This window comes from Borostomias antarcticus (assembly GCF_949987555.1).
Source record: "Borostomias antarcticus genome assembly, contig: scaffold_65, whole genome shotgun sequence".
In the NCBI taxonomy this organism is placed as follows: Eukaryota; Metazoa; Chordata; class Actinopteri; order Stomiiformes; family Stomiidae; genus Borostomias; species Borostomias antarcticus.
Genome location: NW_028176587.1, coordinates 304,221 through 376,309, shown reverse-complemented (window position 1 = coordinate 376,309; position 72,089 = coordinate 304,221). Strand labels below are relative to the sequence as shown.

Here is a 72,089-nt window from a genome sequence, read left to right as displayed (position 1 = left end):
CCAGGGGTGTCAAACTCTGGCCCGCGGGCCAAATTTGGCCCGCAGTGTAATTATATTTGGCCCGCGAGGCAATACCAAATGACTACTAGAGCTGGCCCGCTAGTATTATACAGCGCATTCACCGCTAATACTACAAATCCCATAATGCTCTGCTGTTGTTTTGGCGCGTCAATCAAGACAGGACCCAGAAACGCCCTCTCTTCTGTGACAGTAGTCATAGCAATCTCATACTACAACTGTAACCGTGTTACCCCTTCTTAAAAATGGCGAAAAGAAAGGCATAAAACAGAAGCTTTACGTTATGTAATGTCTCACTGTGATAGAGACACCTGTGTTGACCTAGCCGGCCGCTGTGTTTGCTCTGTTCCTGTTCATTCAATCCTGTCTGCCTTCTTGCCGGCCTGTCTGCCTGCCTGTCTGTCTGCCTGCATGCCGGCTGTCTGTCTGTCTGCCTGGCTGTAGGACAGTCAGGGTTTTACAAGCTTCTCTACTGAGCAGATGGAGCACCAACACTTGTGTCTGAGGGCGTATTCACATATGTTAGTGCACACCATTGATGCGCACCAAAAGCGAAAGTGATAAGTGCATATTCAATGTTAAAGCAAAACTTGTTTGGGTCCATATTAAAATTTTCATTTGTTCAATGTTGGCCCGTGACTTTGTTCAAGTTTTAAATTTTGGCCCACTGTGTATTTGAGTTTGACACCCCTGCTCTACAATGTCATATTACGTAAGGGATTGTTCATATTTTCGCAAAATAATACATTGTCTTTGCTTCATGCCATGTGCATTGAAACCATTCCCTTTTTGGTTAAAAGGTGCAGTTATGGCCTGTAAGCCAAGCACCACTGTGACGGAGGTGTCTGCCCAGCTGCAGGAGATGCTGAAACATGCCCCTGCTCGATGCAAAAAGGTATGTGATGTCAGGCAGTTAATTTTCTCGTATCCAGTGACATGGCACGCTTCCAATGAACGTATGCGACTTGCTTTTAAAGCCATTTCATTATGTCCTTAGGCATCTGCTCCAGCCCAGCTGACCTCCCCAGCCCAGCCCCTGACCGCAGCTCCAGCCCTGACCACAGTGGAGTATTCAGATGAGGATGACCTCTTCTGCCCAGACCCTCGATTCAGATGTGGGTGACCCCCAGCCCGTCTCCCTAAACCTGCCTTTCCAGCCTGCCAGGATGGATGCCTTTTTTGTAAATAGTTTTTGTAAATTTTAACCTTTTTTTTGTGGGATACAACGGTCTGTTCCCGGTCTGCCTGCCACAGAATGCGCACTGTTTCATTTTTGTTTTTAGAACTTTTGCAATTGTCAGATAATGGGTTGCTAGCCAGAGCTTGTACATGCTTTTTTTTGCTTTTCTGGCTATGCGTAATGTGACAGACCGTAAACCTCATCCTTGTAAATATGTATACTTTTAATTTGTAATGTACTTTGTGTAATAAAATGTTCTAAACTGTTCAGTCTTATATTGGTTTGTATCATAATGCTTGCTGCTATATCCCCATATATCATTAATTCGTTTTTGTACTGGTAAATGCTAAATATAGCCAGTGGTACTGCAAATGCTAAATATAGCCAGTGGTCAGGGTTTAGTAAGTAAGTGACCATATTTGCACCGTGCGAAAAAGACGTGCAGACCAAGTCATATAAATACCTGTAAATCTAGTGTCAGCCAAGTGAGTTTATTACGGAAGTTCCTGCCCACGTTTTTTGCACGCGGCCGCACCGTATTTGCACCGTGCGAAAAAGACGTGCAGACCAAGTCATATAAATACCTGTTAATCTAGTGTCAGCCAGGTGAGTTTATAACGGAGGTTCCTGCCCACGTGTTCACGTGCGTTCTTTGCACGCGGCCGCAACTTCGGAATGACGTGTCGTTCTTACGTAGCGTCTACTAAACGGCAGATCTCGCGTTTCCGTAAATGGCCGCGTAATTTCCGCACGCGGCGCAGACGAATCGTCACCTATAGCGGCCGTATGTCGAACGTTTGCGCAACCTGCGTGTGTTAGTAGGGACGTGCTGCAGAAAGTCAAAACAAATACAACAACAGCAAACGCGCTGCAAATACAGAAACGATACAAAGTCAAAAACACATACAGCCCCCGACAACACATGCAACAAAAAAAAACTCCAAATTCAGTTCACAACACAACGGAAGTGTTCTGGGGGGGGGGGAGTGGAACGGACCGGAGACGGGCTAGACGTTCAAACCTCATGGTTCAAACAAGGCTAGACGAAAAGGCGGCATAAAAAAGGTAACATTATTATGATTATGTTCTTTTTTTTACATTAAGGCTTTAATATTGTGCCATTCTTCTTTCATTCTTTCGTTCATAAACATGTAAGTTTATATTTTATACTTCCGTTGTGTTGGGAACTGAATTTGCAGCGGTTTTATTGTTGCATGTGTTGTTGTTGTTGTATGTGTTTTTGACTTTGTATCGTTTCTGTATTTGCAGCGCGTTTGCTGTTAATGTATTTGTTTTGGCGTTTTGCAGCACGTTTCCGTTGTTGTATTTGTTTTGGATTTTGTATGTGTTTTGAGTTTGTGTCGTTTCTGTGTTTGCAGCGCGTTTCTCCTAATGGAAATGTTTTCGGTATTTGCAGCGCGTTTGCCCTTGTAGGCCACCGTACATTGTCCCCTTTCAAATAAATAAAACTGAAAATGAAATTGAAAGCACAACATTTCTCATTGCTCCACATTTTGCAAGTTGTCTATAGGGTCTCAATCAATGTATTGTATACACCCTGTGACTTCTATCAGAGAAACCAAATGCTGTCACTGCTGAAAAAGGTTGGTTATCCTTTTATCTCTGCCGGATGTCTTTCTGACAAATAATATCTGTCCAAACTGAAAGTTGAAGTGGCGTTCAAAGCTTCGTTCGCAGTGTTTGTGTCTTTGTTTTACACTCACACAGGTACTGTACCCACCCCATCATCCCGAATAAGCTAGACTCTCTCTTAAGAGACACTCTTTGAAGACACAATAGCGTTGTGCGGTAACAGTACCCAAACATAGTACCTGAACCCGTCCTTGATGAGCTTGTAGTGGAAATACATTTGATATAGCTATCAAAGGTTAAAAGGATTTGCCAAGGTTCGCTCAAAAAGGTTCAGTCTGATTTATTAGGAAAATAAACATACAATTGCAATTGGACTTCAGGACAAAACACAGGAAAGTGTTTCACCCAAGCAGGTCTAAGTTTGTTTGTGCTTGCGTGCTGTTATAAACAATGCTATGGCCGGATATGACATTTCTAAGATCTGATTGGCTAATCCATCATTGCACGTCATCTTAGTGTCACACGTCATCAACAATGGTGAGAGGTCAGACACGTGATATGGGAAAAGGTGGTAAATCTTAAATAGATTTCTGCACAGACAATGGAACAATCCCAGATAGCAAGCGGATCTGGGCCATATACAGGCCAGATCTGGCCCTTGTGGCTTAGTTCCGGCCCATATATGGCCCAGAATCATTACACATCCGCTTGCTATCTGGGATGGAAGTCACTCTAGTGCAGGCAGAAAGTCTGTGGGGTGTCGGCCTCCTGGAGATGTCATCCTGTTATTAATGAGGTGAGCACAGCCAGGGGTTTAGCATGTGAAAAGGTGAGGGAGGTAGAGTGAAACTGTAAAACAAAGGGCAAGGCTGAGGATAACAATTTCGATGACAAGCTGCACCTCCATTCTCCCATTGCAGACATGGTTCAGAACTCTACTGTTTCACATGGTCTACATGTACTGTATTTAATACAATCATAATGTATTAGCCTTGTTCACGCTCTGCTTCACGCTCGACAACAGAGAAAATCTACCAAATAAGACTCAAACACACACTCACTCTCTCTCTCTCTCTCTCTCTCTCTCTCTCTCTTGCTCTCTCTCTCTCTCTCTCTCTCTCTTGCTCTCTCTCTCTCTCTCTACACCCCTTTCTCTCCATCCCCCAGAGGACTGGGGAGAATGGGTTACACTGAAGAGGCTGCGGAAGTTAGGGAGATGAGAGCGAAGAAGCAGACGGATGGCACCCAGATAGCAAGCGGATCTGGGCCATATATGGGCCGGAACTAAGCCACAAGTGCCAGATCTGGCCTGTATATGGCCCTGATCGGATCGCAGTAACGGGATTAAGTCACGCAATGACAGCACGGTGACGGAGCTCCTGACAGGGCCCGCCCTGAGCCTTTCTCCTCCTGCGGTGGTCATCACACACTGCTGCCGTCCTTCTCCAGGTTCCAGAGAAGTGACCCATCAGGTTGGATACAGCAGGGAGGATAGAGACTGTGGTGAAATGCTGACATTCACAAGATGTTTCTCTATGCGTGGTATCATGGTAGCTGGTGTTTCCCTGTTGAATAAATGGAAATGTTAGTGAGGGAGCTGCTAGAGTATTTCAAGCATTTATTTGGCCAACATGAAGCATTTCTTCTCTCCGTTATGGTTTTGCTTCAGAAAGCTGTCATAAGATTTTAATGTCCTCAACAACAATGGGATAAGTATGGAAAGACCACTTAGAGGAGGAGAAAAAAAAAAAAAATATATATATATATATTTATTTATTTTTTTTTATTTTTTTTATCTTTTTTTTTTCTAGTCTCTGTCTGCGGCGTCTTCCTTAAAGTTTTTGTGGTGTGCAAGTCTTTCCATACTTGCTGTCCTATTCGTTTTGAGACTTCCGCTCCTGCAACCAACTTAACCAGAAAGGACAAAGAAAGCCGTAACAGTTTACCCTGGACTCCTCAACAACAATGGCAAACAGTTGCATTTTCCACAATTCCCTCTTACAACTAGCAAAGTCACCCCAGATAGCAAGCGGATCTGGGCCATATACAGGCCAGATATGGCCCTTGTGGCTTAGTTCCGGCCCATATATGGCCCAGAATCATTACACATCCGCTTGCTATCTGGGAAGCCACAGCTTGACGATGAAGGCTGCCCAGATAGCAAGCGGATGTGTAATGATTCTGGGCCATATATGGGCCGTAACTAAGCCACAAGGGCCAGATCTGGCCTGTATATGGCCCAGATCCACTTGCTACAGTATCAGGAGAGAAACAAAGCAGCAGCTTTACTTCTAGAGACTGAACAAGCGTGTGTTGCCTCTGTGTATGAAATGCGCTATACAAATAAAGCTTTGATTGATTTGATTGATTGAACTTGCTTCCGTGATTTTTCACTTCGTTGTTGTTGTTGTTTTTTACCCTGACCCCTTACCCTATCCCTACCCTATCCCTGAGCCTAACCATTCAGTTTTCATCCTTAAACGACCTAACCTAATAATTTGATTAATAATATTGGGCAAATATACTATTTTTTTTATTTTTTTTGCTGCACTGTTGTGTCTAAATTCTACCTAATCACCCGATGTTTGTGAGGAAAAGCTTCAGAGAGAGTGATGCACACTACAGTATCTGGCCAATTCTCTGTCATAGCTTTCTCCGTCTAGTTATGTATACAGAATATCTGACCAATTCTCTGTCATACTCTATTGTTGTGATTTAATTTGATTTAGCTCCCCTGCATTTTAATCATGTCATGATATTGTAATCTTGTTCTACGTAACCAGAACTTTAAAGGCTAATCTGCTCATGAGGGATAGTAATCTGTAGAAAATGGAATGTCCCCACTAACTCAGCAGGTTAAGAAAGCAGCTGTAGGCAGGAAGAATAAATGCGCACCCAGCCTGAGCATTCAAGATGCTTTTTTCTCCTTCCTCACCTCCTGCCAAGTAGCCAGGCCCAAAGCAGTCAGAGATATAATGCTGACTCTGCAAAGCACAGAGTACAGCAGTAAGGTCTCCTTTTTCTCTTCCTGTTGAATCCCTTCTCTTCCCCTCATCTCCTCCCAAAGCAGCCAGAGAATAGTGCTGATTAATGCAAGTAAAAAGTCATTTCTCCTCTTCCTGTTGAGGGCCCTATTTCCTCTCAATAAAGCAGACAGAGTCCTTCACCCAGGAAGCAGGGAGAGGGGGGGGGGGGGGGCAGTTGAGATTCCGGAAGGGCCCCATTTTTTATGCAGAGAATTATAAGTATTTTCTCCTCCTCCTGTGGGGGGGCAGTTGAGATTCCGGCAGACAGTCCTTACACCCAGGAAGGGGGGAGGGGGGGAGGGGGGGCATGAAGGAGTTATTTGCTGAGCCAGCAAAACTAGACATCATTTGATTGGTGGCAAAGGTAGTGATGTATGGAAAATGGGATGTGGTCAAGGGTGGAGGGGAGTGTTTGTAGATAAGACTATAAAGGTCAAGTAGACAAAGGGAAAAGTTGTTCTTTCCCGGGGAAGCTCCGACTTAGATGCTGTTTGTTTCTGAAGAGCATTAAAGTCAAATCGCATTTGGACTCTCTGTGCCTCGAGTTGTTTTTTCTTCTCGGACTCTGAAGTTATTTTGGAACTTTGAACACCAATCTGGACTTAGATTTATTTCTGGACTTAGATTTATTTCTTGGAATTTGACCCAAGACATAGTAAATTATTTTACACGACACTATCTCTCCTTTGGTGTTGTGGTGTGTTGTGGGTGATAAAGCTACTCTACATCAAGCTGTCTCGTTTTTATTGCAGGAGTCAGAGGCAGGTACTTGGTTTTATCTGTCCCGTGTTCAAGTGTGATGCATGAGTACATGTAGCAGCAGCTTTCAAACCCTTAAATCCCATTTGGTGGATTATCACCCTGGGTCTCTCCATAATGGCTTGGTTTAACCCCTCGCATCTATAGAGTGCCGGAGTGATTTTTTTCCCCCCTCTCTTAATCTCAAAACACTCCTCACGTCGATTTCTTTCCACAACATTCGGAGCATTTTTCAGCAGCGGGGCGAGATATGATCATTATAAAGAGTCACGGTGGGCTGCCCACAAATCCATCTAGATCAGGGGTGTCAAACTCAAATACACAGTGGGCCAAAATGTAAAACTTGAACAAAGTCGCGGGCCAACATTGAACAAATGAAAATTTTAATATGGACCCAAACAAGTTTTGCTTTAACATCGAATATGCACTTATCACTTTCGCTTTTGGTGCGCATCAATGGTGTGCACTAACATATGTGAATACGCCCTCAGACACAAGTGTTGGTGCTCCATCTGCTCAGTAGAGAAGCTTGTAAAACCCTGACTGTCCTACAGCTAGGCAGACACAGACAGCCGGCATGCAGACAGACAGCCAGGCAGACAGGCAGGCAGACAGGCCGGCAAGAAGGCAGACAGGATTGCATGAACAGGAACAGAGCAAACACAGCGGCTGGCTAGGTCAACACAGGTGTCTCTATCACAGTGAGACGTTACATAACGTAAAGCTTCTGTTTTCTGCCTTTCTTTTCGCCATTTTTAAGAAGGGGTAACACGGTTACAGTTGTAGTATGAGATTGCTATGACTACTGTCACAGAAGAGAGGGCGTTTCTGGGTCCTGTCTTGATTGACGCGCCAAAACAACAGCAGAGCATTATGGGATTTGTAGTATTAGCGGTGAATGCACTGTATAATACTGGCGGGCCAGCTCTAGTAGTCATTTGGTAGTGCCTCGCGGGCCAAATATAATTACACTGCGGGCCAAATTTGGCCCGCGGGCCAGAGTTTGACACCGCTGATCTAGATGGTCATAGTTGAACACGTGATTTAAATGTGCTGATGTACTGCAAACATATTTCTGCTCATGTCTGTGTCCAGGGGCCACTACTTTAGTAGCTTATTTAAGCGCATGACATGACTGGGCTGTCATGATTGGCTGGCCATATAGAGAGCTGTTCATGATTGGCTGGCCATATAGAGAGCTGTTCATGATTGGCTGGCCATATAGAGAGCTGTTCATGATTGGCTGGCCATATAGAGAGCTGTTCATGATTGGCTGGCCATATAGAGATCAGTTCATGATTGTATCCATATAGAGATCTGTTCATGATTGTATCTATATAGAGATCAGTTCATGATTGTATCCATATAGAGATCAGTTCATGATTGTATCCATATAGAGATCAGTTCATGATTGTATCCATATAGAGATCAGTTCATGATTGTATCCATATAGAGATCAGTTCATGATTGTATCCATATAGAGATCAGTTCATGATTGTATCTATATAGAGATCAGTTCATGATTGTATCCATATAGAGATCAGTTCATGATTGTATTCATATAGAGATCAGTTCATGATTGTATTCATATAGAGATCAGTTCATGATTGTATCTATAAAGAGATCTGTTCATGATTGTATCCATATAGAGATCAGTTCATGATTGTATCCATATAGAGATCAGTTCATGATTGTATTCATATAGAGATCAGTTCATGATTGTATCCATATAGAGATCAGTTCATGATTGTATCTATATAGAGATCAGTTCATGATTGTATTCATATAGAGATCAGTTCAAGATTGTATCCATATAGAGATCAGTTCATGATTGTATCCATATAGAGATCAGTTCATGATTGTATTCATATAGAGATCAGTTCATGATTGTATCCATATAGAGATCAGTTCATGATTGTATCTATATAGAGATCAGTTCATGATTGTATTCATATAGAGATCAGTTCATTATTGTATCCATATAGAGATCAGTTCATGATTGTATTCATATAGAGATCAGTTCATGATTGTATCCATATAGAGATCAGTTCATGATTGTATCTATATAGAGATCTGTTCATGATTGTATCCATATAGAGATCAGTTCATGATTGTATCTATATAGAGATCTGTTCATTATTGTATCTATATAGAGATCAGTTCATGATTGTATCCATATAGAGATCAGTTCATGATTGTATTCGTATAGAGATCAGTTCATGATTGTATCTATATAGAGATCAGTTCATGATTGTATCCATATAGAGATCAGTTCATGATTGTATTCATATAGAGATCAGTTCATGATTGTATTCATATAGAGATCAGTTCATGATTGTATTCATATAGAGATCAGTTCATGATTGTATTCATATAGAGATCAGTTCATGATTGTATCCATATAGAGATCAGTTCATGATTGTATCCATATAGAGATCAGTTCATGATTGTATTCATATAGAGATCAGTTCATGATTGTAACCATATAGAGATCAGTTCATGATTGTATCCATATAGAGATCAGTTCATGATTGTATTCATATAGAGATCAGTTCATGATTGTATTCATATAGAGATCAGTTCATGATTGTATCCATATAGAGATCAGTTCATGATTGTATATATAGAGAGATCTGTTCATGATTGTATTCATATAGAGATCAGTTCATGATTGTAACCATATAGAGATCAGTTCATGATTGTATCTATATAGAGATCAGTTCATGATTGTATCCATATAGAGATCAGTTCATGATTGTATCTATATAGAGATCAGTTCATGATTGTATCCATATAGAGATCAGTTCATGATTGTATCTATATAGAGATCAGTTCATGATTGTATTCATATAGAGATCTGTTCATGATTGTATCTATATAGAGATCAGTTCATGATTGTATCCATATAGAGATCAGTTCATGATTGTATTCATATAGAGATCAGTTCATGATTGTATCCATATAGAGATCAGTTCATGATTGTATCTATATAGAGATCTGTTCATGATTGTATCCATATAGAGATCAGTTCATGATTGTATCTATATAGAGATCTGTTCATTATTGTATCTATATAGAGATCAGTTCATTATTGTATCCATATAGAGATCAGTTCATGATTGTATCCATATAGAGATCAGTTCATGATTGTATCCATATAGAGATCAGTTCATGATTGTATTCATATAGAGGTCAGTTCATGATTGTATCCATATAGAGATCAGTTCATGATTGTATCTATATAGAGATCAGTTCATGATTGTATCCATATAGAGATCTGTTCATTATCATATCTATATAGAGATCAGTTCATGATTGTATCCATATAGAGATCAGTTCATGATTGTATCCATATAGAGATCAGTTCATGATTGTATTCATATAGAGATCAGTTCATGATTGTATCCATATAGAGATCAGTTCATGATTGTATCTATATAGAGATCTGTTCATGATTGTATCCATATAGAGATCAGTTCATGATTGTATATATATAGAGATCAGTTCATGATTGTATCCATATAGAGATCAGTTCATGATTGTATTCATATAGAGATCAGTTCATGATTGTATCTATATAGAGATCAGTTCATGATTGTATTCATATAGAGATCAGTTCATGATTGTATTCATATAGAGATCAGTTCATGATTGTATTCATATAGAGATCAGTTCATGATTGTATCCATATAGAGATCAGTTCATGATTGTATCCATATAGAGATCAGTTCATGATTGTAACCATATAGAGATCAGTTCATGATTGTATCTATATAGAGATCAGTTCATGATTGTATCTATATAGAGATCTGTTATGATTGTATTCATATAGAGATCAGTTCATGATTGTATTCATATAGAGATCTGTTCATGATTGTATCTATATAGAGATCAGTTCATGATTGTATTCATATAGAGATCAGTTCATGATTGTATCCATATAGAGATCAGTTCATGATTGTATCCATATAGAGATCAGTTCATGATTGTATTCATATAGAGATCAGTTCATGATTGTATCCATATAGAGATCAGTTCATGATTGTATCCATATAGAGATCAGTTCATGATTGTATCCATATAGAGATCAGTTCATGATTGTATTCATATAGAGATCAGTTCATGATTGTATCCATATAGAGATCAGTTCATGATTGTATCCATATAGAGATCAGTTCATGATTGTATCCATATAGAGATCAGTTCATGATTGTATCCATATAGAGATCAGTTCATGATTGTATCTATATAGAGATCAGTTCATGATTGTATCTATATAGAGATCTGTTATGATTGTATTCATATAGAGATCAGTTCATGATTGTATTCATATAGAGATCAGTTCATGATTGTATCCATATAGAGATCAGTTCATGATTGTATTCATATAGAGATCAGTTCATGATTGTATCCATATAGAGATCAGTTCATGATTGTATCTATATAGAGATCAGTTCATGATTGTATCTATATAGAGATCAGTTCATGATTGTATCCATATAGAGATCAGTTCATGATTGTATCCATATAGAGAGCTCTCTGCAATCTATTATTCACAGGCTATTCTTCTGTTGTTATTGTGTCAAAATTGTTACATGCTGGGTATAAAATTAGTACATGCAAGTTTACAGTAAACATGTTGTCCCCCACCCATGGAGACGTTAAGCTTCATGGTAACCATGCCACTACCATGGTTTATCTATGATTACTATGCTCGCAACCACTATTCTTATTGCACTCTTATTCATTCTACCATGGTTTGTAGAGAGCTTACTTTGGTCAATCACTGATACACATGATGTGATATTAGCCTGGATGTATTAATATAACTTATATTAGTTATAGTTCAGGGTTAAAATACACAAAATAAACATGTTTATTAACCTTCAAAGCTCAAAAGTAAGACATGTAATTTTTTACAACTAGTGAATGTTGCGTCTAAGGGTCACGCCTCTCGATTTCAGATTGTCGGCATGCTCTATAAAATCACACATTATGCCGTCTTTCATTGGTTCATTATAAACAAATAAAGCCAGAAAATTGAGGGGTCTTCTCCCAGATAGCAAGCGGATCTGGGCCTTATACAGGCCAGATCTGGCCCTTGTGGCTTAGTTCCGGCCCATATATGGCCCAGAATCATTACACATCCGCTTGCTATCTTGGCTATATGGCAATATAGTGGGACCTCTGTATGAAAACGCCTGGTGAGAGGCAAGGCTTGATACGACAAGGGAACATGCATAATGGGTGGGGGACAACATGTTCACATGTGTCCAGTACTTGTATTTTTTTTTCAAGTGCCCCAGTAAATTGGAAACTAGAGTTCAGCATTCTTCTCTCTACAATGACTGAACTGGATGACAACCATATGTGGGGGTGACCATACTGTACGGATGTCCATGATTATCTCGACAACCGGCCAATGTATGAAGCTGACTTTGTTTTAGTCTGCGGTATGCCTGAACATGCAATGTTGCCTGTTAAGTTGTTTGGATCAGCGCTTCTCGGCGGGCGCTGTCCAGTAAAAAAGTAGTTCCAAGCGCGTTGCAGGATACACTAAAGTGCAGTGCTACGGTCAACCCAAGATCCATGATGCCAAGGGGTGGATTACCAGCTGGCTTACAATGCTACCAGCTAGCTAGCTACAGATAGCCTGCCATTAGCATCCTAGCTTACTGTAGGAGTAAATGAAGGTCAAAATAATGTTACCTAATGAACAGAATGTTTGATATACATTAGTGTTTCCCCTAGGATGGTAGGGGAGGTGATGCATGCGCACGTGTAATCATGTACAGCTGTTGTATGAAATTGAGTGTTCACTGTGAGTAAAATCAACCAAATGTCTACAGGTGGACATCATTGGATTCTCTCCGCTTATTGCTTTTGAGCAATTTGGAGGCGATTGCCATCGTTAGAAGCACAGAGAATAACTGTCCATCCTCCGGCATTCAGTTGGGACAATATATTTCTCCATTAATTGTCTATGGCAGCCGTTTCAATACACGTATCTCGGCTTCTGGGGGGATATTATGGGATGCATCTGTGTCATGGCAAGTGTTTTTTGAACGGGCATGAATCTTAAAGCTAAACCTTATTTGTGTGTGTGTTTTAAATAATGTTGCCTTCTGTGTATGTTGTTTGTTTGTATATGTTGCTGTTTCTAAAGCCGTGAAACAGGGCACCATTGAAAATGAGACCTGGGTCTCAAAGATAAATAAAGGTGAAATAAATAAAAATAAAAAATCTACTGCCAGATCAATAGTTGGTTATTCAACTGCTGAAACGGAGATGCTCAAAAACGTATAGAACGATTCACTGTGGAATAGCAGGTAGGTAGGTAGGTAGGTAGGTAGGTAGGTAGGTAGGTAGGTAGGTAGATAGGTACAGTAGATAGGTAGGTAGGTAGGTAGGTAGGTAGGTACAGTAGATAGGTAGGTAGGTACTGTAGATAGTTATCATAACATATCACAACTGGCCCACAGGCACTGTGCACTAGTAAAACCATTTCCAACAGTGAAATGTTTCTGCCGGCTCCAAGATTATGCTCATTATAGACAAACTCCAATCCTCAATTTACGTATTACAAATTTACAAATTACAAAAGAAGTACCATTTCTATACAGTATAAAGATAAATATAAGTTACGGGACATGGTACAGTATACCAAAGCGTGTGAACATCCACGTAAGTGACACGTTATCCTAAGCCAGGGTTTGACAAACTTTACTATCAAAAGAATCCAAAAATACATTAACAATCTGACTGGGGCCGCAAAACATTTGAGCCCTATAATGAAGAGACCTGGTGGTACGGTACGCACACGGGCAGGCGCAGTAAGGGGGGGCGCAGTAAGGGGAGGGGGAGCAGTGTGGGGGGGGGGTGCAGTGAGGGGGGGGGGGGCGCAGTGAGGGGAGGGGGGGTCTCGGGGAGAGAGGGGCTAAAGAGCTGCATGTGTCTCTGAAGCTGCAGGTTACAGACCCTTGCCCTGAGCCAATTGGCACATTTTACTGGTTGTGCAAAGTGAGGACCAATGAGGCATAAACAATTTCAAGTTAGTTTACTTGGCTGTATTAAACTTAATTCGGTGACAAAGTGGAGCAACAACATTGACTTTGATGTTGTTTTCTGTTCTGTGAGGCGGTAAATAAAGCTTACATGGACACAGCTGGCTTAATGGATTTTATTTATATAGCCCACTTTAAAATACTATGAAGCCCCAAGGTGCTTAACACAAAAGTCTAAGGCAATATACACACAAACAATAGTGTAATATTAAAACGAACCAATTTAAGCAACAAAACAAGCAATTAAGAAATGAGTTAAAAGATGAAAGATAAAATGGTATAAGGCCCAAGTTTAAAAGGAAAAACATAATAGACCTACAGGTTTAAAAACACACGCACAGTGACCCCGTGGGGAGGCAGAGAGGAACAGGTGAGTATTAATAAGATTGGATTAAAAAACAAATAAAACCTTATAACCAACCTGAGGGCCTTGTTATTGTTAATGTTTTCACAAGCTACATTAGCTCACTGCTTTCCAGAAACACTTCAGGCTAATAGCTCCCCCCCATAGACAAAGCACTGTGAATGGATGAAGAATATGGTACAGTAGATACTTATGTTTACTTACTAAGTGCAACACGTGAACTGCTAATAAGCATTTACATTTTGCATCCATAAGGCGAAACTCAACCCATCTATCACGTTCCTCAAGTTGCCTAATTTCTCTTCATGTGTATACTCTATTAGCATACACAGGTATGTCTATTTGGCCTAACAGTAGAGGCTACCCAGATAGCAAGCGGATGTCTAATGATTCTGGGCCATATATGGGCCGGAACTAAGCCACAAGGGCCAGATCTGGCCTGTATATGGCCCAGATCCGCTTGCTATCTGGGAGTGCAGCCTGATAGTTCATAAGATTGTCAGGTCACGTTTAGCACCATGGGGAGGACAGATCCCCTCAAATCTCCTAAACGAACCACATCATTGTGAACGTTACGTGCTGCTTGGCAAACGCGAGTTAGTCCGTGAGGAATGATGTATCGTTAAAGAGCCTGGAAACCGGGTCCTTATTTATCAGGCATTCCCACGTAGGGACGACATAATACCAAATATCTGAACCAGGATATTTGCCATTTCTGTGAATAAATCTCAATCAGAAACGGGCATCGCATGAAAATAGCATGAAGATAATAGTGACACACCCAACCTGCAGATCGTTTAGAGTGAATTGATTTTGGCCCTGTCTATTTGAAATAGCCTACAGTAAGTACAGTTTTCCTATGTTGACTTAAAGGAGTAGTAAAGGGGAAATCATGTTTAGCCCTGTTTTAAGGTTACTTATGATCATATACATTGGTTCAGATCAAAACGTTGACAAAACTAGCACTTTTAAGAAAGTTGATAATTGCTCTACCACCGTTTTGGTCATACAATGGATGTGGATGGGCACCTTGAAAAATCATTCAAAAACATGTTAAACTCTTGATTTCAAAGACAAGAAGCTCACTGAGGGGGTAATTGGTGTCCGTTGGTGTTCTGACATCAAATTCGCCACAAAGTATGAATCCTGTAGGGTTTTATTGATCATTTTATGAAATCCATTGACTTGTATTGACGCGACCGTTGTAGATGTGTAGATCAATCCGCAGAGGGGATTCAGGAAGCGGAACTACTTACGGTAGCTATTGTTATTTTTAAAGCAGAGGTTTACACACGTATGTGCTGCGACTAAATAGTTATATGCTAAATATTTTTTTTAAAAGCCTTTCCAGATGAACTAGATTCTTACTTTATGAGTTGAGTTGAGTAGAGCAATTATCAGACTTTCTCAAAGTGCTAGTTTTGTCAACTTTTTGATCTGAACCATTGTATATGATCATAAGTAACCTTAAAACAAGGCTAAACATGATTTCCCCCTTTACTACTCCTTTAATGTAAATCCAGATGTTGACTTATGCATGCATTCTTTGCACCGGAGAGAAGTTTTGTGGGGTCAGCTGTCAAACGTGCAGGTACTGGGCTCCCTCCCTCTCTCTCTCTCTCCCTCCCTCTCTGCCTCTCTCTCCCTCTCTCTCCCTCCCTCTCCCTCCCTCTCTTTCTCTCTCCCTCCCTCTCTGTCTCTCTCCCTCCCTCTCTGTCTCTCTCCCTCCCTCTCTGCCTCTCTCTCCCTCTCTCCCTCCCTCTCTTTCTCTCTCCCTCCCTCTCTGCCTCTCTCTCCCTCTCCCTCCCTCTCTTTCTCTCTCCCTCCCTCTCTCTCTCTCTCTCTCCACATCTCTCCTAGTTAAGTATCACTTAACTCAAAAAGTTAGAAAGGTTTGGTACAATTAGGCCTACATGTATCTCGAAGGAACCACATTTTTGAAAAGAGTCGGACTGTCCATCACTAAGCCCCAGCACTAGATGTCAATGGGGGTGTTCGTCCAATGTGTAACTTGGCTTCCTGTCTTTGTATCTGTCGTTCGTTGTAGTCAGTCAACAGATGCAAAATAACTGAATAGGTGTAATGGAGTTACTGATGTGTACAGTTAGGCCTATAACCATATATTGCATATCACCTTCAGATCAGTGGAAATGCAAGGAAGGTTAGGAGACGTGGAAGAACAGCCACTTGCCACGATTGATTGGTCTTATTTTCCCAAGCACCTCTTGTGGTTGTTTGTGACCGGTCCGATCCAACTGCCTATCAAGGAAATGTTTACACTTAGGAGGAAGGAAGTCTCCTCCACTGATGTCATTGATCGTATGGAAGTGGGCAAACACTGAGACACCTTGCAATCTATCACTGGTACTGTAATTGCTAAACTAGAGAGAGAGAGGTAGCCTGATATATGAGAACATTTTGCGAATATGTGGCAGTATAATTACAATGATGAACAGTATAATTCAGCAAAAATAATCGAACAATTACTTATTGATTTTCCCTGCGAGACGAAATGGCATCAGCTGAGTATATTGAGAAAATTACTTTTTAAATATCTGAGTTGGGTTGGAAGTGAACAGAGATCAAAACAGTGCCTTTGACCATCAGGAGACAGAAGGGCAAGTAGAAAAGAATGAACACAGAAATATCGGAGAAAGGGCGCAGAAATCTCCACGCACAACCTCAGCTAGTACATACTTAATACATAATTAATACCTCTCTCTCTCTCTCCATCTCTCTTTCTCCTCTCTCTCTCCCTCTCTCTCCATCTCTCTCTCTCCCTCTCTCTCTCTCCATCTCTCTCCTCTGCCTCTCTCTCCCTCCCTATCTGCCTCACTCTCTGCTCCTCTCTCTCCCTCCCTTTTTTTCTCTCCCTCCCTCTCTGCCTCTCACTCCCTCTCTCTCTCTCCCTCCCTCTCTGCCTCTCTCTCCCTCTCTGTCTCTCTCTCCTCTGCCTCTCTCTCCCTCCCTCTCTCTCTCCCTCCCTATCTGCCTCACTCTCTGCTCCTCTCTCTCCCTCCCTCTCTTTCTCTCTCCCTCTCTCTCACCCTCCCTATCTGCCTCACTCTCTGCCTCTCTCTCTCCCTCCCTCTTTCAAGCATACACTCACACACTTTTTTTTTTACTAATTCCCCACAATAAGTTCTTATTAGCCTAGATCACTCTCCACAGCCACCAGAGAGGTACCAGGAGAAGTATGTCAACGTACAGTACGTCCACATGAACTTGGCAGCCCCTGTTCTATTCTGGCAACGGAACATCACAACCTCAAAGAATGTCAATACTAATATCCATAGGGTATTGAAGAGACAGTTTTCCACCCGTGTGTTCTTGGCCGGGGTTACCCTCAGTTTCATCATGTTTTTCCATTAGGCCTTTTTGAATTCCCTAAAAAAAAAAAAAAAGTGGGCGAGGGAAACGGACTGTGTGTGATAACCAGCCATGTGTGTGGTTTTCCCCGTGGTGCAGCTTTAGGAGTGAACAACTGCCCCCTGCTGTTCCCAGTCGGGTACAGCAGCAGCCCCCTCCGCAGATGCAGGCCTAGAGGTGGCGAGCGCTGCGGGAGACTTGTTAGATGGATGGCTACGGCAGCAGCCTGTGCCTCTGGTAGAGCTAATGACTTTCCACGCTTTATTAGGCTGCAGCCATCAACAGGAAGGGAATGAGAAAACACTTCTGGCTTCAGCGCCCGTCCCCCTTATTGAGTCACACACCTACGCCCGCGGAGGCCAGCCTCGTGGGGGGCGGGTTTGGCTTTTGATCTCGGGAGGTTATTAAAAAAGCGTTACTTGCTTTTTTTTTTGTTGCTGATTTTGATTATGCTTTTTCTCTTTCTTTCTTTCTTTCTTTCTTTCTTTCTTTCTTTCTTTCTTTCTTTCTTTCTTTCTTTCTTTCTTTCTTTCTGTCACTTATATTTTCCGACGTGTTGTTGTCTGACAAGATTCCGATTCAGTTTCAGGCTTTATTTGTGAGTAACGTAGGCTACAATCACGGTGAATCACATGTTGCTGCCGGCTGCTTGATGTGCTCATTTCAGATAGCCTAATTACATGTTTACAGTGGCGAGAAGTAATCCCATGGCTTTTGCAGTGACCCCTGCATACCTTTTCCATCTTGTTGTCATATTGTTCTCACACCACAATAACAATCATGTCCATGTTTTTCTTAGTTGACAGCAGTGCAGGAATGCTATCAGCGGCAGGGTTGACTTGCATGGTGAGGAGTGAAGGTTAGACTCTTTCACAATTTCACCCCTCAGTGCTTCTCCGGGGACCAGGGTTATTACTTTTTAGCAGGGCCCTGGGCGGCCATCTTTTTAGCAGGGCCCTGGGCGGTCATCTGTGAAAATTGAAAGCATGCTCTCACACTAGGGGCAAAAGTGTTGCCTGACAACTGGAGAGTGCAGTTCCTCTTCCTGGTGGACCTCAGCCAACGGGAGTCCTGTATTTGATAAAAAAAATAAAAGTGTACACATGCCAGCAAATAGAGGTGGTCGTGCCTCTACTGTATGGATATAGTGTACAGTATGTCAGCCCAATTAAATATGTAAAGAAAAAAACAGCGCAAGGAGAACGTTTCTATAGTGACACGGGCCTAGGATGCCTCTGCCTCGAAGAAACTCGATCTTCTTACAAAAGCCAGACTCGCAGGCCTGCTGCTCCCCGGTGTGCATGACAAATCCTGAACAGAGCGCACTGCGACAAACTAAAGCGTAGCAAACGCACCACGCACACCGCCGGCATTAACAAACAGCACGGCGTGTCTGATTGGTTGAAATCCTGTTTTGTTGTTTTTCTGCTTTCCAATTTAACGCTCTGTCCTCAGCTGTCTCTGGATTCCGGTTCAAGTAGGGGCAAATTATTTTCTACTGTCAGGGTCAAAATAGCCTAGGAAACCCAACGGTGTGCTTTCACTGACGGAACACGGCGCAGAAAACCCCGTCATAATCATCGTTTTTATGTTCCTGTCACAGCAATAAAGACTGAGTGGGAGGTTCAAGTCCCGATGATTATCACACACCTGAGTGTGTGAAATTTGTTCTCCACATTTGACCCATCATCCCCTGGGGGAGCGGTGAGCTGCAGCAGCGCTGCACTCAGGAATCATTTGGTGATCTAACCCCCCAATTCCAACCCTTGATGCTGAGTGCCAAGCAGGGAGGCAATGGGTCCCATTTTTATAGTCTTTGGTATGACTCGGCCGGGGATCGAACTCACAACCTCCCAGTCTCAGGGCGGACACTCTAACCACAAGGCCACTTAGCATGTATTGTAGGCTACGATACCCTACCCAGATAGCAAGCGGATGTGTAATGATTCTGGGCCATATATGGGCCGGAACTAAGCCACAAGGACCAGATCTGGCCTGTATATGGCCCAGATCTGCTTGCTATCTGGGTACCTAGAAAAATCTATGGGGATGTGGTGTAGACTACGTGTTGTTGACAGAGATGGGCTTGAACCTCTCAAAGGCATATTTGCCCGTTTTTTTTTTACCCTGATGAAGGCTCTAAGCTGAAACGCGTAGGTCCAGTTCTCTATCTGTGTAGCCATGCCATAATAAAGGCTTTTTAACTTTCAATATACAACAGAGTTGCCTTGGATTTTTCAAGTTTCTTATCCTGCACTTCACTCTCACACTCCCCATTTTTGGGTATGTGCAAGGACTCACTTGAACCTGTTAGATTCTTTGCCCGTTTTTTGTTGGGGGGGAGGGGGGGGGGGGATAACCTTCATCGTTATCACACCTTATTTATTCATACCATCTGGTTTATAATATTTAAGGGAGACCCCAATCACGCCGCCGTGATTGAATAGCAGAATCTGGCAAATAGCTGACTCCTAAGGGTTAAAGATCTCATTTGTAATTTGCTGTAGTAATTTTTTATAGTAGGCCACGCCACACTGTATTTTACCAGAAGTGGGAAGCTGTAGGGCTTTCATCAGCTCATGTGTTTCTAGCCAGCAGGGGGGGGGGGGGAGTTGACAGCGAGAGGTGCCCACAATCCCCCCCCCCCACACACACACACACACCTCCAAGAATTCCAGGGTGAATTATGCCCCTTTTGTGTCCACCACACTACTGATTATCAGTCGAAAAAGTTAATTGTCCAGCCGATGGCCAGGCTGAGCGTTTTACCAGAGGGACAGAGTGTTCGATTGGCTAGTGCTCTGTCAGAGATGAAAAGAAGATGGAAGTGGAATCGCCACTGTGCGCAGCAGCAGAAAAGAATGCTACCAAGTAAAGACAGTTTTCAGATTCAGCTGAACAACACAGCTGTATTCTATTCTGTTTGTTGTCAAATGTTCCCTTCAGAGTCCACTTGCCCATCTGTGTAACTTGTCCTGGGCAAAGACGAAACCATAGATCAGTTCCCTGCGTTTAGTTCAATTTACTTACACAATTTGCAATTTGAGAATTTAGCAGACACTTTTATCCAAAGCAACTTGTTTTGAGCTATAGTAGTGTTGGGGTTAAGTGCATTGCTCAAGGGAACAACGGTAGCCAATGATTGTCAAGTGGCCTGGCCCGATCTTGAACCAGCCACTAGTCAGACCCAGGAGATAAGGAAGCAGTGACGTATTGGGTACTTGGGTTAGGGTTAGTATCTGGCACCATCCTTAGGCTCCGATGGGAACTGTCCTTTCAAGTACACAGCAGTGACCTGTATGAAGAATCAATCATTCTTATCCCTACACTTTCTTAATATCGTCTTCAGCTCACGCACAGCAGATGTCGTTCTTTCTGATTTTCTCTCAAGGAAAACACATTTGAGTGGGATTCAGGGTCTCAAGTAAAGAGCAGACCTTGCAGTCGCAGGGGCAGCCTTACTAAATTCAAAGCCAGTTTAATTTGTCACTCCAAGTACAATATGCAGTGAAATGTTACTGTTAGCTCCTAAGTGTGCTTAATAAGTAAAAAGTAGTTAAAAGATTAAGTAAATACAAAAATATACACATAAAAATAAATACTAAAGACGTACAAGAATGGAATGGGTTGAAAGATAATCAACTCCACACTTCAACAACAACAACAACAACCACAAAACTGGAAGGGCTTTTGGAAGGAACCGGAAGGGCTGAGCTCTTAAATACACCAAAAACAATAGCCCCACCCCCCTAGAGTCCCAGGGTGAATTATGCCTATAGTGTCCACCATATGAGCCCCCCCCAGAATTCACCCTAAAGTCAGTGTGGTGGTGGGGGGGGGGTCTCGCTGTTGCCGAGAGACTTTGGGCAAAGAGGCGAGTAAGCAATCTTAAACCAGTAAGCCCCAAGGCGGTAAATCAATGCCACACTTCAACAACAACCACAAAAAAACGCCAAAAACAATAAGCCAACCTCTAGAATCCCATGGTGAATTAAGCCTCTAAATCCTACTGTCCACCACACACAGATGAATTTACAGTTGGGTTAAATAACCAGATAAATGTATGCCTATTATGTATAAAATATGGATGTTAAATGAACCTCGGAATGACCCAGAAGCAACATCACTCTACAAACTCTACTCTCACACCTGACTCATCGTGTTGCTAAGACATATGCTACCACAGCTGTCTAGAGTTGGATTAGCATTAGGAGGATGTCAAATCTCAGTACAGTGCTCATCCGGCAGATGGTGAATCATGAATGATGTTTTTGTTCTTTCTTCTCCTTCAAACCCTCTTCAAACCCAGGGTCCTGCTAGATCTGATTTCCCTCTCTTCCCAGACTTACAAAAGCAGGTTATCACATCACATCAGGCTATCACCTTAAATGTGTCTAAAGGCCAGGATGGAATACGTTCACTTATCTTTGCCAGTTCTCTCCTAAATTAGAAGAATATGTCAAGACATGTTTGGATTAGTGTAGTGTGCACATGACAACGGAGCACATAGTATACAGTGAGAATACTCCCAGATAGCAAGCGGATCTGGGCCATATACAGGCCAGATCTGGCCCTTGTGGCTTAGTTCCGGCCCATATATGGCCCAGAATCATTACACATCCGCTTGCTGTCTGGGCTGTAATAAACCGTGGGTCTCCCTCAAAAATGGGGTAGTGGTCAAATGTCAGGTAGAAGACGACAGCACACACTCATAGAAGAATATCACCTTTATTTATAATCAATTTATAATCAATTTCATTAAACAACAAACAACAAACATTGTCTAAAGCGCCCCCTGGAGGCGGCAGGCTAACCGGTCACCAGGGACTGACCCTACAAGGTAGACTACAACAACGTATGGGCTAAGCCACAGCGGTCTGCTTCACGCGAGCTCACACTGGACAACACCACACAGCTCAGCACTGCATTAATGGTCCAAGTACCCACTGCAAAACACAGTATTAATGGTTCAAACACCCACTGCAAAACACAACATCCATGGTTCAAGTACCCACTGCAACACAACAATCTAAGGGGGAAGGACTCCCCAGAATAAAGGCCCACTGGCATAGATGCGTGTGCATCCTCAGAGATCCCTGTAGGCTATCGCCCACCCTCGGTGCCCCTCCCACACCCCTGGCCCTTGTGGCTTAGTTCTGGCCCATATATGGCCCAGATCCGCTTGCTATCTGGGCGATAGGCTACTCCCTCTCTGGGACACTGAAGACCAGATTGCTACAAATTTAAGATACACGTGTAACAGGGCCGGCCCGAGGCATAGGCGAAATAGGCGGTCGCCTAGGGCGCCAAATGGCCAAGGGGCGCCTGGCCAAGGAGCACCAAAAAAAAAAAAAAAAAAATTATTTTTTATTTTTATTAAAATAATTTCATTCCGTAATCCCTACTGTCTCTATTACGCTTCGCAATGCGATGCGGCGCCTCCGCCCTGCGCCGGGCGCCTCCCCCGTTAACAAATCGCGCAGCAGCACCCCCCGTCCCCCGTCAACAAATCGCGCAGCAGCACCCCCCCCCCCCCCCCCCTCCCCCCGTCAACAAATCTCGCCTAGAGCTGCTGAAATGCTAGGGCCGGCCCTGACGTGTAATACAAAATATACAATACAAAAACAATGAAATATAGCAAGATTAAAGCAACACCTCCCTCAGGGCAAGCGTCGACACCCTCCCCTCGGGGAGGGGAGTTGAGGGCCTTTTCTGGGGTACGTTAAGTTCGACGCTGGCTACAGATCGTGGCGAGGCCCTTTCTGGTTCGCCAAGGTTCAGCAGCGGCGATCGGGGTCGGCTACTCCAAAACTGCGCCTCGAACTACTGTAGTCAGAACAAGGCACTCCTATAATGTATCCCCTCTAACGACACTAAATGCCCCAGCCCCCTGGCTATACCTATCTTCGGTGTCCAGAGCCCTAACCAGCCGTGGGCACCCCCTCACATCAAAAGACGTGAGTGCCTATAATAAAACTAGCCAGATTCAAACAGATGGGGTTCACCCCAGTAGCCTCAGCCCAGCGCGCCCCACGCTCCCGGCTCTAATGCTTATCTAGAGTCCATGTCAGAGCGTGAGCCATTAGCTGGCAGCGTTCACAGATGTTCCCCATCAGCCTGATTACCAGATTGAGGCACGAGTGTCATCAGTTTAATCATATGATGGACTATACAGAGTTCCATAACAATACTATCATCCTATACTACAGCATTAATAGGCTAAATACCATCAATCAATCAATCAATCAATCAAAGCTTTATTTGTATAGCGCATTTCATACCCAGAGGCAACACAATGCGCTTTACAGAGAACAAGGGAGGTGGGCATACGACCCACTCTCTACATATTCCATAGCCCGGTAGTTTCTGTAGGCTTACATATTCTGAGCAGATGCGTAATATGACCTTTATGGACACACACATCCCCTGATGTCACTGGCCTGACTGTCATACTGTCACAGTCGCCCTGAGCAACAAAAGCAATATCCTGTCTGGGTGATGACCCTTGTTCACCCCGACGAACACTGGAGCAGTCACAAGCAGACAGCACCACTTTAGAAATGGACGTAAGGGTGCCCCTGAGTTCAAACGGTGTACATTTAGAACATTGCGCCTTTATTGGGACGTTGAGCCCATTCACAGCTGTTTTCACCTGTGTCTGTGCCATTCTTATAGTTCACTATGTTGCATTTTCTTGCCCACAAGCACCTCAAAAAGGGCTTACATTTTCGTCATTTAGCAGACGTTGTAATGACTTACAATTATGAGCTGTGGGGCGGAGGGTTCAGTGTCATTGCAAAGCAATTATTATCAAGTGGAAATCCCTTGTCAAAGGGCGGTCCCTGTCTTGAACCAGCGACATTTCGTACACTGGTCAAATGCCCTAACCATCTGGGTCTGAACTGAGAAAGTATTAATTTGATGGCACGGATGGGCTGTTTTTGGGTAGGGCTGGCCCCAGACCCTACCCAGATAGCAAGCGGATGTGTAATGATTCTGGGCCATATATGGGCCGGAACTAAGCCACAAGGGCCAGATCTGGCCTGTATATGGCCCAGATCCGCTTGCTATCTGGGTAGAAATGGGTTTATCCGGTTATCCCTTCCTCCCTCCGTCTGTCCGTCAGGTAAATGTTGGCCTGGATCACTCTGTTGGCACCACAAGAGGCAGTAGTCCGTTCACAACACAGGTCTTTGCAGGGTTGTGGCTGGATGGGGTACAGCTACGGCCTGTGTGGAAAGGCTGTTCCAACTGATCAAATCGGGGGGGGGGGATACTTTTGAGTCCCGAAAATAGCTGGATATATAGCACAGGTAAGGAGTCATTACTTTATTACATTGTTGCAGAATCCATCAAATTCAAAATTGCCTATTCTATGATGAGAATGTGTGATGGATGCTACCGTTGGCTAGCCTTTGCTAACGCTAGCTGTGCTAATGAGCTAACTAGGTGGAGTCCCGAATATAGCTGTATAGGCATCACAGGTAAGGAGTCATTACTTGATGAGACATGATGAGAATGTCCTGTTATATTACCTACGTGTTAGCTTCAGTTTAATGTACATTATACAACGGGTAATTCTGACTTCACAATCTGATTGGTTAAGAGTCATTGTATATGCCACGATATACCATGGGCAAAGCTTCTTTACCGTTCTCAGTGGCATGATTAGCTTCCGTCCTACCAGTCCTGCACAGAAACCAGCCAGCCACGCACATAAGCCAGGTTGGACTTGGCCTGGTCCTTTTTTTGGTCATTCCATGAAATGTGCCTATAATGCTGATGCCTGATGGAGGCCTATACGTTTTGAACTACTAAGCCTTTCTACAGAATTAGGATGTTTTTGAGAAAGCTAGTGACATTTATATATACTATTTCAACTTGTTGACTTCCGAAATATGCTTTTTCAGTTTTCTACTAGGTCTGTCAGTCAGTCAATAGACCTGGCCTGTATTCCAGTTTTTTGAGCATCTTTAGTTCAGCATTCAGCATAAGACACTGGATTTTACGTTTAAATAAATGATTCAACAATCCAGTGTTGCTGTCCGTGGTTCTGAGGCCACCTCACCCCTGTCCGATCCACACACACACACACACACACACACACACACACACACACACACACACACACACACACACACACACACACACACACACACACACACACACACACACACACACAGGCAAGCTCTACAATGCAATTACTCAGTAACTCATCCACACTTTTCATTGAAACAAGTGAAGTGAAACGACAGCCATAATGAATCATAATGTGTGTGTACATTTTTAGCAGTCCAAAAAACAGAGTCTGGTAACGGATTGGAACATGCTGAACCGATGACGCGACATTTTACGACAGTTTCTTTCGGAAGTGGACTCGGCATGGCGCTGAGCATGATTCGAACACCGGCGGCGTGGACATTCGATTGTGTGAAAGTTCTGATCTTCACCTCGACCAGACCAGCCGGCGTCCGGAGCAGAACATCTCCTCTGCAGGGAACCACACCTCGGCACTGCACACATATCCTCCCCCTGCAGGGCACAAGCCTGACGGGGAAACAAACTAGTCCGATTTGCTTTTTTCACATCTCATTTTGTAAGAGAATGTCGTCGAGATCTGACCCCGCAATGTCTAAGAGGATGGTGTGGGTGGACCTGGAGGTAATGATTTAGCAGAACTAAATGTAAATAAATGTAGATAGTTAGGAAATTGCATGGCAAGAAACCGGCTTACTTAGCTGCTACTGGATTTAGCTTATTGCTATAGCAGACTATAGGTTTGTGAGCTCCCTACTGTACCTATAGTATATTGTTACCTAACTAACGTTAGACTAAGTTATAGACTAACGTTAGGTAACGTTACCGTAATATATCTAATAGGCCATGCTGACTCACTAACTGATGTCACCGACTAGTGCTGTTGCCTGCTAACGTTAGATTACTAAAGTTAGTGAGCTATTTAGCTAGTTGCTACTTGTTTAATTAACATATAAGACATTGAGAGAGACCAAGAAATGTTCTCTCATCTATGTAGAGTTTCTGTAGCTAGTGCTATCATAGTTTGGCCGTGAAAAAAGGCCCGGATGAGAATGATAGAGCAGTTTTAGGGAAGCTGCCCTTCTCGGGTGGGAAGAGCATCCTACACAGATAACATCCTCTCCATTTTACAGATGACAGGTCTGGACATTGAGAAGGACCATATCATCGAGATGGCGTGCATAATTACGGACTCCGAGTTAAACCTCTTGGCTGAGGTATTAAAGATGCATATTTCCATACGAAGTCATGCATTCCCCACTCAAGTGTGACTGCGTGTGTATTAATGTAGGCGTTTTTTGTTGACAGGGTCCTAATTTGATAATCAACCAACCAGATGAGCTGTTGGATGGGATGTCGGAGTGGTGTACGGAGCACCATGGCCAGGTAAGGTTGTGTTTGATGTTCCTGTCCGTAACATCTGACGCAGGTCAATCGCAGTCCAGCACGAAGACACTCTTAAATGGAACATTTCCTGGATGTGGAGAATCTGTCTAGGACTAGTCTTAACCTGGGTCCGGGAATCCAGCCCATGCAGTGCCAAAAGGTGCATAGGGTAGGTCAACAACTGTAGCATGTGTACCTGTCTAATGCTCATCTGTGTGTGTGTGTGTGTGTGTGTGTGTGTGTGTGTGTGTGTGTGTGTGCGCGTGTGCGTGTGCGTGTGCGCGTCCCAGTCAGGGCTGACCCAGGCGGTGAGGGACAGTAAGATCACGCTCCAGCAGGCAGAGTACGAGTTCCTCTCCTTCGTCAGACAGCACACCCCGCCTGGCCACTGTCCCCTGGCCGGTGAGTGACCCCCCTCATCTTAACACGCCCTCCTCACCTGCTCTGACCCCAACACCTGTTAAACTGCATAACACGCCCTCCTCACCTGCTCTGACCCCTATTACCTGTTAAACTGCATAACCCGCCCTCCTCACCTGTTCTGACCCCAACACCTGTTAAACTGCATAACACGCCCTCCTCACCTGCTACGACCCTAACACCTCTTACACCTCATAAAACACCCTCCTCACCTGCTCTGACCCTAACACCTGTTACCTCATAAAACACCCTCCTCACCTGCCCTAACACCTGTTACACCTCATAAAACACCCTCCTCACCTGCCCTAACACCTGTTACACCTCATAAAACACCCTCCTCACCTGCCCTAACACCTGTTACCTCATAAAACACCCTCCTCACCTGCCCTAACACCTGTTACCTCATAAAACACCCTCCTCACCTGCCCTAACACCTGTTACCTCATAAAATACCCTCCTCACCTGCCCTAACACCTCTTACACCTCATAAAACACCCTCCTCACCTGCCCTAACACCTCTTACACCTCATAAAACACCCCCCTCACCTGCCCTAACACCTCTTACACCTCATAAAACACCCCCCTCACCTGCCCTAACACCTCTTACACCTCATAAAACACCCCCCTCACCTGCCCTAACACCTGTTACCTCATAAAACACCCTCCTCACCTGCCCTAACACCTGTTACACCTCATAAAACACCCTCCTCACCTGCCCTATCACCTGTTACACCTCATAAAACACCCCCCTCACCTGCCCTAACACCTGTTACACCTCATAAAACACCCTCCTCACCTGCCCTAACACCTGTTACCTCATAAAACACCCCCCTCACCTGCCCTAACACCTGTTACACCTCATAAAACACCCTCCTCACCTGCCCTAACACCTGTTACCTCATAAAACACCCTCCTCACCTGCCCTAACACCTCTTACACCTCATAAAACACCCTCCTCACCTGCCCTAACATCTCTTACACCTCATAAAACACCCTCCTCACCTGCCCTAACACCTCTTACACCTCATAAAACACCCCCCTCACCTGCCCTATCACATGTTACACCTCATAAAACACCCTCCTCACCTGCCCTAACACCTCTTACACCTCATAAAACACCCTCCTCACCTGCCCTAACATCTCTTACACCTCATAAAACACCCTCCTCACCTGCCCTAACACCTGTTACACCTCATAAAACACCCTCCTCACCTGCCCTAACACCTCTTACACCTCATAAAACACCCTCCTCACCTGCCCTAGCATCTCTTACACCTCATAAAACACCCCCCTCACCTGCCCTAACACCTCTTACACCTCATAAAATACCCTCCTCACCTGCTCTAACACCTGTTACACCTCATAAAACACCCCCCTCACCTGCCCTAGCATCTCTTACACCTCATAAAACACCCTCCTCACCTGCCATAACACCTCTTACACCTCATAAAACACCCTCCTCACCTGCCCTATCACCTGTTACACCTCATAAAACACCCTCCTCACCTGCCCTAACACCTCTTACACCTCATAAAACACCCTCCTCACCTGCCCTATCACATGTTACACCTCATAAAACACCTTCTTCACCTGCCCTAACACCTCTTACACCTCATAAAACACCCTCCTCACCTGCCCTAACACCTGTTACACCTCATAAAATACCCTCCTCACCTGCCCTAACACCTGTTACACCTCATAAAACACCCCCCTCACCTGCCCTAACACCTCTTACACCTCATAAAACACCCCCCTCACCTGCCCTAACACCTGTTACACCTCATAAAACACCCTCCTCACCTGCCCTAACACCTGTTACACCTCATAAAACACCCTCCTCACCTGCCCTAACACCTGTTACACCTCATAAAATACCCTCCTCACCTGCCCTATCACCTGTTACCTCATAAAACACCCTCCTCACCTGCTATGACCCTAACACCTCTTACACCTCATAAAACACCTTCCTCACCTGCTACGACCCTAACACCTGTTACACCTCATAAAACACCCTCCTCAACTGCCCTAACAACTTTTACACCTCATAAAACACCCCCCTCACCTGCCTTAACTAATGCACGGTATACCACTACTAAAATAGTACCGCTGTACTAAAGTGTTCAAAATGGTACTATACTGCATTTGGAGAAAAAGGGTGTTTTCCTTTGTATTTTTTTTACTTTTTTTTTATTAATTCATGCATGCAAATGCCTTCCTATTGGAGCACAACGCTGTCAGGATGACGTTAGTCATGTATGTGACGTGGCTGTAATCAACGCCCTGTAAGCTGAGCCGGGGCACATGTGAGTGAAGAACAACAGCGGGGAAAGCGAGGCGGAGAGTGCGCTGAGGGAGAGATTGACGGCGGATCAACATTTCGGTTTTAAGAGAAGAGATGGCAGCCGCAGCAGCCTCGGGAAAACCCGCAGCTAGTTGATAAAGAGGGAGCCCGAAGTGCCATATGGAAGGAAGTATTCAAAATGGCGTTAACAGTTAACACAGAAGCACTGCTCCGCAAGCCGTGCTATAAAGTCAGTCTCGCCAAGGGAGGTAACGCATCAGACTTGGCGAAACATTCGAAGGACAAACATCCCGACCTGTCCAAAGGATTCCAAGAACGACAGGTGACTTAGTTGACTAATTCACTTCCCCCTGTTATGTCCATGAAAAAAATAGTCGACAAGAGTGATTGAAAAGCCTAGTAATAGCCTATGGATACAGAAGCACATTGCCGTGCAGAAAGCTAGTAAAAACTGCATCCCCTGTAGCTAGCTACCCACAACAGAAATGAATTGATGCGTACCTGCATCTCTACAGCGCAGTGACAGTCACAAACATGATTTATTAACAATTGCCCATTTAATGTCATACATACTGTTTAAAGACAACGTTGGAACTCTATTTTCTTTTTCTCTTAAACATTAGCCTATAATATGACATAACCTAGTTGTAGATAGGCAAAATGTATGATCTTCCCTCAAGGAATTTCTTTATGTATAATGAAATTCCCAAGATGTATGACACGGTCTGTAATCAGTGCACAGCAAAGCCATTCTTCTCCTGCACCACGGACCTCTGGAACAGCAGAGCTGTAAGAACATATATGGCTGTAACACTCCCAATTCATCACAGAATCCTGGGAAATGCAGTCCTGGTGCATAGGAGGCTCTACATTGAACTCTGACCACACAGCTGACCCTGGAAGATATTATCACAGATTCCTGGGGGCTAGATATGGCCGAAATGTGTTGTATCACAACAGATAATGCTTCAAACAACCGAAAGAGATTTGCTGACTACACCTGGATTCCCTGTTTTGGCCACAACCTTTTATTTGGCGATCAAGAAAGTCATAGAGATTGATCGTGTGGCAAGCTGTCTATGGCTTCTCAAGATCCAACAAGATGTCACGACTGCTGAAAGACGAACCGAAAACGTTAAATCCCCCACAACATAAACTGATCCATGATGAGCCCACCTGACAGGGTTCCACCTTTTGATACGGTGGAACGTTTCTGTGAGCAGCAGCAAACAAGTCTCTGTTGTTCTGGCGGACGACAGTTTTGAAGTGGCACCTCATGCCCAAAGATGCAGACGTGACAACCTTGGAAACGGTGAGGGATGTCTTGGCTCCACTCAGTGATTTCCCAGATGTAAGTAGAGAGAAAACAACTCTCTCATCTGTCACGCCACTCATGTGGAAGATGAAAGCCTGCCTGAAAGATGAGGAAGGTGACAGTCCACTGGTGCTGGAAATGAAGCAGAGAAGTAGAAGACTTTGAAAAGAAGTACGGTGAGCACGATCTGAAGACGGCACTGAACATCTCCACCTTCCTAGATCCAAGATTTAGGAATATATTTGTTACAATGGGAGAGTGAGTTAAGAGGGAACTGCTCCTAAAACACACAGTCCAGCTGCCAGAGCACAAGCAGGAGCAAGAAGACACAAAGGATGATATAGGAAAAAAAGTGATCTAAAAACTTTGCTCTGCAATATCCCCTCAGAAAAGAAGGGGGCAGATAGTTGTACAAGGCAAGGTTCTCCCACGCCCACAACACCCAGAGACAAACTAAACCACTGACTATAAACAATTAAGGGACATCAGCCCTGCAGAGGACCCCTGACCTGGTGGAGACAACATGAGGCAGACCTGCCCATCCTGGCTCAATTTGCAAAATAGTATCTGCATTACAGCATCAAGCTGTGCATCGGAACGTGTCTTCAGCGCATCTGGAAATATCTGCAGTCCAAGGCGTCCTAGATTGACAGAGGGACACGTAGACACCCGTGTTTTCTTGGCCAGGAATCTCAAGAAGGCAATGGGACTGAGTGAGTGAAGATTGAAAAACAGCCAGAGGCAGCCGCCGAGCTAGGACTAAGATTTAGCCTAAGCAGTCTAATATGCTAGGAAGTGGGACAGAATGTACTGTATCATTCAAAGAGAAAAAAAATCATGTTTTTTGACAGTTGTCATGTTAATCCAGATGCTTTCATTCATTTTATTCTCATTGTTCCAAAAGTTTGTGTTTTGAGTGCAATACTAGTGTGACAAAGACAAGTTATCCGGCATTTTGAATGCCATTGCTTATAATTTAATTAATCTATTGGCATTGTTCTTAAGGTTTGTTAAAAATAGAGATTAATAATGACATTTTAGAGTGTTTCAGGAAAAGTATTGAAAAGTATCAATTCATGTCGGTATTGTATCGAAACTAAAATGTTGGTATCATGACAACACTAGCTCTAACACCTGTTACACTTAAACACACCCCTCCTCCCCCACTCTGATCCTTAACGCCTGTGTCACCCCTGTCCACATGGTGGCAGTCATAGACCAGGGACACAGAAATCACTTGAGGCTTCAACTGAGAATTTTAAATAAACCAGAGCTTGTTGTGAAAATAGTGTCCTACATGCCATTATGGTACATGGAAATCAACCACCTTATTCCAGCTCTTCCAAGCCCCATATTCAAGCTCTTCAGTACTCTGGGGCAGTGGAGGACACGGACACAATTATCAATAACTCAAAACGGCTCCGGCCCATCCTGTAGCCTGGTCACACACTCTTATCGTGTATTTTGTTGTGCTTTCCGTTCACGTAGGTAACTCTGTGCACGCTGACAAGAAGTTCCTGGATAAGTACATGCCCCAGTTCATGCACCACCTCCATTACAGAATCATCGACGTCAGCACCATCAAGGAGCTTTGTGGGTATGTGCGCGTGTTTGCCTAGTCTCACCACTAGTCACTGCTTTCGTTACTCCACCTCCTATCTGACAGCAATGACCTCTTTCTACGTAGCGTACCTGTAGTGATGTTTCCCCCCCGTGGTCTTTGTGAAGTTCAAAGGCCAACCCCACCATCACGCCCACTTGACGGTGTCTGCCTGTACCCATTAGCACTTAAGTACTCTAGCCTGCTCCGTCTCCCTCCATGTCTGGATATTAATCTGCTATGCCCAGACATGCTTTCACACTGATGGGAGTGGATAAGGCCGGGAGCGGGGAAAGTGGAGCTCCAAGCCTGTGAAGTACAGTGTGAAGTGCCATTAGTGTTTTATCAGCCCGTTCACTCTTGTTTAATGGCTGTATTTTGCATTTCAAGCACATGGCCGCTGATCTTGTCATTGGTAAACACGTTTTAGTGTTAATTCATTCCGTGTCTAGTCGGGTTATTTTCCATCAAATGGGCTCGTAGGCGTTGAAAAGGTTCTGTTGCGTTTACCGCACCATGCTTTTGACGGATTCATGATTTTATAGAAAACTGAAATTAGATGTTTATTTCTTTTTAATCAATGAAGCAGAGTTCACAAAATGAAAAGGCCAGTTATTAAAGGATTTAAACTTTGTATTAGAACGAACCGTCAAATGATTTCCTAATTCCACTTTTCCTGTAAATTCATAATGTATAAACAACAGATGTCTATGTCCACACATGGCTATTTCCAGTGTTGGGTCGGCAAATATCAGCATAGGATAGTCTACTTGGAATGACTCACAGCAATGGCCTACCAAAAATGCAAATAAACAGGGGCTTTCACAGATATGAATATCTAATAATATTCTATTTAAACAAATGATAAGCACACATGTTTGCATCACACTATAAACAAATAATAATACTAATAAGTAAACCGAAATAATAATTATTTTGATGTTTTTGCTTCTGGCAAGGTACGTTTATTTCCAGCGTCTGTTTATGAAAACAAAATAGTCAGTTCTGACTCCGGGTGGGAGTCCAATGCTTTCACCGCTACTCTATTTGGGATTGACGGGTTGATTTTGGTGTCCTTCTTTATTTTGGTGTGCTGGGACTACTGTCTTTTGTGGTGCCAACAGAGAAAAGCAGGTCAATATTGACCGGAGGAAGGGAGGGAGGGAGGGAGGGAGGGAGTGAGTGACAACCGCACAAATGCTATCCTATGTGCAGGTGTAGTAGTTTTCTGTAAGGGTTTCTGTCACTAGTTTCAGTGATCTGTCACCATCCAGATAAAAGCTATATCAGGCTTAGGTGTCTCTAATACCAGTGTATATTTAGCTACGGCTAACGGTGATACCGTTGGATGAAAGGTCAGTCTAACGGTCATAGAAGTTGAGGAAAGGTCAGGAGTCTCAATTGACGTGGTCAGCAAAAGAGCCGTCAGGTCATCAGAAAGTAGAGATAGGTCAGTCCCCGAGTCTAATCTGGGTGTGGGATCAAGTTGATGCGGCAGAATACAACACTTGTAGCTCCTGATAGGGACAACCTAGAATGACCAATCACAAGTTGGAACAGGTTATGTTTCATCACTGCTCCTCACCATAATTAAAGAATGGTCAGGTGACCAGCCTATATTAAGCCCCACACTGAACAGTATAAAAGTAAGAACCACTGGACTGGAACGGAGCGCTCAACCTCGTAGCTCTCTTGCTTAGGCTATGTTACGCTGGCTTTAGCTTAGCTTAGCAAGCTAGCATGTCAGCATGCTAGCTCCACCTGTTGTCAACATCTGCTCATCTGTTCACGGTATGTTACATTGTCTAATCCTGTTACGTAACTGTGTTGAACTAAGCTATGTCTGAAATCTATAATTGAACCAATGCCTAAAGCGTGGTTGATGTATTGTGTTTTTGATACATGCTTATTATGATGAATAAACATCAGAAAGATTGTTCTCTTCTCAGCATTCATTGATCACTAGTCTCAAATAAAGAGATCGTACCAGCGGAGACACATCACTAGTCTCAAATAAAGAGATTGTACCAGCGGAGTCACATCACTAGTCTCAAATAAAGGGATCTTACCAGCGGAGTCACATCACTAGTCTCAAATAAAGAGATCGTACCAGCAGTCACATCACTTCAGCGTCCTAGAATGGCGCGGCCTAGAATGGCGTGTCCTAGAATGGCGCGTCCTAGAATGGCGTGTCCTAGAATGGCGTGTCCTAGAATGGCGTGTCCTAGAATGGCGCGTCCTAGAATGGCGCGTCCTAGAATGGCGCGTCCTAGAATGGCGCGTCCTAGAATCGCGCGGCCTATAGTCAATCATGGGGATAACGCGGTAGTGGCAGTAGCCTGGCGCAGCTCCAGAATGGCGCGGCTTTGGGGGAACAACCAATATGGCACATGATTTAATTTATTTATTTTTTCTCTTTGCTTCAAAGGCGGTGGTTTCCTGAAGAGTACAAGCTGGCACCACAGAATAAGGCTTCCCACAGGCAAGGCTGAACACTCGAGTCACAATACCAGTCTCAAATAAAGAGATCGTACAAGCAGTCACATCACTAGTCTCAAATAAAGAGATCGTACCAGCGGAGACACATCACTAGTCTCAAATAAAGAGATCGTACCAGCGGAGTCACATCACTAGTCTCAAATAAAGAGATCGTACCAGCAGAGACACATCACTAGTCTCAAATAAAGAGATCGTACCAGCAGAGACACATCACTAGTCTCAAATAAAGAGATCGTACCAGCGGAGACACATCAATAGTCTCAAATAAAGAGATCGTACCAGCGGAGACACATCACTAGTCTCAAATAAAGAGATCGTACCAGCAGAGACACATCACTAGTCTCAAATAAAGAGATCGTACCAGCAGAGTCACATCACTAGTCTCAAATAAAGAGATATTACCAGCGGAGTCACATCACTAGTCTCAAATAAAGAGATCGTACCAGCGGAGACACATCACTAGTCTCAAATAAAGAGATCGTACCAGCAGAGACACATCACTAGTCTCAAATAGAGAGATCGTACCAGCAGAGTCATATCACTAGTCTCAAATAGAGAGATCGTACCAGCGGAGTCACATCACTAGTCTCAAATAGAGAGATCGTACCAGCAGAGTCATATCACTAGTCTCAAATAGAGAGATCGTACCAGCGGAGTCACATCACTAGTCTCAAATAAAGAGATCTTACCAGCAGTCATATCACTAGTCTCAAATAAAGAGATCGTACCAGCAGTCACATCACTAGTCTCAAATAAAGAGATATTACCAGCGGAGACACATCACTAGTCTCAAATAAAGAGATCTTACCAGCGGAGACACATCACTAGTCTCAAATAAAGAGATCGTACCAGCGGAGACACATCACTAGTCTCAAATAAAGAGATCGTACCAGCAGTCACATCACTAGTCTCAAATAAAGAGATCGTACCAGCGGAGACACATCACTAGTCTCAAATAAAGAGATCGTACCAGCGGAGACACATCACTAGTCTCAAATAAAGAGATCGTACCAGCAGAGACACATCAATAGTCTCAAATAAAGAGATCGTACCAGCGGAGACACATCACTAGTCTCAAATAAAGAGATCGTACCATTAGTCACATCACTAGTCTCAAATAAAGAGATATGACCAGCAGTCACATCACTAGTCTCAAATAAAGAGATATTACCAGCGGAGTCACATCACTAGTCTCAAATAAAGAGATCGTACCAGCGGAGTCACATCACTAGTCTCAAATAAAGAGATCGTACCAGCAGAGTCACATCACTAGTCTCAAATAAAGAGATCGTACCAGCGGAGTCACATCACTAGTCTCAAATAAAGAGATCGTACCAGCGGAGACACATCACTAGTCTCAAATAAAGAGATCGTACCAGCAGAGTCACATCACTAGTCTCAAATAGAGAGATCGTACCAGCAGAGTCATATCACTAGTCTCAAATAGAGAGATCGTACCAGCGGAGTCACATCACTAGTCTCAAATAAAGAGATCTTACCAGCAGTCATATCACTAGTCTCAAATAAAGAGATCGTACCAGCAGTCACATCACTAGTCTCAAATAAAGAGATATTACCAGCGGAGTCACATCACTAGTCTCAAATAAAGAGATCGTACCAGCGGAGACACATCACTAGTCTCAAATAAAGAGATTGTACCAGCGGAGTCACATCACTAGTCTCAAATAAAGGGATCTTACCAGCGGAGTCACATCACTAGTCTCAAATAGAGAGATCGTACCAGCAAAGTCATATCACTAGTCTCAAATAAAGAGATCGTACCAGCGGAGACACATCACTAGTCTCAAATAAAGAGATCGTACCAGCAGAGACACATCACTAGTCTCAAATAGAGAGATCGTACCAGCAGAGTCATATCACTAGTCTCAAATAGAGAGATCGTACCAGCGGAGTCACATCACTAGTCTCAAATAAAGGGATCTTACCAGCGGAGTCACATCACTAGTCTCAAATAAAGAGATCGTACCAGCAGTCACATCACTACTCTCAAATAAAGAGATCGTACCAGCGGAGACACATCACTAGTCTCAAATAAAGAGATCGTACCAGCAGTCCCATCACTAGTCTCAAATAAAGAGATCGTACCAGCGGAGACACATCACTAGTCTCAAATAAAGAGATCGTACCAGCAGTCCCATCACTAGTCTCAAATAAAGAGATCGTACCAGCGGAGACACATCACTACTCTCAAATAAACAGATCGTACCAGCGGAGACACATCACTAGTTTAAAATAAAGAGATATTACCAGGGGAGACACATCACTAGTCTCAAATAAAGAGATCGTACCAGCGGAGTCACATCACTAGTCTCAAATAAAGAGATCTTACCAGCGGAGTCACATCACTAGTCTCAAATAAAGAGATTGTACCAGCGGAGTCACATCACTAGTCTCAAATAAAGGGATCTTACCAGCGGAGTCACATCACTAGTCTCAAATAGAGAGATCGTACCAGCAAAGTCATATCACTAGTCTCAAATAAAGAGATCGTACCAGCGGAGACACATCACTAGTCTCAAATAAAGAGATCGTACCAGCAGAGACACATCACTAGTCTCAAATAGAGAGATCGTACCAGCAGAGTCATATCACTAGTCTCAAATAGAAAGATCGTACCAGCGGAGTCACATCACTAGTCTCAAATAGAGAGATCGTACCAGCAGAGTCATATCACTAGTCTCAAATAGAGAGATCGTACCAGCGGAGTCACATCACTAGTCTCAAATAAAGAGATCTTACCAGCAGTCATATCACTAGTCTCAAATAAAGAGATCGTACCAGCAGTCACATCACTAGTCTCAAATAAAGAGATATTACCAGCGGAGTCACATCACTAGTCTCAAATAAAGAGATCGTACCAGCGGAGTCACATCACTAGTCTCAAATAAAGAGATCGTACCAGCGGAGACACATCACTAGTCTCAAATAAAGAGATTGTACCAGCGGAGTCACATCACTAGTCTCAAATAAAGGGATCTTACCAGCGGAGTCACATCACTAGTCTCAAATAAAGAGATCGTACCAGCAGTCACATCACTACTCTCAAATAAAGAGATCGTACCAGCGGAGACACATCACTAGTCTCAAATAAAGAGATCGTACCAGCAGTCCCATCACTAGTCTCAAATAAAGAGATCGTACCAGCGGAGACACATCACTAGTCTCAAATAAAGAGATCGTACCAGCAGTCCCATCACTAGTCTCAAATAAAGAGATCGTACCAGCGGAGACACATCACTACTCTCAAATAAACAGATCGTACCAGCGGAGACACATCACTAGTTTAAAATAAAGAGATATTACCAGGGGAGACACATCACTAGTCTCAAATAAAGAGATCGTACCAGCGGAGTCACATCACTAGTCTCAAATAAAGAGATCTTACCAGCGGAGTCACATCACTAGTCTCAAATAAAGAGATCGTACCAGCGGAGACACATCACTAGTCTCAAATAAAGAGATCGTACCAGCAGAGACACATCACTAGTCTCAAATAAAGAGATCGTACCAGCGGAGTCACATCACTAGTCTCAAATAAAGAGATCGTACCAGCGGAGACACGTCTCAAATAAAGAGATCGTACCAGCGGAGTCACATCACTAGTCTCAAATAAAGAGATTGTACCAGCAGTCCCATCACTAGTCTCAAATAAAGAGATAGTACCAGCAGCCCCATCACTAGTCTCAAATAAAGAGATTGTACCAGCAGTCACATCACTAGTCTCAAATAAAGAGATAGTACCAGCAGCCCCATCACTAGTCTCAAATAAAGAGATAGTACCAGCAGTCACATCACTAGTCTCAAATAAAGAGATCGTACCAGCGGAGACACATCACTAGTCTCAAATAAAGAGATCGTACCAGCGGAGACACATCACTAGTCTCAAATAAAGAGATATTACCAGCGGAGACACATCACTAGTCTCAAATAAAGAGATCGTACCAGCGGAGACACATCACTAGTCTCAAATAAAGAGATCGTACCAGCAGAGTCACATCACTAGTCTCAAATAAAGAGATCGTACCAGCGGAGACACATCACTAGTCTCAAATAAAGAGATCGTACCAGCGGAGACACATCACTAGTCTCAAATAAAGAGATCGTACCAGCGGAGACGCATCACTAGTCTCAAATAGAGAGATCGTACCAGCAGAGTCATATCACTAGTCTCAAATAAAGAGATCGTACCAGCGGAGACACATCACTAGTCTCAAATAAAGGGATATTACCAGCGGAGTCACATCACTAGACTCAAATAGAGAGATCGTACCAGCGGAGTCACATCACTAGTCTCAAATCAACAGATCGTACCAGCGGAGACACATCACTAGTCTCAAATAAAGAGATTGTACCAGCGGAGTCACATCACTAGTCTCAAATCAACAGATCGTACCAGCGGAGTCACATCACTAGTCTCAAATAGAGAGATCGTACCAGCGGAGTCACATCACTAGTCTCAAATCAACAGATCGTACCAGCGGAGACACATCACTAGTCTCAAATAAAGAGATTGTACCAGCAGTCCCATCACTAGTCTCAAATAAAGAGATCTTACCAGCGGAGTCACATCACTAGTCTCAAATAAAGAGATCGTACCAGCAGAGTCACATCACTAGTCTCAAATAAAGAGATATTACCAGCGGAGTCACATCACTAGTCTCAAATAAAGAGATCGTACCAGCGGAGTCACATCACTAGTCTCAAATAAAGAGATTGTACCAGCGGAGTCACATCACTAGTCTCAAATAAAGAGATCGTACCAGCGGAGTCACATCACTAGTCTCAAATAAAGAGATCGTACCAGCAGTCCCATCACTAGTCTCAAATAAAGAGATCGTACCAGCGGAGACACATCACTAGTCTCAAATAAAGAGATCGTACCAGCGGAGACACATCACTACTCTCAAATAAACAGATCGTACCAGCGGAGACACATCACTAGTCTCAAATAAAGAGATATTACCAGCGGAGACACATCACTAGTCTCAAAAAAAGAGATATTACCAGGGGAGACACATCACTAGTCTCAAATAAAGAGATCGTACCAGCGGAGTCACATCACTAGTCTCAAATAAAGAGATCTTACCAGCGGAGTCACATCACTAGTCTCAAATAAAGAGATCGTACCAGCGGAGACACATCACTAGTCTCAAATAAAGAGATCGTACCAGCAGAGACACATCACTAGTCTCAAATAAAGAGATCGTACCAGCGGAGACACATCACTAGTCTCAAATAAAGAGATCGTACCAGCGGAGTCACATCACTAGTCTCAAATAAAGAGATTGTACCAGCAGTCCCATCACTAGTCTCAAATAAAGAGATAGTACCAGCAGCCCCATCACTAGTCTCAAATAAAGAGATCGTACCAGCAGTCACATCACTAGTCTCAAATAAAGAGATCGTACCAGCGGAGACACATCACTAGTCTCAAATAAAGAGATCGTACCAGCGGAGACACATCACTAGTCTCAAATAAAGAGATATTACCAGCGGAGACACATCACTAGTCTCAAATAAAGAGATCTTACCAGCAGTCACATCACTAGTCTCAAATAGAGAGATCGTACCAGCAGTCACATCACTAGTCTCAAATAGAGAGATCGTACCAGCAGTCACATCACTAGTCTCAAATAAAGAGATATTACCAGCGGAGACACATCACTAGTCTCAAATAAAGAGATCTTACCAGCAGTCACATCACTAGTCTCAAATAGAGAGATCGTACCAGCAGTCACATCACTAGTCTCAAATAAAGAGATTGTACCAGTAGGAAAGTCTTATGTTGAATATGCCCTAATGGTTGTTCTTTGGCAGACTATAAGGCCACAGCCACACTAGTCTGTTGTGTTTTGTATGTATCTGTCAATGTCAATTTACTGTATGGAAACCATCTGATGACGGACCATGTACAGGTGCATCTCAGAAAATTTGAATAATGCAGAAAGTTCATTATTTTCCGTAATTTAATTCAAACACTGAAACTTTCATACATTATAGATTCATTACACATGTAGTGAGATATTTCAAGGCTGATCGTCTCCATGCCACGCACCGCGTTGATGCAGTAATCTGTGCAAAAGGAGCCCCCACCAAGTATTGAGTGTATAAAGGAACATACTGTACAATCATAAAGATTAAAACTAAAAAGGCCTGAAATATTTCACTTTGTGTAATAGATCTAGAATACATGAAAGCTTCACTGTTTGAATTAAATTATGGAAAATAATGGACATTTTCACAATATTAAAATGTTCTGAGATGCACCTGATATGAGATGACGTGTCCCGTACGGGTTCGATTTCCATCTGATTTGCTGGATTAAAAAAAAAGTGAAGTGTGTGATTGTTTTTGCGTCCAGAGCGCTGGGCGATATTCAGGAGAGCATCAAGGAGCTGCGGTTCTACAGAGCCCACGTCTTCAAGTCACAGATGGAGGAGAAGAAGTGCAAGATTGTGGAGAACGGAGACAAGTGTGTGTGAGGGGGGGGGTAAAAAATAAAAGATTGAGGGGGGACGGATAGTAACAAGTGTGTGAGAGGGGGGGGCTTAAGAAGGGTTTGCATTCTGGGATCCAGGGGGTTAAGGTGTGTGGGGGGGTCCCAGGATGGGGGGGGGGGGGGGGGGGTATCAGACAGTAACAAGTGTGAGAGGGAGGGTCCCACTTTGTGGGGGGGGCGTAAGGGGGGTCGCATTCTGGGATCCAGGGGGTTAAGGTGTGGGAGGGGGTTCCCAGTCTGGGATCCAGGATGGGGGGGGGGGGGGTGGATCAGACAGTAACAAGTGTGTGAGATGGAGGTTGGGGGGGTAGTCGGGGAGGTGAAGATTTTAAGAAGGCGGTGAAAACCTAAATATACTTTGCACAGCTGAAAGTTAGCATGAATGAATGTGTGTATGGGTGTGAGTTCATTGCCAAATGTCCGTCTTCCCTCGCGCTCCGTTTAGTTCCTATTTTATTCAGCTGTTAAATAAGCTTTGATTCATGTGAACATGTAGGAGTTTTGAGCAAAGCTACTTTGTACATGTTTCCATCTGATGGTTGATTCATTGAAAGTGAAAAAAACGTCGTGAATTTGTGCTTGTTCCTATGTTGTTGAAATCCAAGTCCAGTAGTTCTGTTGGAATGGACTAATTATTATTTTGTAATGACTCTCAATGAGACAATAAACTCAATGGTCATTCTCAAAATTAATAAGAAAATGTTCTGTGTCTTCTGTTTTTGCAGCTGTGCAGTGTGTACCAAAGAGGTTTTGATATGACATGGCTTTTGCTCGGTAGGTGTCTTGATCAAAAATGAACACTGGGTGGCAGTGTGCTCTAATATCAATTATACTTGGATGCGAAGAGGACAGTAGGGGGTGCTGCCTATCCACTGATACAGCAAAGGTCATAGATTTTATACAGAAATACTATATAAGAGAGATATATATAATCTCTCTCAAACCACAGGCCTATAGGCCACCTGACAGCTAAACAAGCAACCAGCACTGTTCTTCCCCAGGCCTCAGTGAGAACAGTGGTAGAATGAGTCACCTTGGGCAGCAGCTGTACGGGTAACTAATTAATTGCACAGACTGAGGCTGATACAGTATGTGAACTGCCACTCGCTAACTACCATGATCAACAGTACCTCATTAGAGCTGCAGCAGACAAGCTAATCGTCGCAATGTGGCGAATGCCGAAATAACATTACTCTAGATTAGAACAGTGACCACCAGTTAACTATCCAAGGTTGAACTACAAGCAACCTGCACCTCCCCTGTCTTGCTCTGAATGCATCTTATACAATATATGGATTTGAAATATAACCAAATGTAATTCCCCCGTCGTCCTGTCTCCGTCTGGGTGTCCTGCCGTTTGAGCTTGAGGGACGGTGAGTTCTGTGGAGTTAATGGCCTGTGTCTTAGTGGCCCTCTGCGTCCCTCCCTCCTCACGGATGGACAGACAACTCCACACCCTTCTCTCCCTCCTGTCCGGATGGTCAGCGGGTCATCGGCTCTGAGGAGAGAGAGAGAGGGCAGACCGGTGAATGAGACTCTGGCCGCCACAGCGGTTAAATCACGCCGGATTCAAGACCACTGGAAGACCTTGCAGGAGGAATCGTTTTTTAAAACCCACATAAAAGTGATGGTGGATGGATGGTGGATCGTGGGTGTGGAACGAACAGGGGAGGGAGGGAGGGAGAGAGAGAGAGAGAGAAAGAAAGAGAAAGAAAGGTTACCTTGCCAGGTCTCATCAAAGTGTCCACACGCGCACACATACAGGCGCACACGCACACACACCATCGGGCAGTTGGGTCAGTATAAATGGAGATGGTGTGATATAGAATTCTTTGTTGAGCTCTAAATAAATAACGTGTGTATGTGTCAATGAATTAGGCTGTGTTTGTCTGGGTGTGTTTACAATGCGTATGAATGAATGTGTGTGTGATGTGCATGAACTGTATGAACCGTTGCATCTGTGTGTGTGTGTGTGTGTTCGTTCTCTCATGTCTACACACCAGCCCACTATCACTTTTAAGTGCGTTTTAAAAAACGATTCTTCCTGCAAGGTCTTCCCGTGGTCTTAAATCAGGCGTGATTTAACTGCAGCGACAGACAGTCTCCATCAGCGGTCTGCTCTCCCTCTCTTTCTCTCTCTCTCTCCCTCTATCTCTCTCTCTCTCCCTCTCTCTCTCTCTCTCTCTCTCCCTCTCTCTCTCTTCAGAGCTGATGACCTGCTGCTAAGCGACAGGTATGTGTGTGTGCACTGTTGCATGTGTGTGTAGTTTTGCATGTGTTGCCGAGTGTGTACTGTTGCATCTGTGTATGTATGTGTACTGTTGTGTGTGTGTGTGTGTGTGTGTGTGTGTGTGTGTGTACCGTTGCATGTGTGTGTGTGTATACTGTTGCATGTTGCGTCACTCCGGAACATTTCAAAACAAACAAATAATTATTGTCATACAGTGAGACATACACACACACACACACACAAAATGACAGGAGTGTCCACTGATGAAATGCCTCTCCTGCTCTTAACCAATCCTGTCCTTCCTCCGAGGGCAGCCGGGAGCAGACCGTAGGCAGCGTGCGGGGACCAATCCAAGCGCTCCTGTCCGTCCTCGTCAGGGACGGACACCGTTGGCGATCTGTTCTTCAGGTTCTTCGTATAATTTCACTCGGACAGAACGCATTATTTAATGGTAGCGCCGAGGCTTCAAAACCCAGCATTTGTTAAGATAGACCCTTTTGCTTATGTAAGTGAAATTTCATGTTTATCTGACACTTGTAAATATGAGCGCCTCTCCTAACTAGGCCAACACCGATTTATTTTGACGGCAAAGTGAATGGACCAGCAAAGGACTGTTGTCTGACATGAGCGAGTGGAATGCGACAACGGGACTGAGAAGGGCTAGTTGAATGTAGAGTAATATCTGAAGTAAACAGTAACCCATAAACTGGCTGCACGCTAAGCTAAAGCTAAGTTCAGGAAATGAAGCCCAATGATGGCTAGCTAACGTTAGCTAGTGCTAGCTAATACGCTAGCTAGTGTTAGGTAGCTAACTCAAGGCCCGGGGAGTCGGAGATACTGTGCACTCTCTCAAAGTGCTTTAGCTAAGGTTAGCTACTACAAGCTAGCTAGTCCTTGTCACCAACACTTGCCTCACAACGTACGTAGCTAAACTATTCACACAGCAAGCAACGCCAGCTGACTGGGACTGTCTCGTGAGTAGAATAACCAGTGTTGTGAAATACATTTAACAACTGGTCAGTTGATATGTTGCACAGCAATCGAGCAGGACAATATCATTAGGGCTAGGTAAGGTAGCTAGCAAAGTCAGCTTGCCCAGCTGGTATGGTTATAGGCTCATTCCTATGGGATACCTTAGTAGTTTGTGATTTAGCAATGGGTTGACTAATCACTAGATCAATATTCAGTCGAGATCACTTTTGTCAAGGTTTTGATCTGAACCATTGTATATGATCATAAGTAACCTTAAAACGGCTAAACATGCATTTTCCCTTTACTACTCCTTTAAGTTTAAAGTGAAGGGATTAAGAGAGGATGTTTTTCTCCAGTAGGTATTAAGCAAATCGTAACCATAACCTACAATTAGGATGGGATCTGCAAGTTAGGAATTTCTTGTTATATGGCTTTTGATCAGTATTTCTGTTCATTAATTGAGCTTTTTTATGTTTAGGTACCATAAAAGCAAGTGAACTACCTGATCAACAAAGGGATGGCGTCAAGAGCAGCAATGCAGTCATCAACTACGTTTCTTCAACAAGGAATTGGAGAAACACATGTGGACCTTCATTGTGACAACTGCAGTGGACAAAACAAGAACAACTTTGTGCTGTGGTACTGTGCTTGGCAGACCATGCACAAGCTTCACCTGAAGCTAGACCTACACTTCCTGATTGCAGGCCACACCAAGTTTGCCCCTGACTGGTGCTTTGACTTGATCAAGCAGTGCTATAGGAAGACCAGAGTGGACACTTTTACTGACATTGCTGGGGTGGTGAGAGACAGCGCTCCTGTGAAGAAAGTCAACACCCCACAGCTTGTCGGACTTGAGGACGGCACAGTGCTTTGTTGAAAGCTACAACTGGCACCAGCATCTGAGTAGCTATTTCAAAAAGCTCCCAAACATTGAGTTACCAGCACTTCAGGTAATTATCATTGTCATGTATTAGCTATTCCATTTTATGGACATGGTATGGTTGTATTTTATTTGTGGCCAATATTTTAATGCACTATCTCCATTCTGTTCTGTTGCAGCTTTGATGCTGGGATGCCTGGTGTGGTTGAGGCCAGAGAACACCGTGATGCAACACCAGTCAGGTGTCGGCTGCTTTGCAACGCTGATGTCCAGCCCCTCCAAAGATGGTCTTCAGGTGCAAGCCCCACCCGGACTGGACATGGCCAGACAGCAGTATCTGATCATGGATGGCTGTGACTGTGTCCATGATACAGGCAGTGCAATTACATAACATGTCAAGTATACTGTACAGTAGTATACAGTGGTGCAGAGAGTTGTCTATTGTATAGACAAGGTGTTCAATTGCTCAAGTGTTGTCAGGTGTTGATTCAAGTGATAGTGTACAGTAGTGCAGAGTCAGTTGTCTATTGTATAGACAAGGTGTTCAATTGCTCAAGTGTTGTCAGGTGTTGGTTCGAGTGTACAGTGGTGCAGTCAGTTGTCTATTGTATAGACAAGGTGTCACATGTTCACTTCTGTTATGCTGAGGCTCAAGACATCACTTGCCCCCTGCCAAAGAGTAGCTCGGAAGAAGCCCCCTGCCAACCAGCAGCTCAGAAGAAGACTGTCCGTTTATAGTACTCTGGTTGTACTATACATAGGCCCTCACTCTCATTATAACAATGCCACCCCCTGGACCAACAAGTGAACACTTGACACCTTGCACCTTGTCTATACAATAGACAACTGACTATGCAGCACTGTACACTCGAACACTCGAACCAACACCTGAGCAATTGAACACCTTGTCTATACAATAGACAACTGACTCTGCACTACTGTATACATGTGCATTACATGCCTCTCTTCTTTACAAAGATGGTCACAACCACAACATGTCCTGAGAGCACATGCAAAATAATAACTTATGGCTACTTTTAATGTGTACGTCTGTATGTTTAATAAAGCTTTAAAGAAAAGTTTCAATCAAGACTTAAGTATTACCTATTCTCTTGAGTACTATGTTTACAATTGTTCATTCATGATATTATTACAATTGGCCTTTCAAGTCTGCCTACACTTAGGTTACTTTGCTAAGAACCATTTTAATTACAATTTACTTCTAAGGGCAAATCCTTTACTTTCATATCAATATAATATGAAGATCCTAGTAGATGTCCAAATAACCCACTGTGTCCTGGGTCTACTTATTCACCACCTAAAGGGAAGTGCAAAACAGCAAGTCATGACCTTTATTCAGAAACAAAAGTTGAACCCATTGCAGCTAAATAGCTAACATTACAGGAATCATCAGTGTAACTGCTTTAGCCACTGACCGCTACCATTAATGTTATGGAAGCTGCTGATAGTTGTTGTGAGCCCATGAGCTTACTGGCTATCCTGCTCTCATTGTGCTGGATTAGCATTGGAAGCATTGGAACTGATGTGTCCAGGTGACAAGACCCATCTTTATTTATCAGACATTACCGTCCTACCAGTCCCGCACAGAAACAAGCCAGCCAACACACATAAGCCAGGCTGGACCTGGCCTGGTTTTCAAAGATGGCGCGCTTCAATAGGGCTTCACTTTAGATTTCAAATCCTGGGGGCCTAAGTTTAGCGAAATTGAACACTAGGGCACTCGAGCTGTGCTCTCGTGCCTACGACCGTAGTACAGCCGTGCCATTAACCAAGATAAAGCACTCCCTCTTGTGGATTATTGCTTAAATAGGAAACATCAACCACTAGACCATTCAAGATATCTATTACGACAAGACTGTTTTGACACAGGACAAGATTGTGCACGGATGTGTGCATAGCATAGCCTACACTGCTACAGATATAGGCATAGGCTACAAAGATGTAGCATGGGTCAGTTTGAATCCGCCCATTCTAAAGTTTGCTTATTCTTCTGTCAACGAGTTGACAACTCTATCTGATATCAGCTGGCTAACAAAGATGTGTAACATTAGTGACTGAAATTATATCCGGCAGTGACCGGCACCATACTTGCAGAGAATGGATACTGTTGCTAGGTGACAAGAAACACATTAAACATGTAGCCCTGTCTTTGTGAGACAAGTTGTTGCAGGAACATGCAGGCAGGGGAAAAGAAGAAAACTTGGGACCCTAGTCCCTTCAGAAAACAACAGTGAGTACAATTCCATCAATTTAGAATTTAAACTGAAATATAACTGCATAATTTAAGCAAATTATTGCAAATGTTCTTTTATGTTTTTTGCATTTTAAGTTAAAGTCACTTCCTGAATTGACTGAATTTAAATTGAATTAATTTGACTCCAAACTTGGCGTATACCATTAAGTGCAGGTTTCTACTGTTTCTTTGTTACTGTTTCTACTTTTCGTTACTGTTGCTATCAGTATAGTGGTTTTGATTGGTACACACTGGTGCACAAACGTACATCTCTGACTGGTTCATTGTACACGTCTGGTACAGTAGGTACCGTAGTTGGTATTAAGGAGACTGTAGTACATTTGAGTTGTTCTTCCATAGTATGACGTTTTGGCCCAGAAGTCACCCTGTGGTGTTTCCACATGTCCACACAGACCACTGGACCAAGATGAAGACCATGGTAAATGCATGACCAGGGGCTACCTTTCCTTAGTCTACGTATGGTGTTACTGTATACAGTACCTACAGTACAGTATGTGCAGTAATTAGGCATGATTAATTGAGTAAAGTGTGTCATCCCTTTGAATTATTTAATTTTAACCACATTCTCACCCAGGTGCCAACCTATTTCTGGTCATTCCCTGCTGCCATGGTGACAAAGAGAGGTACACGCCATTTGTCAAATAAGATCATTAAAATGGGAAGCAACAGCTCACTGTGATCACACCAGATGGAAAGGTATTGAGTAATTCTATGACTTTAATATTCAAAAAGATACATAATTAAAATATATGCAGTCTTGATGTGGTCAGTCAAGGTCCCTCCTCTCTCGTTCCTGAATAATGTACCTCTTTCAATAACCAAACTCATTTTTTACACAAGATTTGAATTATAATGGAATGCTGCTGCTGCTCCTATTCACTTACAAGGATTCAGGTTTAGCTCTGTCCAACAGAAATGTTTTTCCCATCTTATGACTCACATTCTGTGATCATTTTTGGTCTTTCAGTCAGAACTCTGTGAATTATACGCTATTTAGCCTTGACTTCTAAAACTTTGATTGCATTGAGTCTTTTCAAGCTTTTACTGAGTGGAAATGCCTAATGGATGATAGCATCTGTTTCTCTGCTTGTCAGGCCTCTAATGGTACACAGTAAGTATCACTCTGTGCATCGAGTATATGCTTCTAGTTGGGTATCCAGTTGTGGTGGCTAGTATTCATATAGTCTTAGTAGGCTGGGGATGAGGGTGTAGTGCACTGGTCGTTATTAGGTGGTGTACGGGGTTCAGTCTTTCTTGGCTTGTGTATGGGGGCTCTTGCACTTCATGTGGTTTCTTAAGAGGAAGAATATGTTCTTCTTGCCTACTCAGATTCCCCAGCTGCTTTGGAACCTCCACACAGCCTTCACCTTTTACCCCATTTGATGCAGAACATCTCTGATGTCACACCTGGGAACCCTATCAATTCTCAGACACAAGGTGGGTCCTCCGCCTCTCTCCTTTGGACCGAAAAATCAGATTCACTCGTACAACTGCAGTCAGCAGGAAGATCTAACTCAACTAAACACAGTAGTTTGTTTTTTTTTGCTTGTTGATTAACCTTCTGAAGGCATGAGTCCCAGTGCCCTAGGAGGAGCTAGTGGTGGTGTCCCGCTCCAGAACCTGACCCAGTACAGGAACCAGTACAATGACCGCGCCAGGAGGGGCTTCCAGTACTGGCCTGTCGAGAAGAAAGCCCCAAAATGTAAGCTTCTGACAAGTACTTGTCTCCCAATACTTGTTCTCTGAAGTAACACATCAGTTTACATAACCTATGTGGCACCAGGGCCGGGGATGTGTGTGTGATAGTATTACACATGTGAGCAAGGAAAATAAGATCCCTTCCCCTATGTCTAATTCATTTGAGTCCCTGCTGCTCAAGTCTTTACCACAGTCCTCTCAATCTTTATGCTCTCCTCTCCCTCATATTTATATAAAAATGTTATCAGGGGCCTACAAATACAAAACCCAGAGTGCTTAGTGTTAACTCTTTCCTTTCTGTTCCTCCTGGGACTGGAAACATCCCTAGGTCCCTCTTTCACATAGACTGGTTTTCTCTGATTCCATCCCCTCCTCTGGAGCAGGACAGCTTTAACTCCATCCTTTCCTGTGTCATTGCCTTGTAGATGTAACCCGGTCAGCTGCGCTAGCTGACTCTTATCACATAAGGATACTGAAGATATGTCAACCAATAAAGAAGTGAACAATATTTCAATGATACCTGTAGTGAGATGGTGTACAGAACTTGAAGATTAATCAATGGTATTCCACAAAGGGATTAACTGTATATCTGTTACTGAATTACTGGGATCTACTGTATATTTGACAAAAGCATGACTGGATGTTGTTGTGTTATGATTAACTGATAGATAACCCTGGATATTATGTGTGCTTTAGCACACTCCCGAGCAACTGATGTACAGTCTTTGCTTCTAAAGGTCATGGATCGAGCTTCGGAGCCTACAAGACCTCGCTGGGATTGCCTGGAGTCTGAAGAGAATCAGCTGCTTTTTTATGTTGGAAGTTTGATGAAACAGTTTTGTTCTAGACCTAACAGGAATTGTATTTGTATCTCAACTCCTAGTTCTGTCTTTCAGTATTTGTTGCATGGATGTGATTTGTTGTCTGGTATCACTTTTGACATGATTAATTAGGGTTTGCAAATAATAAATAATAGACATTATATTAAGCAGCCACTACTGAATTGAGTATGTTCAACTATAAGTGTCTAGTGACCACTTCCAGGTTTTAACAGTCATCACTGTTATGCGATCTTTGAATTATACATCCTTATTGATACATAATCACATTGTTGTCAATGATCCCAAATCAATGTGTGTGTATTTATATATACATACATATATATATATATATATATATATACATATATATATATATACATATATATATATATGACTGGATAAGAGCAGAAATATATATAGAAATATATATATAGCAGCAGTTTTGTATATATTTTATATATATATATATATATATATTACACCTTTCTCAAGTTTTTCATGAAGATATATATATATATATATGATCAAGGCTGTTTTGGTGCATGTTTGTGTGTTAATATTCTCTGATCAGTGAAAATTGTAAGCCCAACCCTGACACACACACAAACTTCACACTGAGCCTGCTAAGCAGCCAGTTAAGCAAAGGATAAAGGCAGATGTTAACCTGTTGATATCCAATAAACCATTCACTTGAACAAACAGCACAATTGTTTTTGTAAGATACTGTACTGTATGTAAGTTATGTACATATCATCATTCAAGTTTATTTGAATAGGGATAGATAGTGTACATTGTTAGTTTGCGCAGCAATCTTCCAATGAACTGCATCATAGGATGTACAGCTATTGCAAATTTCCAATGCCCATCCCTAGAAGGGCCTTTAAAATAACAAACATAAAACATGTATAAAATATGCATGATATACGCAGCTGACAGCTCAGTCAGCCTCCGCCCAACAATGCAAGTTGCAGTTAACATTCAGTTGACCTTTGACATTTGAATACCAAAATCTAACCCAATTAATCTAATTAAGTCCAACTGGACATTTTGGCCAAATATGTAAAAATTCTGTCAAGGCATTCTTGAGATATCGTGTTCAGCAGGCCAAAAACACCTTTTGTGAGGTCAGTGACCGTGACCTTTGACCCCCACAATGTAATCAGTTAATCCTAGAGTCCAACTGGACATTTTACCCAAATATGAACAAATTTCATTAAGCCTTTCTTAAGATATTGTGTTCATCAGGCCAAAACACATTTTGTGAGATCTAATTAGCTCTTCATTCAGTCCAACTGGCCATTTTGGCCAAATATGAACAAATTCTGTCAAGCCATTCCTGATCTATCGTGTTCACTAGGCCAAAAACGCCTTTTTGGAGGTCACAGTGACCCTTGACCTTTGACCCCCACGATACAAGCAGTTCATCCTTGAGTGTCAGTGAACATTTGTACCAAAGGGGACGGACGGACGGACAACCCGAAACCTATCGCCTGGCAGAGGCATAAAAATATTCACAGCATACACATACTGTATACCTACCCCCTACATATATGCATACACACAATTATACACAGCACACTGTACACATGTATATACCCACCCTTCCTTACGCCTACATACACACATACTTACATTGTACACCTACAACCCCCCCGCCCCATGGAATTATTTAATATTTTGAGCTCTGTGGGTAGACCATTCCACGTATTAGCTCATACTATAACTATGATAAATAACCCCGGGGCTGAAGTATATTGTCATCTGCATTTACATGTATGGTGCATAACATTGAGACAACATTGGACAGGGTGCAGGGACGAGACAGGACAGTGCTAAGGGCGAGTACAAAACGCTAGTGCAAAAAAGGATGTGGAATGGTTTGTGTCTTATAACACACCACACAATATAAAGATTTGGTAGCAAGACATTGCTTTCTCTTCAATGAACACTAACATGCAAGGGTTTAGAAAGTCAGTGGGGAGACAGGCGAGACAGGGAATCCCCCTCTCTTCTTTCCTAGCATGCCCCCACCTCCTCTCCTTGTTCACCCCTCTCTTATCTCTCCTTGTTCACCCCTCTCTTATCTCTCCTTGTTCACCCCTCTCTTATCTCTCCTTGTTCACCCCTCTCTTATCTCTCCTTGTTCACCCCTCTCTTATCTCTCCTCTCCTTGTTCACCCCTCTCTTATCTCTCCTCTCCTTGTTCACCCCTCTCTTATCTCTCCTTGTTCACCCCTCTCTTATCTCTCCTTGTTCACCCCTCTCTTATCTCTCCTCTCCTTGTTCACCCCTCTCTTATCTCTCCTCTCCTTGTTCACCCCTCTCTTATCTCCCCTCTCACGTTTCTCACGTTCTTAGCTTGTCCCATTTTGCCCCAGCTTTAAATAACACCATGTAAACAAAACGTTAAAAATAGAGAACCCTAAGGTGGGCCTTAACTGACACGTTGTGAAATAGATTTTCTTATGAATAAGGGTATACCTGTTAGTCTTTTTAAACATTGACAAAATATGATTACCATGAGAACACTGATTCCATTACAGTGTCATACACATGGCCACATTATAGGGCTGTCTGAACTTTTTCAGTACAGTCGACAGCATCTTAGCTGTAATAAGCATTGAACTGTAGTCTTAATTACATACTGTACAGTATGCCATGTTGTTTATGTTTGTCGAATAAGACTGGTGAAGTATATAAAGACAACAATAACAATGAAATCCTATTTCAACTTTGAGTATTGATAGTTCTCTGCACAATAATGAACTTTAACAAACAAATTAATGGTCTTCTAACTTTTAACCCTGGTTGTAAAATGCAGTAAATCAGGAACTGGATGTTGGATGTTCTGAAGGAGTCAAGCTGAAAGAGAAGCTCACTTTTACACCCCCAACCCTGTCTGACAACTTCACACGAATCACAGATCTCTTCTTTGCACTTGTATCACTTTTTTCATCAAAAGTGTGTTTTGCTGCTGAAGGGTTAGTATCCTATTCATTAATTTGGAATCAGATACATTGTACATGACCTTCTTTATGAATAAACATTGAAGAAAGCAAATTTGCATCTGATTTGAGTAGACTATTTTGCATGAAATGTCATAAATCCCAATTTTTCTGAGATTTGGGGCATAAAGGGGTTAATATATTAAAGTCCTCACCGACATCACCGGGCACCCTCCTGTATTTTTGGGGGTAGAGGCAACCCCAAGCTACAAGGCTCAATAGAGAATACAACTTTACCCGACAAAACAGGTTCAGCCCGCCGAGGAGAGCCTGGTGACGCGAGGCTAGATTCAGCCAGCACCAGGATCCTTGAACGCAGTTAGGACGGCAGGCGGCACAAGCGACCCAGATAGCCATTCAGACGTCGGGCGCTTATGAATAGCCTATAATTTAATCATACAATTGAAAAAGAAGTTATCTGGTTTTGGTTTAATCTATATTCCAATTGCCGATTGGAAGACGAGGACCAGAAAAGCACGCGGATTTCCGCTTTTTTGATTCACACGAAAAACGGAAAAACTAAATAATGCATTGAATCGTATTATTTTATCCTGTTATGAGACAAGTTGAATAAGCTTTGGCCGCCAGGTAGGCTACGCACGGACCATTGTATAAAGCCACCTGAAAAAGCCTGTCAGGGTTGATTGAACTAACTCAGATCAGCTGCTGTTCAGAAAAGTTGCGAAGTCTCCCATCTCAGGGTTCAGAGTGCACAGACCACGTGGTTTCGGGCGTTTCTGACACGCACATCTCGTGGCTGCTGATGTTTCCGTTGAAGTTCAAACTGAGGGTAAATTTTACTATCAGCATGTAATATTTGATTATTTCAATAAATAATCCCGGATAAATCCCGGATTGTCATGTAAAAAAGTAGGCTGTTGAATGAGGAGTGATTTTTTTTTTTTTTTTTTTTTTTTTTTTTTAAATTGTGTCGGCTAGAAGTGAACGGGCAGTACATCAGCCAAGCCAGCATGTTTTCTAGTTAGCTAACTTAGCTAGCTAACTAGCTAACGCTTGCTGCTTCTGTAAATTACCAAAGCTTGGAAATAACGTCAATGCCCAACTTTCTGGGAAAGCAAGCATGAGAGGCTCAACACTTGCCTATAGCGTTTTTGATAGCTAGCCAATCATGTGTCCATCTTTTTCTTGCATTCCCTCCAGGTAGAACAACAGAAAATGCCCAAAGTGTCTCCTTGGAAAAAAAGATGGAAAACTAAGTTTCAGGTCGTGTTCTACAATCAACGGAAGGAGCTTACAAAAGGCTGCACTGCATGGTAAAAAAAGCCTCTCATTCTCTAGTTACCATTGCCATAACAAAAATTAGATATGACTGCCTTCCGTGTTTCTTGCAATCTGCATACTTAGTTTGGCTTTGGCTTATGGGTTGCTTTTTCTTTTTTTTGTGTCTCATTAGGGTGAATGAGATGGACAGCAAGAGAGAGAAGGTTAAGTTTGAGTCGCTAAGGACAACGATCGGCTCACCCACTAAGTTCCAGAAGAGCAATGTTGGGACACCGAGACCAGCTCGCTGGAAGATGTCGAATGAAGAACTGGGTTTCCCTTTACCGGGTCTAAATGTGTCTTCTGCGTCTGCCGGTCTTGGAGAACTGGAGAATATCAGTCTGGACACACCCAAGGGGAAAGTAGATGACCAGAGTGGGAGCAAACTCTCCATAGGCAAAGTCACAAAGCTCTGCAGGAGACGTCTCAAAGCCCTCAATCCCTCCAAGGTAAGTCCTGACTGTGGGTCCAGAAACACCATTCTGTTCCATTGTCCTTGGCACTTCTGAATTGTAATTTAACTCCGGTGTAACAGCTAATAACGCTAAGATATTTTTTCTCTTTTTTTAGTCGACACTTTTGGACAGGACCAGGTTAGAGACCACTAAGGGTAATTCCACACCTACACATACCTCTTCTGGCTTGAAGAGGAAAGACAGGACCCCAGAGGAAGGATCCAAGGCTATCTACCTGAAGACCTTGACGGCCGCTGTTGGAGAAGAGAGGTCCACCTCCCCAGCCCAGGTCTCCAGCACCAAGACCCCCACTCTCATCAAGAAGTTTCTCGGCAGTAGGGCATCGCTTAACACGACCGATGATGAGATGCCCAGTCTAGAAGTTGATGAAAGTGCAGCCTTTGAATTGAACTGCTGCTCAGCCCAGTCAGAGAGCGATTCTGAGGTTGTGGCTTCGGTCACTGATGAAGTGGACCACTGGTTCCGTCCACCGGTGTTTCTGGATACAGACACAGCAGATGAAGGCGCTGACCTCAAGAAAGATACACGGGTGAGTTCCAAACAAAATGAACTGCTTTCACTCATTAAAATTGGACTAAATATGCTGATTGAGATTTCTTTGAGTTCCTCTATCATTAAGTAATGTCCCAATTTTCACACTTTTTCCACTTTCCCTCTTCCAAGAGTGTGGTCATCAAAGCAGATGACTCGCCTGATTGGTCAGATACTGAGGACCACGTTGTGGTGGCGACTTTCTCCCAGGATGAGCGCTGTACTGAGGAGCCAAAGAGGAAGATCAACATCTCAACTCTCCCTGCCCTGGAATATGTATCCAATGCTGTCCCCAACTTCATGATGCCCCAAAACCACCATTCAGGCACCTTGCAACGCGACAGTCCTGTTCTACCCACCCAGGGTGTAGTGACCCCCTCCCCCTCCTCCTCTAACAGACTGCATGGTACTTCCCTCCCCCCCAGCGAGGGACCAATCATGCCCTTTCCACAGTCATGGAGGACAGTCTTTATGTCCTCTAAGCAGACCACCCCAGGGACGCCAAGCAGGAACCAGGATCAGACGCCCCCCAGACGCACCCCTGAGACACCCAGGATGAGCACGGGCAACCAGCGACCTACCAGCAGTCCATTCGCCTCTCCGGACCTCTTTGCACTGCCAATGCGCTCCAGCCCAACGGCCACCTCCAAGATCCCTCCCCTAGGACACAACCTGTTCTCCCCCTACCCCCCCTGCTACCCCGCCCCGCGCAGGTACTCTGACGCCCTACTTAATGGCTACCCCTCCACCTCCCCTGGTTCCTACAATGCCACCAACACCAGGAGGATGTCCGTGGGGGCAGAGCCTCTCTGGACCTGTGACCCCACCCAGGGGGTGGCGGCCAAGCTGGGCTTTGTGGACACCCACTGCCACCTGGACATGCTGTACGGAAAGCTGGGCTTCCGTGGCACCTTCGAACGCTTCCGGAGCGTCTACCAGAGCAGCTTCTCGCCAGAGTTCCACGGCTGCATCGCTGACTTCTGCAACCCTGGCATCATGGTGAAGGAGGCCTTATGGGAGGGGCTGCTGGGGGAGGAGCTGGTGTGGGGAGCTTTTGGGTGCCACCCCCACTTTGCCAAGGAGTACTCAAACACACATGAGCGCAGCATCCTGATGGCCATGCGGCACCCCAAAGCCGTGGCGTTTGGAGAGATTGGCCTAGACTACTCCCACAAGAACACCACCAACGCCTCCAAGCAGAAGGAGGTGAGCCCTGGTTTGCAGGATCTGGGCCAGGATTTTTTCTCATCCAATTTATTAATTTAGGCATTTGTGGGTTTTTGACTTTGGCTTCACAGTGAATGTCATGTTGGTTTGGCGCCCCCTGCAGGTGTTTGAGCGTCAGCTGCGCCTGGCGGTGGCCATGCAGAAACCTCTTGTCATCCACGGTAGGGACGCAGACGACGACCTGCTGGAGATCATGAAGAAATGTGTGCCCCGGGACTACAAGATCCACCGGTGTGTGTGTGTGTCTGTGTCTCTGTCTGTGTCTGTCTAATGTGTTAATGGCTAGTTTGAATGCATAAAGGGGGTAATGTCTCACACTTGAATTGTTTAATTATTTGCCATTTATGTTTCAGGCACTGTTTCACCAACAGTTACCCAGTGATTGAGCCCTTCCTGCAGGAGTTCCCTAATCTGTATGTGGGCTTCACGGCCCTCATCACCTACCCTCGAGCCTCCGAGGCCAGAGACTCCATTCGCAAGATCCCCCTCGAGCGCATCCTCCTGGAGACAGACGCACCCTATTTCTTGCCTCGACAGGTAGGCACACATTTACACTTAGATGTGGCTTTCACCAGCATTATGTGCTAGAGTGCAGAATGGTATGTATTGTATTTTATGTTTATATCTCTGCCTCGCCTCAGGTTAATAAAGATGTGTGCAGGTTTGCCCACCCTGGCATGGGCATTCACACACTCCGTGAGATCAGCTTTCTGAAGGGACAGCCCATAACCACAGTGCTCTCCACTGTCCGACACAACACCTTTGAGCTCTATGGCGTGTGACCATGCCAACCAGCAAGGTAACCTTGGAGACCTGAAACCATGATTACATAGAAAGGTGTGGTTTTGCTTGGGAAATGATCACAAGAGACTGATCTCACTGCACCATTGAGAGAGCAGGGCTGTTTTTTTTTCTAATAGGGCAACATGTACAGAAAGAAATAAGATACATAAAAAAACAAATGTGAGCAGTCTTTAGGGGCATGAAATGCTTTGTTTGCTATTTCTGTCCCAAAGACTTCAGTATCTAGGATCTCATCTGGACATGAGGCCACGTTCAAATATTTTATGTTCTGTATATGTGCATCATTAGTTGGAATAGCCATCATTGTTATATAGTTGATTGATCATTAATTGATTGATTTTGTTTGATGGTTGATTGGTATTATTTTGGTGTTGTGATGAAATATGACATTCTTCTATCCCTGTTCTGCATGTCTTTCCTCGTCTGCGTGTTTTTTTCTGCAGACTGTTGTGAGATGGTTTGGTATGATGCATTGTTTTCATGCGCTTGTTAAGTCAAAAATATTTTTCTATGAAACATCTGTACCAATGACTAATCTACCCTCATTTAATTCCACTCACAAAAGAGCATTGGTTCTTCAGAAGGAAAAATGCATTTCTCCAAATTAAACAGTTAGGTTTGGCCTTGAGAGAGCCATCAAGTATGTGTGCATAATGAACACAACCTTTCTTCTTCCGGAACTCCACTGAATCTGCCTGTTTCCATTTCCAGAGGGAGGGACCCGGATCCTAGTTGTGCACAAACTGACCTTTTGGCTCTTAGATTCAGGCACACATGGTTCGGAGCTGTAGTTCGCTTTAATAAGAGTATGTGTGAAGTTTAGGTTTAGAAAGTATCAGATATCAGCAGCCCATTTCTCCTCATGGATCAGAAAAAGTTTGCTTTTGAATTGAATTACTTCACATTTCTGATCTGATGATTTCATGTTTCTGAACACATACTGAAGATCACTTTCACTTTACTTTTCCCAATAGGGGTTCCCCATGCTTATTTAAAGGAGTAGTAAAGGGGAAATGCATGTTTAGCCCTGTTTTAAGGTTACTTATGATCATATATAATAGTTCAGATCAAAACGTTGACAAAACTAGCACTTTTGAGAAAGTCTGATAATTGCTCTACCACCATTTTTGTCATACAATGGATGTGAGTGGGCACCTTGAAAAATCATTCAAAAAACATGTTAAACTCTAAATTTCAAAGACAAGACACTCACCGAGGCGTTAGTTGGCGTTCTGACATAATTCGGCATAAAGTAAGATTCTAGTTCATCTGGAAAGGCTTTTTAAAATATTTAGCATAGAACTATTTAGTCGCAGCACATACGTGTGTAAACTTCCGCAAACTAGGTAGCCTAGCAACATAACAATAGCTACCGTAAGTAGTTCCGCTTTCTGAACCCCCTCTGCGGATTGATCTACACCTACAATGGTCGCTTCTATACAAGTCAATGGATTTCATAAAATGATCAATAAAACCCTACAGGATTCATACTTTGCGGCTAATTTGATGTCAGAACACCAACGGACACCAATTACCCCCTCGGTGAGCTTCTTGTCTTTGAAATCGAGAGTTTAACATGTTTTTGAATGATTTTTCAAGGTGCCCACCCACATCCATTGTATGACCAAAACGGTGGTAGAGCAATTATCAGACTTTATCAAAAGTGCAAGTTTTGTCAACGTTTTGATCTGAATCGTATATGATCATAAGTAACCTTAAAACAGGGCTAAACATGCATTTTCCCTTTACTACTCCTTTAACACAGTGTCTAGGTTAGACCTAGGTGTAACATTGTCCACATCAACAGTCCTCCACACCAGCAACACATCTATTTAAATTCCCACAAATGTAAATAGCGTCAAAAATCATTCATTTGAGCCAGCAGGTGGCTAAGGAAAGAACGGGGAGACAAATAATAGATGATAAAACAATATTCTGATGCTCAGTCCCAATCTCAGTCCCATTATACCATCTACTGATTTGTCAGTCAATAACTTTATACTAGTGGGGTGTTTTAATAATGGCAGCCTAGAGAGAAGCGGACAACCATTCTCCTTAAGGCTTAATCAAATAAGGAAGAAGCAACCAGGGAGCCTGCGTTCACACTGTGGAGAGAGCCAGCCCCAGCACTCTCATCTGAGTGATTGTAGGGGGCATCCTGTGGTCCATGCAGGCTAACATGAGTCATAACCTCTTCATTTGTAATTTGTGTCTTGAGTTGTTTTACTCTACCTCAGTGACCTCACTACTCCATTTGAGCTATAAAGCACTTGGTCCCTGACCTGTGAGCAATGCTAGCTGGAGCAATTCGACCCTGACCCACTAATAATGCTCAGTAGAGTAGAACACTTAGCCCACCTGCAGCAGCGCCAGAGATGACCTACAGGCACCCAGCCCCAACCACGGCAGGAGATTAGGGAACACTAACAGCAGAGGCAGAGAGCTTTCAGGTGAAAATATGCTTATATAAAAGTGTTTTTCTCTTGTGAATGTCACAGCCCCACTTTACTGGACCTTGTTTGAGGTACAACTTGAATGGACAATGTCCTGCTGTAGATTCAGGTCATGAGTCACTATAAAAATAGTCTTGCATAGCCAGACCTATCTCCACACTTCGTTTACGCTGTGCCAGCACCGGAGACAGGTCTGGCTGGACATATTACCATTCTGCAATAGGGGGGGACGCAGCGACGGTGCTCTTGAAAAATAGTTTGGATTTAATCTGATTTGTGCCAAGAGAATCTCTCGGCCGAATCAGATTAATTTGCGCCGTCACTGATTGGGCAGTGTGACAACGAATGACGAGGTTTATTGCCAAAACCTACACCCGTTGAGTCAGACTACTATAAGAACAACTGTGAGATTTATCAAGTTGTATAGGTGATTTCGTTGCCTGTCAAACTGGTGTCTCTTTGGGGAGTCAGTCTCAATGACCTGTTACCAGAGCACTCTTTGAAGAATGGGTGAGAGATCATTTTGAAAGAGAAAAATGACCCGAACAGCAATGATGATGACAGCAGGTTTTAATAATGTTTTGATAAAGGATGTTTGCATGTTCGAACCTGATAGAGGAATGATAGTTGGAAAACTAAATGTGGGTATCTTCATGGCCCTTGTGCATACAGCGTTGTGTTTACTCTGTAACAAACAAAAGTGCATTCAACCTAATACATAGGACACAAAATGTTCCATAGTAGTAATTAATTACACAGCGCTTAAACTAAAGTAAAGAGTTGAGGCAGTAGCCAGTAGGTAGTCTGTACAGTATGTGCGTCTACCGGCGCACTAACAAGGTTTTTCCAGCACACAGCTTTGACACCTGTTACAGTCGCACAGTAGCTATGTTGATCTACTGTACTTCAAAGAACACACTCCCCACTGGGCAGGTTGCTTAGGATGAAAACCTCTCAAACATCCTCATTCATACTCTTAGAGGAGGCGTTTTTTTACCCATCATGCCTCTGTCATGTAACCTACTGCATTACTGTAGGTTCACATTTCACTCTTCTTTTTAAATCAAAAACATTAGCTATACAGCAGCATCAAATGAGACAACAAGCAACAAGTGTAGTTGGCCCAGTGGAAACAAACCCTGGTACGGTAAGATAACCCAGGTACGGTAAGATAACGCAGGTACAGTAAGATAACCCGGGTATGGTAAGATAACCCAGGTACGATAAAATAACCCAGGTATAGTAAGATAACCCGGGTATGGTAAGATAACCCAGGTACGGTAAAATAACCCGGGTACGGTAGGGTTGGATAATGGTGAGCACCACTGAGGAGAGTTACACGGTGGAGATGTCAGTGGAGGAGCAGCCCAGGTGTTCTTAAAGAGATGGGTCCGGCTCTTGCGAAAGATGGGTAGAGACCCCACCACTTACACACACATACACCATCCTCCTCCTCTTTCTTCATCAGCATACTCTTACCTGAGGTTTCCGGATGGGGCTCAGGAAGCTGGAGCCAGCACTAGTTGACTGGCACCACAGGGCAGCAGGAGCATCACACCAGTGTTCTTCATCAACGGCATGGCGGACGATCAGAGGACATCTCTCTGGCAGAACTAGCTAGCATTCAAATGGAAAGAAATAGTCACATTAGAACAGCCCTGCAGTCTCCAGTGTTGATGACATGATTCCCCCCCATCATCTCTGCTGAAGGAATTCTGTCAGACACTTGCCTGATGTATCTTGAGAAAAGAATTGATCAGACTGGTCATTTTCTATCTTCTATACACATTCTAGTTCCCTTCTCACTGTCAGTTTCGAATGCATTAGACAGTGGAAGTCAATACTGTTATAGATAACTGGTCTGGGTAGGGATGGATTGTTCAAATCTTTGACTAGATAAGGGAACAAGCATAGCTCTGTTGTAGTTATGACTAACAAGGGCTTGCTGATTACTGTGACCTGCAGTCTACTTGACAGCAATTATTGCCAAGGTGAAGGTGACATCAGTTAGAATATGGTGACATTATCTGTGGATATTGGTGGACATTATTAAGTGAAACCATTATGCTACACAATGGTGCTATTTCTGCTTTGTGCCCCTCAGGATGTGTGCCAATACCTTACGCATCTGTTTGCTTGTTAAACATGGGCAAACAACATGCATTTTCCTAGACCACAATATTTCCTGTTATACAAGCTGAATACTACTGGACAGTTTGTCCTCGTTTAGGCACCACACATGGTTATGTCAAGTCCTCTCTCCCTCTCCTTTCCTTCAGTTACATTGGTCCGTCAAGCCAGATAGCAGTGCTTTCGGACCACATGACAGGGACGATTATCTGGTCCCAGCAGTCAGACTGTGGCGTCAGATATGCCCCTGGACTTGCAGGATATGAGGTAGACTGCTTTAGGCCAGAGATAGCACTGCTCACTCCTCCATAGCACAGCACAGTCAAGACATGGGCAAGAAGCAGAGCAGCAGCGCCCCCAGGAGGGAGCTGCCAGGATGACACCTCTCCATGAGACTCATTTGGATTGACTTACCTGGAGACAGACTAAAAACTTTATCATTCCAATGTAAAACCTATAAACATATGTTCAACATAGGTTAAACCTCCCATAGAATATGTTTTCAGCCAACGTGGATGCATCAGATCTAATGATGAAACAATCCACTTATTGTAGCTAATTACAGATCTAAAACAGAGGGACAATTTCAGGCGCTTGGTTCCCCACAGGCTCAATGTTAGAGCGAGATCTGTTACTGCTTCCATCTTGGTGATTGTAGCTTTAGATCAAAGCTTTCTGGAAGGGTCTGCCAAAAATGGAGGACAATCACATGACATCAATGATCTTGTTGATTGGCTGATGGGTCAAGTGAATTCAATCCAGTCAAATGATTCACCAGTTTATTGCAGTTTTTTTGATTGTTTGCATAATTTATTATAAAAATTATACGTTACAAACAACAGGACATGAACTCAATACAGTCATGAAAATATATTTACAGAATTAAAGTTTATGATTACTAGTGCAAACCTGTCGTGGTTGTTATGCGCGTTCTATCTATCAATCAATCAATCAAAGTTTTATTTGTATAGCGCATTTCATACCCAGAGGCAACACAATGCGCTTTACAGAGAACAAGGGAGGTGGGCATACGACCCACCCCTACATATTCTTTCTATCTATCTATCTATCTATCTATCTATCTATCTATCTATCTATCTATCTATCTATCTATCTATCTAGTGTTTTTTCCAAATTTGTATTTTTTTCCTATTTCTTATTTTATATTCTCTTTTATTATATATGATACGTCCTGTTTTATTTTCTTATTTTTTTAATACCATCATCTAATATACTAATTTTATTTATTCTATAAAGTACTGTGTGCTACATTTGCTTGTATGAACATGTGCTACAGTATATAATGGAAATGGTCAAAACAAGGACAAAATGGCACATTAAAAGCAAAATGGCGGACTTCCTATTGCATGTTGGGTATAGATCCAAGAGACATTTTAGTGTGTCTCGATGAACTACATATGCCCACCGAATTTCGTTCGCCTACATCAAACTGAAAGGTGGGGCTCGCCATTTGAAATTTCCCAGGGGGCGCTCTTGAGCCGTTTTGCCACGCCCATTTCTGTCACCCATGAATTATCAAATTTTTCACCGGGACTGACATATCTGCAAAGTTTCATCCGTTTTCACCGATGTTTAGGCCGCCAAAAATGCATTTGTTTTGGAAGAAGGAGAAGGTAGGAGAATAATAATCCTTCGAAATACAATAGGGCCTCGCACCGCCAGTGCTCGGGCCCTAATAATCCTTCGAGTTTCAATAGGGCCTCGCACCGCCAGTGCTCGGGCCCTAATAATAATCCTTCGAGTTTCAATAGGGCCTCGCACCGCCAGTGCTCGGGCCCTAATAATCCTTCGAGTTTCAATAGGGCCTCGCACCGCCAGTGCTCGGGCCCTAATTATGGCAGCAGAAAGAGAGCCGCTGGTGGACGAGAGCTAAAACCACGTCAGTGGTGTGGAAACACTATGGGTTCGCGGAGACAGATTTGGACCAAGTTGACACGGTGTTTAAATGTGCTACGCAGTCGTAGCTGCGTCAAAGTAGCCCTTCTCAGTCCCGCTGTCCCATTCCGCTCTCTCATGCAGACAACGGTCCTTTGCTGGTCCATTCACTTCGCCGTCTAAATAAATCGGTGTCGGTCTATTTAGGAGAGGCGCTCATATTTACAAGTGTCAGATAAACATGAAACTTCACTTACCTAAGCAAAAGGGTCTATTTTAACAAATGCTGGGTTTTGAAGCCTAGGCGCTACCAATAAATAACTTATTTAGACGCGTTCTGTCATAGTGAAATTACTTTTCCGAGGTAGTCTTCTTCTGTGGTGGTGGCGGGGCTTTGAAGCCTCTTTATTTATCAGTTTTGGCACTTTTATTTATTTATCAAGGTCAAGGTTAACAATTTGTCTCCCATGGGAGAAATGTATCTAATCCAAAGAACATTGTTAAAAAGAAAAGCCAGTTAACATTTAATAAATTAATTGTTATCAAAGTCAATGTATAATTTGATATGTTAAGAAAATGTTAAAACTTTTGATTTAAAAAAAAAATAATTCAATGAATAATCGTGTTGAATAATCGTGATCTCAATATCAATCAAAATAATCGTGATTATGATTTTTGCCATAATCGAGCAGCCCTAGAGTAGCCTACATATTACAGCTAAACCTCGACAAAAATATAGCCAAATATAACACAGGAACAAAACTGCTTTTTTCCCCTCAACTGTGTCTTTTTACAGGGCTAGACAGAGAGCCATATTTTGCCTTCATCCGCAAACATTTACACCCTATTTCGTATAGACCTAATACTGATCTAGGCTATATACTGATTAAAAATTGTCTTATGCACTAGGCCTACTTTCCTCTTAATTATCATTATCCTAATACAGCGAGTGATAGAAAAGATCTGACAAATGTTCAAAATTCTACCTACCATTATAATTTCTATCATTACTATTTAATTACATGTTGATTTTTTTTTTACGTTATTCTGTCTCTCTCTCTGCTCCAGGTGTCTAGCTGTCTCTCTCTCACCTCTGACCTCCTATCATTGAAAATGGAGATGTTGGGAATGACATGAATAACTGTTGTTTTCAATCCTATTTAATTTCTTTTCTCAGCTCCAGCAGTGTAAGTCAACTATAGACCTAGCTGCTACAGAGATGTAAGTTTGCATTTTCTCCTCACAAATTAAAACTGTTTTCACAGGCGTTACGTGTCACAGTCATAGCTAAATATAACAGTGAAAACTGATTTATTTCATCAGCTGTGTCTTTTTACAGGGCTAGTCAGAACGCCATATGTTGCCTTCGGTGCCACAAGGCGTATGCCGTCTTGAAAGTTCACCTCGACGCAGACTGTATGACGGAAAGCACGGAGGACGAGCGGAGGGCAGAGCTAGAACGAGCAAAGCAGTCACATGAAACATGGTTAAACGCGGATAGAGATATGGACTACCAGCAGCAGCTCGCGCCGCTTGTAAAGAACAGAGCTGCCGGTGTCGCTTTGTGCTCCTTGCTCAAGAGCAAGGGGTTTTTAATAAAAAATGGTCCAAAGCAAGAGAGGTAGGCTAAGATCGGGTCTGGTCCCTCAAGGTCTGGTCCCTCATAATTATTTTGTGTGTAGCATATAACTTGGTTCATCTATTCAATTGCTAATTGCGCTTGTATTCCATAGCGATGCCAGTGGGTGGGCAGCGAGAATGCTGTTGTTGAAAGCCAATACAGTGGACACATGCAACGCGCTGAGCCGTGGACAACTAGTAAACAGGAGAAGACAGACCGACCTGCGCTATTATTGTGAGGCAATTATGATGGTGGAGCTCGCTCAGAAAGAACAATGTGTGCTGCAATTTACTGTAAGTAAATTCTTATTCTCTTATAATCTCCTGTTATGCTAATTCTTGCTTAAATCCCCCCCTCCACACACACACACACACACACACACACAATATGATCACACTGTATGATTATACTGTACTTTCTTTCTTTATATGCTGTATTTACAGTTTCCCAACTTGTTCCAGGTGCAACAGTGGAACGACAGGAAAACAGTCAGTGACGGTGTACTGATTCAACCATGGGGTTTCACGCTGAATGCAGAGCAGGAAGGAGTAAGTGAACACAACACTAGCTGTAGTCGTCTGTATGTTCCGGACAGAGCTGAATTGATACACCTTGCTAATCTCTCCTGTCGATAATTTATACACACAGTTTATGGACAGCTACTTCAAGCACGTGAGACCAACCTCCTTGCAGAGCACTAATGCAGACGACAAAGGGCGTTTCTTTCTCGGGACTGGAGGCTGTCCTGTCCTAAATGCGAACGGAGACATGCAGCGTTTTTTTAAACGGTAGGCTACACTGACTATTCTCTATGACACGTAGAGTCATGATTGTTTGTCAGGTGAAAATTCACCTAATAATTCACATTTATATAATATATATATCACATTTATATAATTCCAGCACCCCGCAAGGGATTGGGCAGCGTTCTTTGCCATGTTCCCTGTTGACCTCGATGGCCACCCCCCAAGCAAAAAAGACATGGCTCATCAGGGCATACTAGAAGAGTACACTTCTTCGTATGACAAATGGAGAGATGTGCAGCACGAGAAAAGAGTCCAAGAAATTGTTGGTGAGTCACTATTACAAAAACTATTTGAGTGAAGATGAATCGAATGGCAATCATTGAGTAACCCCTCTGTCTGTCTCCTCAACCTCTCTTCTCTCTCTCTCTCTGTCTCTTTCTCTCCCTCTCTCTCTCTCTCTCTGTGTCTCTCTCTCTCTCTCTCTCTCTCTCTCTCTCTGTCTCTCTCTCCCTCTCTCTCTCTCTGTGTCTCTCCCTCTCTCTCTCTCTCTCTCTCTCCCCCTCTCTCTCTCTCTCTCTCTCTCTGTGTCTCTCTCTCTCTCTCTCTCCCTCTCTCTCTCTCTCTCTCTCTCTCTCTCTCTCCCTCTCTCTCTCTCTCTCTCTGTCTCTCCCCCCTCCTCTCCTCCCCCCTCTCTCTCCTCTCTCTTCTCTCTCTCTCCCTCTCTCTCTCTCTCTCTCTCTCTCTCTCCTCTCTCTCTCTCTCTTCTCTCTCTCTCTCCCTCTCTCTCTCTCTCTCTCCTCCCTCTCTCTCTCTCTCTCTCTCTCTCTCTCTCTCTCTCTCTCTATGTCCATTACAGTGAGTTGGGCAAGAGACGAAAGCCAACAGAGGACAGAGTGAAGAGGCTCTCTCTGCTCGAAAATGGGACACAAACACACCCAGTGTTGAAGACGTCATCCGGGCTTGGTCACCTTCGAAAGGAGAGATTGAACGAGATCCCCCTGTGTTGGCGCGTATTATTGACCAAAAATGATAGGCGTTGACCTGAAGGATTTCGGACAGCCCAAAGGAAAAGGTGTGTGTTATGCAGGTGTACAGAATGCAAGGACAACTGGCATGGCGATGTGTAGTATGTTGAGAACAGGAGCTTATGAACTTAACATCAGATTGAACCCTGATAAGCTGTGACCAGTTCTGTCAAATGTGTGTACAGTGAAAATGTACTTACTAATGCTTTGCTTCCCTTATCAAGGTGTTATAGCCACCAAGACCTTTTCTAAGGGCGATGTGATCTGTGACTACCATGGGACCATGTTGACGGGTTCAGAAGGACGGAAGCTGCAGGACAGCGATGCCGGGATGGGATATCGCTTCTTTTTCAAGGGGCAAGGAGAGGCTCGTCTCTGCATTGATGCCACTGAATTTCCATGCACATGTCATCCCCAGTCTGACACCTATGGAAGAAGAATGAATCACTCATCCAGAACAGCCAACGTGAAACCCTGCAGATTGTTAATGTGCTTTCAAGAGGGCGCAAAGGACACTATTGTTTTCCTAGCAACGAGGGATATCTCTGTGGGTGAAGAACTGTTGTGGGACTACGGTGTAAAAAGAGGGATGTTTCGTGGCGAGGGGTTAGACCTTGATTGGCTAGACGATTGATAAATGACGTCAACAATCCTGTCTGAACCAAGGCCTGTCTATAAGAATACTGACAATTGTCTTAAAGGCAAAAGGAGAATGTGCACTGACCGAATGTGTGGTTTTTGGTATTCATATTTTGCAATCAAGTCTTCCATGTAAATAGTTTAAAGTTATTTTACGGTTGTTGTTCAAATAAAACAAACAAAATAAGCTTAAGTCTTGTGTGTGTGTTTGTGGTATGATGTGCTGGGCTGAGGTAATTATAGGTATGATAATATTATAATAGATTGCATGTAGACAGCCAAATATATCAAAAATAATCATAATAATCATAAAACAGCCCCCACCCGGTTACACATTGCTTTAAAGAAGTCTCTGGCGCCATCTCCTGACGGCCTCTCCACCTGCATGCCACTCTTATCAGGTTTTCAGAGTACAGTGACTGAACACATCAACTTGTGCGTGTGTGTGTGTGTGTGTTTGCGTGCGTGCGCGTGTGTGTTCGGTGTGCGTGTGTGTGGTGAGGTTGAGGTTCCGGGAAGAGAACTCGATCCCCCCTCCGATTTACCCGGAGTCCACACAAAAAACATCCGGTAGAGGCAGCCGGGGATTCTCCGGGTGAAGTCCAGGGGAGACAATTCGCTCCCGCCTATGGGGATTAAAGCAGTGCTTTAACTTTGGTAAATTTGACTCTGGAGATCGCCTGTTTCAGTTTATCTCCTTCCTCACAACTTTCTTAATAATTATAATTTTACGACACGTGGGTATGGGGAGCCTCTCCAAATTGTTTAATATACTTTGATGCCATTCTCTGGCATTTTGGCAATCCGATTTCAGGGACATTTTGATCCGTTTTCGAGGACACTGTCCCTGAAATCGGATCAAAATGTCCTTGAAAACGGATCAGTACAAAAGTGACCTTTTGGACACTCCTTATTAACTTAGAGTCTTGCACTTTGGTGTGTGGGGGTTTCTGCATGACACAAAGACCGATAGACTCAGACAGAAACAGAGACAGTAAACTTTAAATTCAGATTATTTTTTTTATTAATACATTTTAATCTGCCCCCTCCTCCTCTTCTTCATGATTTAATATAATGGTGTCGTCCGACCCTGTCCCCTCCTCTTTGATAGGTGACAGGGTCGAAACGAACAGCGGTTGCTGGGACTTTCTCCTCTTTCTTCTTTTTTACCCCTGCTCCTGTCTCTCTTCCTCTCAATTCTCTCTCTCATTTTTTCTTTTTTAATTTTTCTTTGCAACCTCTGAAAAAATGTAATAAAAAGCCATTAACATCATTAACATTAGGTTAAACTTTACCATATTAGATATATCTAAATATATTATATTTACCAACATCACATGGTCCTTTGGTGGTGGTGGTGGTGGTGATGGTGATGGTGGTGGTGGTGGTGGTGGTGGTGGTGGTGTGCTGGCCATGGTGTCTTCTTGATCTGTAATGAAGGATACATAAGAAGAAACCTCACAACACAAAGTGTGAATTCAAGTTTATGTGAATCTGTATTAGTTAAACACAATTCTAGTGCATGCAATGTAATTAATATGTCATAAACAATGACATAATTTATAACACATCAACTAGGGATGAATCAATGGGATGAAATACATTGTTTTATGACATATTAATTACATTGCATGCACTAGAATTGTGTCCAGGAAATGTACTTTCTAGTTTATTAGGTGGGCTAGCTTGCAAAAGCTAGCCCAACTTGTGATATTCCCACTATTTCTTTCTTTATTCTTCTTCTTTTTATTCTCCCCCCGTTTTTGTTCTCCTTTATAACTTCTTCATACTTTGTGCTAGAAACTTCATTCAAACTTTAAAATGTTAACAATGTTTAGCTCTTCAACGGATGTATTCAGATTTTTGATATTTTTTATAGTTTTTTAGTAATTTAACTTTTAATAGTCATTTTTGTGCCATTGAAACTGCTGGTGGAATGTTCAGTATCATTATGTTTTTTAGAGTGGTGGCAGCTGTTGCTTTGAAAATATTTACACATTTTGTAAACTGCTGGCACTCCTACAGTTTTGAAAGCTCACACACGTATTATACATAAAAACTTTCACACAACTGTGCTGATTCGTACAATGTAAGTATCTAAGCCGTGTGACTTATAATTTTCGCTGTATGATGATTTGTTTGGCAACTGCGCTCTCCATTGAAATGTATGGGCCCACACTCTACCTTTTGAGCTGCTAATTTTGCATTTTTACCCTTTTTCTAACTCGTCGCCATGCCTACAGTTTTTCAGCTACACGGACATATAATAGCCTAAAATGTTCAGCATTTTCTCAGGATTCATACGGTGTCAAAATCTAGGCTGTGACCTTTATACTTTTTGAGAGAGAGCTGTCTGAAGCCAACATACCTTTCCATTGAAGTGAATGAGAGGATGCTCAGTGTCATGAATTTGGGGACACGTGCATGCTCTCTGTACAGGCACCCTTTATTGACCACTGTGGTAGCATTCATATTCCTTCCTTCCTTCCTTCCTTCCTTCCTTCCTTCCATCCATCCATCCATCCATCCATCCTTCCTTCCTTCCTTCCTTCCTTTCCTTCCTTCCTTCCTTCCTTCCTTCCTTCTTTCCTTCCTTCCATCCTTCCATCCTTCTTTCCTTCCTTCCATCCTTCCATCCTTCCTTCCTTCCATTCCTTCCTTCCTTCTTGCTTTCTTTCCTTCCTTCCTTCCATCCTTCCTTCCATTCCTTCTTTCTTTCCTTCCTTCCTTCCTTCCTTCCATCCTTCCATCCTTCCTTCCTTCCATCCTTCCTTCCTTCCTTCCATCCTTCCCTTCCATCCTTCCTTATTTCCTTCCTTCCTTCCTTCCTTCCATCCTTCCTTCCATCCTTCCTTCCATCCTTCCCTTCCTTCCTTCCTTCCTTCCTTCCTTCCTTCCTTCCTTCCTTCCTTCCTTCCTTCCATCCTTCCTTCCTTCCCTTCCTTCCCTTCCTTCCATCCTTCCTTCTTTCCTTCCTTCCTTCCATCCTTCCTTCCTCCTTTCTTTCCTTCCTTCCTCCTTTCTTTCCTTCCTTCCATCCATCCTTCCATCCATCCTTCCTTCCTTCCTTCCTTCCTTCCTTCCCTTCCTTCTTTCTAACTTTCCTTCGATCCTTCATTCCTTTCCTTCCATCCTTCCTTCCTTCCTTCTTTCCTTCCTTCCTTCCATCCTTCCTTCCATCCTTCCTTCCATCCTTCCTTCCCTTACTTCCATCCTTCCTTCTTTCTTTCCTTCCTTCCTTCCTTCCTTCCTTCCTTCCTTCCTTTCCTTCCTTTCCTTCCTTTCCTTTCCTTCCTTTCCTTCCATCCTTCCTTCATCCTTCCTTCCTTCTATCCTTCCTTCCCTTCCTTCCTTCCTTCTTTCTGTCCTTCCTTCCATCCTTCCTTCCTTTTCTTCCTTCCTTCCATCTTTCCTTCCTTTCCTTCCTTCCATCCTTCCTTTCCTTCCTTCCTTCCTTCCTTCCTTCCTTCCTTCCTTCCTTCCTTTCCTTCCTTTTCTTTCCTTTCCTTCCTTTCCTTCCATCCTTCCTTCATCCTTCCTTCCTTCTATCCTTCCTTCCCTTCCTTCCTTCCTTCTTTCTGTCCTTCCTTCCATCCTTCCTTCCTTTCCTTCCTTCCTTCCATCTTTCCTTCCTTCCTTTCCTTCCTTCCATCCTTCCTTTCCTTCCTTCCTTCCTTCTTTCCTTCCTTCCTTCCTTCCTTCCTTCCTTCCTTCCTTCCTTCCTTCCTTCCTTCCATCCTTCCTTCCTTCCATCCTTCATTCCTTCCTTCCTTCCTTCCATCCTTCCTTCCTTCCTTCCTTCTATCCTTCCTTCCCTTCCTTCCTTCCTTCTTTCTGTCCTTCCTTCCATCCTTCCTTCCTTCCATCTTTCCTTCCTTTCCTTCCTTCCATCCTTCCCTTCCTTCCTTCCTTCCTTCCTTCCTTCCT

General features: G+C 43.3%; 2 protein-coding genes and 1 long non-coding RNA gene across 3 annotated transcripts; all 3 read left to right on the top strand.

Annotated features, from left to right (window-relative positions):
* Positions 1 to 25,755: 25,755 nt before the first annotated feature.
* Positions 25,756 to 41,435, top strand: LOC311328284 (oligoribonuclease, mitochondrial-like; the record flags this gene model as incomplete). Its single annotated transcript, XM_084462272.1, has 7 exons — positions 25,756 to 26,034; positions 26,544 to 26,627; positions 26,719 to 26,796; positions 27,087 to 27,198; positions 32,322 to 32,430; positions 34,862 to 34,915; positions 41,315 to 41,435. The coding sequence occupies 7 exons, from the start codon at positions 25,756 to 25,758 to the stop codon at positions 41,433 to 41,435; spliced, it is 837 nt and encodes a 278-aa protein (XP_084318398.1).
* Positions 41,436 to 44,058: 2,623 nt separating this feature from the next.
* Positions 44,059 to 46,517, top strand: LOC311328308. The gene is made up of 3 exons (XR_014631200.1): positions 44,059 to 44,187; positions 45,133 to 45,604; positions 45,714 to 46,517. It is a non-coding gene; the product is annotated as an uncharacterized lncRNA (long non-coding RNA).
* Positions 46,518 to 49,378: 2,861 nt separating this feature from the next.
* Positions 49,379 to 57,630, top strand: LOC311328282 (uncharacterized protein; the record flags this gene model as incomplete). Its single annotated transcript, XM_084462271.1, has 7 exons — positions 49,379 to 49,526; positions 54,939 to 55,063; positions 55,185 to 55,619; positions 55,754 to 56,827; positions 56,952 to 57,079; positions 57,202 to 57,385; positions 57,490 to 57,630. 7 exons carry the CDS (start codon positions 49,379 to 49,381, stop codon positions 57,628 to 57,630), a joined length of 2,235 nt encoding a protein of 744 aa, XP_084318397.1.
* Between the last annotated feature and the right edge of the window lie 14,459 nt (positions 57,631 to 72,089).